General features: G+C 47.5%; 1 protein-coding gene across 1 annotated transcript; it reads right to left on the reverse strand.

Annotated features, from left to right (window-relative positions):
• Nucleotides 1-7,810: 7,810 nt before the first annotated feature.
• LOC121574506 (vegetative cell wall protein gp1-like) lies at nucleotides 7,811-60,612 on the reverse strand. The gene is made up of 3 exons (XM_041887116.2): nucleotides 60,522-60,612; nucleotides 33,686-35,454; nucleotides 7,811-7,867 (listed from the first exon to the last, which is right to left on the reverse strand). Exons 1-3 carry the CDS (start codon nucleotides 60,610-60,612, stop codon nucleotides 7,811-7,813), a joined length of 1,917 nt encoding a protein of 638 aa, XP_041743050.2.
• Nucleotides 60,613-72,089: the final 11,477 nt, after the last annotated feature.

Below are 72,089 nucleotides of genomic sequence, written 5' to 3' on the forward strand. Positions count from 1 at the left end.
ACTGCAGCGCTGAGGTTTTTTCAGTTCATCCTCGCCTGGGGCCTGAGAGAGAGGAGGGCTGTGTCCCCAATGGCACCCTATTAGGGCGCTACGTTTGACTAGGGCCCCATGGGGGAATAGGGTACCATTGGGGATGTAATTGAAGCCTTGTGGCCGGGAGGGTTGGAGGGATGGAAGGATGGAGAGACGGAGGGACGGAGGGACGGAGGGACGGAGGGTTGGAGGGATGGAAGGATGGAAGGACGGAGGGACGGAGGGACGGAGGGTTGGAGGGATGGAGAGACGGAGGGATGGAGGGATGGAGGGACGGAGAGACGGAGGGTTGGAGGGATGGAAGGACGGAGGGACGGAGAGACGGAGGGACGGAGGGATGGAGGGATGGAGAGACGGAGGGACGGAGGGACGGAGGGACGGAGGGACGGAGAGATGGAGGGACGGAGGGACGGAGGGTTGGAGGGATGGAGAGATGGAGGGATGGAGGGACGGAAGGACGGAGGGACGGAGGGATGGAGGGATGGAGGGATGGAGAGACGGAAGGACGGAGGGACGGAGGGACGGAGGGATGGAGGGATGGAGGGATAGAGGGATGGAGGGTTAAAGGAGTGGAATGATGGAGGGATGGAAGGATGGAGGGATGGAGGGGAGGAGGGATGGAGGGACGGAGGGATGAAGGGTTGTGACGGTGTCCGCTCCAACGAACAACAACAGAGAGTGGTTCTCCTGGTATATGGTGTGCAGATGGGGTCCGTCCGCTAGGCCAGGAAATGGTGGTGCTGGGACAGGGATGTTATGGTGCGCTGTGCCGAGGTGTGGCGTGGCCTGCATTCCCTGGCTAACACCCATCTAAACCCACAAGTTACGGCCCGCATTCCCTGGCTAACACCCATCTAAACCCACAAGTTACGGCCCGCATTCCCTGGCTAACACCCATCTAAACCCACAAGTTACGGCCCGCATTCCCTGGCTAACACCCATCTAAACCCACAAGTTACGGCCCGCATTCCCTGGTTAACACCCATCTAAACCCACAAGTTACGGCCCGCATTCCCTGGTTAACACCCATCTAAACCCACAAGTTACGGCCTGCATTCCCTGGCTAACACCCATCTAAACCCACAAGTTACGGCCCGCATTCCCTGGTTAACACCCATCAAACCCACAGGTTAAACTACAGCCAAGAGACTTTGAAGCCCTCACCGCTTTGACCGATCTGGGAGTCAGCTGTGGCTTGGGGAAGTGGCGGGGGTGGATGTTTGGTGAGGTATGGGGGCTGGTGTATTGGGAATGTATGTTTTGGTGTGTGGGGGAGAGTGGGGTGATGGGGATTTCTGTGCATGGGGGTGTGGGATAGGGTGGGCAAATGGAGACACTCCTGGGTGGTTGGGACAAAACACCCGAACACTCTGAGTTATGAGGGGTAAATTATATTGGCCTTGGGCCATAGGAACATCTATATCTAAGGGCAGGACCACTACAGATAGTGGTCTGAGTTATGAGGGGTAAATTATATTGGCCTTGGGCCATAGGAACATCTATATCTAAGGGCAGGACCACTACAGATAGTGGTCTGAGTTATGAGGGGTAAATTATATTGGCCTTGGGCCATAGGAACATCTATATCTAAGGGCAGGACCACTACAGATAGTGGTCTGAGTTATGAGGGGTAAATTATATTGGCCTTGGGCCATAGGAACATCTATATCTAAGGGCAGGACCACTACAGATAGTGGTCTGAGTTATGAGGGGTAAATTATATTGGCCTTGGGCCATAGGAACATCTATATCTAAGGGCAGGACCACTACAGATAGTGGTCTGAGTTATGAGGGGTAAATTATATTGGCCTTGGGCCATAGGAACATCTATATCTAAGGGCAGGACCACTACAGATAGTGGTCTGAGTTATGAGGGGTAAATTATATTGGCCTTGGGCCATAGGAACATCTATATCTAAGGGCAGGACCACTACAGATAGTGGTCTGAGTTATGAGGGGTAAATTATATTGGCCTTGGGCCATAGGAACATCTATATCTAAGGGCAGGACCACTACAGATAGTGGTCTGAGTTATGAGGGGTAAATTATATTGGCCTTGGGCCATAGGAACATCTATATCTAAGGGCAGGACCACTACAGATAGTGGTCTGAGTTATGAGGGGTAAATTATATTGGCCTTGGGCCATAGGAACATCTTTATCTAAGGGCAGGACCACTACAGATAGTGGTCTGATTTATGAGGGGTAAATTATATTGGCCTTGGGCCATAGGAACATCTTTATCTAAGGGCAGGACCACTACAGATAGTGGTCTGAGTTATGAGGGGTAAATTATATTGGCCTTGGGCCATAGGAACATCTTTATCTAAGGGCAGGACCACTACAGATAGTGGTCTGAGTTATGAGCAGGGACGGCTTGTTCAATAGGGCGATATGGGCGACGCACTGCCAAACGGGAAAAGGAAGGGATTTTTTTTCTAATCAATTATATCACGGCAACAGCAGTTATCAGTGTTCACGTCTGATCTGCCAGCCACTAAATGTCAAATCAGGCTAAAGTCGTGCTTCAAATGGCCCCGCCCGTTTTTTGGGCGATTTCAGTCAGGTTGAAAATCGCCCAGAAGTCTCTCATAGCCTGTCATGTAAAATCAATTTTTTTCACATTTCAAAGCTTTCAATACATTCTCTATGGGTGTCTGTGGGCATGCACTTACGCGCTTTCGTCATACGTGACGTAACGTTGAACGTAACTAAGACAATGGCGGCTAGCAGCGTCTATGTTGCGACCTGCAGTGTGGCGTTATTTTATGTTTTTAATTTGTAGACTTAGTTTACAAACATTCTGCAAACATTCTGCTTTGGACTGATCTTCGGTTTTGGACTGATCTTGTTGATCGTGTACATACCCGCTACGAAACGGACTAAATAATGAAAACGCTGCTGGCAGCGGAATCCCAATACAGCTGGGAGACTTGGCTGGATGACAGAGTCCCGGACAGAGAGGTGGAGCCGGCCGGCTTCACCCTGGTCAGAAGCGGACCGCGATCCTGGTAAGAGAGCGACTCTGTACCCCCGACATTGAACTGCTTTCTGTGTCATTGAACCTTACTATTGTTGATAAAACAAGTTTACTGGAGAACGGAGACCAAGTAGAGACTTTTGGACAAGGTGGATAATTGAATAATATAAGGCAGTTTATTCAGAGGTAAAGATATCTGGAATCGCGTGCACGGACCCGTTCGTCAAACTCGTAGGGAGTTTATCAGAAGAGCCCCTAAACATTGTGTGCTGACATTTTATACAATAAAATGAAGTAGGTTGAATCTAGTAGTTCTGATCTTCTGATTGGTCCTGATGAGTTGGGCGAGGTCACCTCCAGGCTAGTGTCACTGTTGCATTGGCTCTGAGTCGGGTTCTCTGTCTTCAGATGTTCAGCCTAAGAGAAGAGGATTTGTGTGTGTGTGTGTGTGTTTGTTATCAGTGTGTGTGTGTGTGTGTGTGTGTGTGTGTGTGTGTTTGTTATCAGTGATGATGTGTGTGTGTGTGTGTGTGTGTTTATCAGTGATGATGTGTGTGTGTGTGTGTGTGTGTGTGTGGGTGTGTGTGTGTGTGTCCTCAGGGCAAGAACTCGTGAGTTGGAAGAACTGAGAGACCTATGGCGTGGGTGTTATCCTTAGCCACCTGCTGACAAGGCTGACAAGATAGGACTCTTGTTCATTGTATTGAATACAAAGGCCCAACACAAAATGGGTCATGCACAAGATTTTAGTCAGACCAAGCTATAACATTATATATTTACTACGACAGTACATTCAACCAAAAGCTAATATAACAAAGGCATCAGAGATTATTTATAATCTGTCACAGAAACTGGAATCCATCTCCCCAGATCAGTCAATAAATGCTTCTGGTATTGACTTATATGCTGCCCCTGTCTTCATGTTGTTGCTGGACATATCTTTTTTAAAATGTGTGTAGGTCACCTAAATCATCAGAAAAATTGCCCCTCCTGAGAATTTTTTCAGGAGCCGCCACTGGTTATGAGGGGTAAATTATATTGGCCTTGGGCCATAGGAACATCTTTATCTAAGGGCAGGACCACTACAGATAGTGGTCTGAGTTATGAGGGGTAAATTATATTGGCCTTGGGCCATAGGAACATCTTTATCTAAGGGCAGGACCACTACAGATAGCTAGACAGACAGACAGACAGACAGACAGACAGACAGACAGACAGACAGACTGACTGACAGATAGACAGGCAGACATGCAGATAGACAGACAGACAGACAGACAGACAGACAGACAGACAGACAGACAGACAGATAGACAGACAGACAGACATACATACATACAGACAGACAGACAGACAGACTGACAGACTGACTGACTGACTGGCAGACAGGCAGACAGACAGACAGACAGACAGACAGACAGACAGACAGACAGCAGACAGACAGACAGGCAGGCAGGCAGACAGACAGACAGACAGACAGACAGACAGACAGACAGACAGACAGACAGACAGACAGACAGACAGACAGGCAGACAGGCAGACAGGCAGGCAGGCAGACAGACAGAACTAGTATTGGCCCCATACCTCCTGTTCTGTCAGCTAACCCATACAGGGTCCTAAGACACAACAACACCACAATACCTGACTTTACTGGCTCCTGTGGCACAATACAGAATAGAACTGTTACAGTGTGATTGCAGAAGGATCTCTGTCTTCAAACAGAGGCATTTCACTACTGTAGGTCAAACGGGGAAGAGCAGGAAGTGCAGTTGATGGATCTGTATACACAGAGGCAGCTGTATCGCAGGGAAATGTTTAATCACATCAAAATGTTATGCTTCAGATGTTTACAAACAACATCTTTGGTGGACATTTTTAGAACATTCTTTTTACAGTTCAACATCTGTCGAAGTAGTGATTGGACTACCTGTCAACTACACTGATTTAAATAAATCAAAACACTTTCATCCTCTCTCTCTCTCTCTCTCTGGTCTCCTGAGTGGCGCAGTGGTCTAAGGCGCCGCATCGCAGTGCTAACTGTGCCACTAGAGATCCTGGTTCGAATCCAGGCTCTGTCGCAGCCGGCCGTGACCGGGAGACTCATGGGCGGCGCACAATTGGCCCAGGGTAGGGGAGGGAATGGCCGGCAGGGATGTAGCTCAGTTGATAGAGCATGGCGTTTGCAACGCCAGGGTTGTGGGTTCGATTCCCACGGGGGGCCAGTATAATAAATAAATAAAAAACTGTAAGTCTCTCTGGATAAGAGCGTCTGCTAAATGACTAAAATGTAAATATAAAAACAAAACCTCATGTTTTTTAGCTCAAAATGCTTTTGATTTAATGTCCTGTAAAGTGGGACAGTATTAATAATGTAATAATAGTGTTGATATCATTATTAGTGGGTTATTATAGAGTCTAAACTACAAAGAGATACGTCATGCCCTGACACTGAGTCTCTCTACGGGTCTCTGGAATGCAACCTTCAAATGAGGGAGGGGAGGGGGGTTGTCCCCAATGCACCGTGCTGCCCCCCTCATCCTCCTTCTCATCCCTCCCTCCTGCCTTCCATCTGCCAGTGCCCCCCTGCTCTCCTCCTGTGTTCCTCCTCACAATATTAAACACTGCTCTCCTCCTGTATGCCTGCTCACAATATTAAACACTGTTCTCCTCCTGTGTTCCTCCTCACAATATTAAACACTGTTCTCTTCCTGTATGCCTCCTCACAATATTAAACACTGTCTCCTCCTGTACTCCCCCCTCACAATATTAAACACTGTTCTCCTCCTGTATGCCTCCTCACAATATTAAACACTGTTTTCCTCCTGTATGCCTCCTCACAACATTAAACACTGTTCTCCTCCTGTATGCCTGCTCACAATATTAAACACTGTGCTCCTCCTGTACTCCCCCCTCACAATATTAAACACTGTTCTCTTCCTGTATGCCTCCTCACAATATTAAACACTGTCTCCTCCTGTACTCCCCCCTCACAATATTAAACACTGTTCTCCTCCTGTATGCCTCCTCACAATATTAAACACTGTTTTCCTCCTGTATGCCTCCGCACAACATTAAACACTGGTCTCCTCCTGTATGCCTCCTCACAATATTAAACACTGTACTTCCCTCTCCTCTTCTCTCCTTCCAGAGACCTGTCCTCCCTTCCTCCGACGGGGCTGGGCCTTATAGGGGACCAGGGACACGGGACCGGGATGGGTTCACTTGCGTTGTTTGGGGACGTGGCTGTCATGGGGGACCTTTAACCCAGACAAAGACAGAGGTAAGCTTTAATAATAGGCGTCACTCTGTGGAATGGCTGTGGCTGAGCACAGCTCTGTCAGATATACCAAATAGGGCTATCTTCTGTATACCCCTCCCCCTACCCTGTCACAACACAACTGATTGGCTCAAACGCATTAAGAAGGAAATAAATTCCACACATTAACTTTTAACAAGGCACACCTATTGATTGAAAAGCATTCCAGGTGACTACCTCATGAAGCTGGTTGAGAGAATGCCAAGAGTGTGCAAACCTGTCATCAAGGCAAAGGGTTGCTACTTTGAATAATCTCAAATATAAAATATATTTCGATTTGTTTAACACTTTTTTGGTTACTACATGATTCCATTTGTGTTATTTCATAGTTTTGATGTCTTCACTATTATTCTACAATGTAGAAAATAGTAAAAATAAAGAAAAACCCTTGAATGAGTAGGTGTGTCCAAACTTTTGACTGGTACTGTATGTGTGGGTCTGTTTAACATGATTTGAGGTTGTATCACACGGATGATTGCATGACTTGTTTCCAACTTGATGATGTTGGTTGGTTGAGTCCCACATGGAAGATGAGGCTGGAGGAGAAGGCTGGAGAAAGAGGCTGGAAGATAAAGCTGGAGGAATAGGCTGGAGGAATAGCTGGAGGACGATGCTGGAGGAAAAAACTGGAGGAGGAGGCTGGAGGAAAAATTTGGAAGATGCTTGAGGAGGAGGCTGGAAGAGGAGGTTGGAAGAGGGGGCTGGAGGAGGGCGCTCGAGGAGGAAGCTGGAGAAGCGGCGCACTGTAAGGGTGGGAGGGAAGGACTAAAGGAGTGAAGTACTAACAAGGACTATCCCCCTGGGGAAGAGTGAGCCCTGGCGGAGCCTCTCTCTCTCTCTCTCTGTCTCGATCTCTCCGTCTCTCTCCGTCTCTCTCTCTCTCTCTCTCTCTCTCTCTCTCTCTGTCTCTCTCTCTCTCTCTCTCTCTCTCTCTCTCTCTCTCTCTCTCTCTCTCTCTCTCTCTCTCTCTCTCTCTCTCTCTCTCTCTCTGTCTCTCTCTCTGTCTCTCTCTCTGTCTCTCTCTCTCCATCTCTATCTCTCACTCTCTCTCTCAGTCTGAAATCTGAAGTCTCTACAGCATAAAGCAGGACTCCATATTTAGCTCCTCTCAATGGCCCTCCTCTCTGCTCTGCTCTCTCCAGCACCACAGGCTCTCATAGGGCTTGAAGAGAGCCAAGGCTGCTGGATGTTTGCAGAGTAGAGAACTATGGCATCTCTATTTCCCTCCAGGTCTTGCATCTCTCTTTCTCTGTGCCCCATCTCTCTTTCTCTGTGCCCCATCTCGCTCTCTCTTTCTGCCTAGATCTCATATGCTGCTAGAGTACATATCTCAATCCTCTGCAGGGTCAGGTCCTGAGGACTGGGCAGGACAGTCAAGCCCCTCTCCCTCAAATCAACACCGACACCCACCTAATAACATCCACATGTTTTTTACACTTCCCTTTCCCAACGGCGTCGCTCGCGCTGCCTTCCTGACCCAGCTGATTAAATGTCAATGCCTCCGCTGCCATTTTCACACTGGGAGACCAACCTCTCTGACTCCTGCACATACAAAGAAATAGAGAGAGATTGTGAGAATGTGAGTTGAAGGAGTCAGGCGCAGGAGGGTAAATCACCGAATACAGAGTTTATTCCGTAGGACACAGTTACGCTGGATAGCGTCAACAAAATACAGGCACACGGGGAACAATATCCCCGGAAATACAAGGTACGGGTAGCTCAACCGAGCTACACTCAATTCACAAATAGCAATCACCCACAAGGACAAAGGGGGCAGAGGGAACACTTATACATGTACTAAGGAGGGGATATGAACCAGGTGTGTGTAATTGACAAGACAAGACAAATGGAATGATGAGATATGGCGCGGCAGTGGCTAGTAGGCCGGTGACGACGAATGCCGAAGCCTGCCCAAACAAGAAGGGGAGGCAGCCTCGGCGGAAGTCGTGACAGTACCCCCCCTTGATGCGCAGCTCCAGCAGCGCGCCGACCCCGGCCTCGGGGACGGCCAGGAGGACGCGGAGCTGGGCGAGCCGGATGGCGACGGTGGAAATCCCGCAACAGGGAGGGATCGAGGATATCCCTCACCGGGACACAGCACCGTTCCTCCGGACCGTACCCCTCCCACTCCACGAGGTACTGAAGGCCCCCTAACCGACGCTTCGAATCCAGGATGGAACGGACGGAGTACGCCCGGGTCCCCTCGATGTCCAGAGATGGCGGAGGGACCTCCCGCACCTCAGACCCCTGGAGAGGACCAGCTACCACCGGCCTGAGGAGAGACACATGAAACGAGGGGTTAATACAGTAATCAGGGGGAAGTAACAACCTATAGATGACCTTGTTGATTCTCCTCAGGACTTTAAACGGTCCCACAAACCGCGGGCTCAGCTTCCGGCAGGGCAGGCGGAGGGGCAGATTCCGGGTATAGCCAGACCCTATCACCCGGTACGAAGACCGGGGCCTCACTGCGGTGGCGGTCACCGTTGGCCTTCTGACGATGCACGGCGCGTTGAAGGTGGACGTGGGCAGCATTCCACGTCTCCTCCGCGCGCCGAAACCAGTCATCCACCGCAGGAGCCTCGGTCTGGCTCTGGTGCCACGGTGCCAGAACCTGTTGGTAACCCAACACACATTGAAATGGCGTTAGGTTAGTGGAGGAGTGCCGGAGAGAGTTCTGGGCATATTCGGCCCATGGCAAGAACACCGATCACTCCCCCGGCCGGTCCTGGCAGTAGGACCGCAGGATCTACCCACATCCTGATTTACCCGTTCCACCTGCCCATTAGACTCGGGGTGGAACCCAGATGTCAGGCTGACCGAGACCCCCAGACGTTCCATGAACGCCTTCCAGACCTTGGATGGGAACTGGGGACCCCTGTCAGACACTATATCCTCAGGTACCCCATAATGCCGGAAGACATGTGTAAACAGGGCCTCCGCAGTTTGCAGGGCTGTGGGGAGACCAGGCAGAGGAAAGAGGCGGCAGGCCTTGGAAAAGTGGTCCACAACGACCAGGATGGTGGTGTTACCTTGGGAGAGGGGAAGATCAGTCAGGAAATAAACACTTAGATGAGACCATGGTCGTTGTGGAATTGGTAAAGGTTGTAACTTACAGTGGGGAAAAAAAGTATTTAGTCAGCCACCAATTGTGCAAGTTCTCCAACTTAAAAAGATGAGAGAGGCCTGTAATTTCCATCATAGGTACACGTCAACTATGACAGACAAAATGAAAAAAAATATCCAGTAAATCACATTGTAGGATTTTTAATGAATTTATTTGCAAATTATGGTGGAAAATAAGTATTTGGTCAATAACAAAAGTTTCTCAATACTTTGTTATATACCCTTTGTTGGCAATGACACAGGTCAAACGTTTTCTGTAAGTCTTCACAAGGTTTTCACACACTGTTGCTGGTATTTTGGCCCATTCCTCCATGCAGATCTCCTCTAGAGCAGTGATGTTTTGGGGCTGTCGCTGGGCAACACGGACTTTCAACTCCCTCCAAAGATTTTCTATGGGGTTGAGATCTGGAGACTGGCTAGGCCACTCCAGGACCTTGAAATGCTTCTTACGAAGCCACTCCTTCGTTGTCCGGGCGGTGTGTTTAGGATCAATGTCATACTGAAAGACCCAGCCACGTTTCATCTTCAATGCCCTTGCTGACGGAAGGAGGTTTTCACTCAAAATCTCACGATACATGGCCCCATTCATTCTTTCCTTTACACGGATCAGTCGTCCCTGGTCCCTTTGCAGAAAAAAACAGCCCCAAAGCATGATGTTTCCACCCCCATGCTTCACAGTAGGTATGGTGTTCTTTGGATGCAACTCAGCATTCTTTGTCCTCCAAACACGACAAGTTGAGTTTTTACCAAAAAGTTATATTTTGGTTTCATCTGACCATATGACATTCTCCCAATCCTCTTCTGGATCATCCAAATGCACTCTAGCAAACTTCAGACGGGCCTGGATATGTACTGGCTTAAGCAGGGGGACACGTCTTGCACTGCAGGATTTGAGTCCCTGGCGGCGTAGTGTGTTACTGATGGTAGGCTTTGTTACTTTGGTTCCAGCTCTCTGCAAGTCATTCACTAGGTCCCCCCGTGTGGTTCCCACGGGGTGAGATCTTGCGTGGAGCCCCAGATCGAGGGAGATTATCAGTGGTCTTGTATGTCTTCCATTTCCTAATAATTGCTCCCACAGTTGATTTACTGTTTGAGGTTGTGGACAGGTGTCTATTATACTGATAACAAGTTCAAACAGGTGCCATTAATACAGGTAACGAGTGGAGGACAGAGGAGCCTCTTAAAGAAGAAGTTACAGGTCTGTGAGAGCCAGAAATCTTGCTTGATTGTAGGTGACCAAATACTTATTTTCCACCATAATTTGCAAATAAATTCATTAAAAATCCTACAATGTGATTTTCTTGATTTTTTCCCCTCAATTTGTCTGTCAAAGTTGACGTGTACCTATGATGAAAATTACAGGCCTCTCTCATCTTTTTAAGTGGGAGAACTTGCACAATTGGTGGCTGACTAAATACTTTTTTTCCCCACTGTACCTGCTGGGAGGTGCCTAGGTGCCTTACTCTGGGCGCACGCCGAGCAGGAGGAGACTGCTCTATATCCGCGTCCATCGCACATACTACCGGCGCCACAATGCAGGAAGCCGGGAGTATGGGGGTGTTGTCTATGGGCCTCTCCTCTGTGTCATACAGCCGTGACAATGCATCTGCCTTCACATTCTTCGTACCCGGGATATATGACAGTGTAAAATCGAACCGGGTGAAGAATAGGGCCCACCTGGCCTGGTGAGGATTCAGTCTCCTCGCTGCCCGGATGTACTCCAGGTTACGATGGTCCGTCCAGATGAGGAAAGGGTGTTTCGCCCCCTCAAGCCAATGCCTCCATACGGTCAAAGCTCGGACAACAGCCAACAGCTCCCGACCAATGTTGTAGTTCTGCTCCGCCGGGCTGAGCTTCTTAGAGAAGAAGGCACAGGGGCGGAGCTTGGGTGGCGTGCCCGAGCGTTGAGATAGGACTGCGCCTATCCCTAACTCGGACACATCCACCTCCACTACGAACGGTAGTGATGGATCGGGGTGGACCAGTACCGGGGCTGAGGTGAACAGACCCCTCAGTTTCCTGAAGGTCAGCGTCAGCAGACCAGCGGAGCCGGGACGGCCCACCCTTCAACAGAAATGTAAATGGGAGCTGCGACCTTGCCAAAGCTCCGGATAAACCTCCGATAGTATTTGGCAAAGCCCAGAAAGCGCTGCACCTCCTTAACCGTGGTGAGAGTCGGCCAATTACGCACGGCTGAAATGCGATCCCCCTCTATCTCCACCCCTGAGGTGGTAATGTGGTATCCGAGGAAGGAGACGGACTGTTGGAAAAACATAAATTTCTCTGCCTTGGCATAAAGGTCATTTTCCAACAGTCGGGGCAGCACTTTGCGAACCAGGGACACATGCTCGCCGCGCGTAGCGGAATACACCAGAATGTCATCGATGTAGACCACTACACCGCGACCAAGCATGTCCCGAAACACCTCGTTCACAAAGGGCTGGAAGATGGATGGAGCATTCATCAAACCATAGGGCATCACCAGGTATTCATAATGCCCCGTGGTTGTGCTGAATGTTGTCTTCCACTCATCCCCCTCCCGAACACGCACCAGGTTGTACGCACTCCTGAGATCTAATTTGGTGAAGAAGCGTGCCCCATGCATTGACTCGATCACTGACGGAATGAGGGGGAGAGGATAACTAAATCTAATCGTCTCCAGTGGTCGATAATCAATGCAAGGGCGCAGACCGCCGTCTTTCTTCTTCACAAAGAAGAAACTCGAGGAGGTGGGTGAAGTGGAGGGATGTATATACCCCTGGTGCAGGGACTCGGTGACGTATGTTTCCATAGCCGCCATTTCAGACTACGACAGGGGGTACACATGACTCCTGGGAGGTACAGTGTCTACCCAGAGGTTTATCGCGCAATCCCCCGCGCGATGAGGTGGTACCTTGGTAGCCTGCGTCTTTGAAAACGCGTGTGCCAAATCAAGGTATTCGGGGGGAATGCGCATGGTGGAGGTACTGTCTGGACTTTCCACCATGGTTGCACCAACGGAAACACCTAGACACCAACCCTGACACTCTCGTGATCACCCCGTGAGAACCCTCTGTGGCCATGAAAAGGTGGGGTTGTGGAGTGCTAACCAAGGGATACCTAATACCACAGGGAAAGCAGGGGACTCAATAATAAAAAAGTGATCTGCTCACAATGATTCTCCTGGGTAATCATGGTGACTGGTGCAGTAACTTCCTGAACAAACCCAGACCCTAATGGTCGACTATCAAGTGCTCTGATGGGGAGTGGAATGGATAGGGGAACCAATGAAATAGCTAGACGGCGTGAGAATGCCCATAAAGTTCCCAGCTGTGCCTGAATAGACTAGCGCCTTACACTGGTGGACTACCATGTGATCGGGAAAGTAGATGGGTAGGGTACAGTGCGCAGCAGAGGGCTCTGAATGAGTGTGGGTGTTTGATACCTGGGGTGATGCGAGAGTGCCCTGCCTGCCACCTCCAGACCCAAAAGAGCGTTGACTGCGACGTGTGGTGTACTGTTGCTGTCGTCCTCCTCTCTCTCGGATGGTGGCTCCACCCAGCTCCATCAGCTCGGGATCCGAGTCGGCCGGGGTGGGAACGAGCAGACCCCTTCCAGGACGTCCTCTGGCTTCCAGCAGGTTGTCCCAATGGATTGCCATGTCCACCAGTTCCGTGAAAGACAACATGGTGTCCCGGCAAGCTAGCTCCCGTCGGACATCCTCCCACAGATGGCACCGGAAATGTTCGATAAGGGCCCGCTCATTCCACCCGAGTCCGAAACTCCAAAGCGAAGTCCTGCACGGTCCTTGTCCCCTGCCTCAGGTGGACCAGCCGCTCGCCCGCCTCTCGACCCTCGGGCGGGTGATCGAAGACCGCCCGAAAGAGGCGAGCGAACTCCCCGTAGTTCTCCAACACTGCTACTCCTTCGTTCCACACCGCGTTGGCCCACTCCAGGGCTTTCCCCGAGATGCAGGAGACGAGGGCGGACACCTTCTCCCGCTCCGATGGGGCCGGCCTGATACTGGAGAAATAGAGCTCCAGTTGGAGGAGGAATCCTTGGCAGAGCGCCGCCGTCCCATCGAACTCCCGTGGTCGGGATATCTGGATCCCTCCGGGTGCTGGGGTGTGGGTGGCTGGATCCGGTTGGCCAGCTGGTCTTGACAGATCGGGTCCTCTCCTCTCCGGGCATTGGACGACCTTGAAGAACCCGATCCATCGCTTCCCACAAGCTGACTCCATAGTGCGGGAGGATGATTCTGTGAGAATGTGATTTAAAGTAGTCAGGCGCAGGAGGGTAAATCACTGAATACAGAGTTTATTCCGTAGGACACAGTTACGCTGGATAGCGTCAACAAAATACAGGCACACAGGGAACAATATCCCCGGAAATACAAGGTACGGGTATGTGATGAGGTGTGAATGACGGAGTCAGGCACCGAAAGGTAAAACACCGAAATCCAGAGTTTATTCAGCGCAGCAAGTGTCAAAACGAAACTAGCACAACGGAAAAATCCACCTTGGCTACATACAAGGAAAGAGTAGCTCAACTGAGCTACTCGCTCTCACAATGAACAATCACTCACAAAGGACAAGGGGGCAGAGGGAACACTTATACACAGACTAATGAGGGAATGAGTACCAGGTGTGTGTGGTTGACAAGACAAGACAAATGGAGTGATGATAAATGGAGTGGTAGTGGCTAGTAAGCCGGTGACGACGAACACCGAAACCTGCCCGAGCTAGGAGGAGGGGTAGCCTCGGCTGAATTCGTGACAGGGTAGCTCAACCGAGCTACACTCAACTCACAATTAACAATCACCCACAAGGACAAAGAGGGCAGAGGGAACACTTATACATGTACTAATGAGGGGATATGAACCAGGTGTGTGTAATTGACAAGACAAGACAAATGGAATGATGAGATGAGGAGCGGCAGTGGCTAGAAGGCCGGTGACGACGAACGCCGAAGCCTGCCCGAACAAGGAGGGGAGGCAGCTTTGGAGGAAGTCGTGACAGAGATGGAGAAGATGGAGATGGACAGAATGAGGGAAAAAAGGAGAGTCTGAACTGGAGTAAGAAAATCAAACAAACGGGTTAGAAAAAACACACAAAAGCCGTTTTCTCTCTTAAATAAATTCCACTGCCATCTTGTGCATTTGGCTCTAGGCCCCATCTGTGTCCCAGCTGCTAGCGGAGGGGAGCGACGGTCCTTCTGCACTACAGAGCAACAGTGGTAATTGCTAGTGGAAGATATTAAATGCAGTCGATGAAAATGTTTACTGGCAATGAATATGCATAACGATGAGTAGGAAATGAAACCACAAGATTAAAAAGGAGAGGAGAGGGGGCTTGTTTACCACGGTGAGGAAAGAGTGAAAGAGAAAATAGGAAGAGTAGAGGAGAGAGAGAGAGGGGGGGAGGGAGAGAGAGAAGGGTGATGGAGGAGAGGAGTGAGAGAGTGAGGGTGGGTGTGAGAGAGAGGGAGAGAGAAAGAGGGTGTGAGAGAGAGAGAGAGAGAGAGAGAGAGAGAGAGAGAGAGAGAGAGAGAGGAATGTCAGTTGGCCCCATGCCTGAAATGGGAAGGAGAAACCTTTGGACAAGGCATTAGAGAGAAAAACAGATGGTTTGTGAACCTTTTATTAGGCAGAAAAAAATATTAATCAAGCCTAGCCTGGAAATGGCAGTTTGTTTTTTGTTGCACTGCAATTCTTTAAGCAGAATATTTTTTTTTTTTTTTGTGTGTGTGTGTTGTTTTTTTAAAGGTGTAATGGTGGTTTATATATTTTGTCATGGTGGAGAAAGCAGCTTGCACACTCTATCCTCTTCTCTATCCCCCCTCCTCTATCCTGTCCTCTATCCTCTCTCATCTATCCCCCTCTCCTCTATCCCCCCTCCTCTATCCTGTCCTCTATCCTCTCTCATCTATCCCCCTCTCCTCTATCCCCCCTCCTCTATCCTCCCTCCTCTATCCCCTCTCCTCTATCCCCTCTCCTCTATCCCCCTCTCCTCTATCCCCTCTCCTCTATCCCCCTCTCCTCTATCCCCTCTCCTCTATCCCCTCTCCTCTATCCCCTCTCCTCTATCCCCCTCTCCTCTATCCCCTCTCCTCTATCCCCCTCTCCTCTATCCCCCTCTCCTCTATCCCCTCTCTCTATCCCCCTCCTCTATCCCTCCTCCTCTATCCCCCTCCTCTTTCCCCCCTCTATCCCCCCCTCTCCTCTATCCCCCTCCTCTATCCTCCCTCCTCTATCCCCTCTCCTCTATCCCCTCTCTCCTCTATCCCCCTCTCCTCTATCCCCCTCCTCTATCCCCCTCTCTATCCCCCCTCCTCTATCCCTCTCTCTCTATCCCCCCTCCTCTTTCCCCCCTCCTCTATCCCCCTCTCCTCTATCCCCCCTCCTCTATCCCCTCTCCTCTATCCCCCCTCCTCTATCCCCCCTCCTCTATCCCCCCTACTTTATCCCCCCCTCCCTCTATCCCCTCTCCTCTATCCCCCTCCTCTATCCCCTCTCCTCTATCCCCCCTCCTCTATCCCCCTCTCCTCTATCCCCCCTCCTCTATCCCCCCTCCTCATCCCCCTACTTTATCCCCCTCCTCTATCCCCTCTCCTCTATCCCCTCTCCTCTATCCCCTCTCCTTTATCCCCCTCCTCTATCCCCCTCCTCTACCCCCTCCTCTACCCCTCTCCTCTATCCCACCCTCCTCTATCCCACCCTCCTCATCCCTTCTCCTCTATCCCCCCCTCCTCTACCCCCCTCCTCTATCCCCCTCTCCCCCTCTCCCCCTCCTCTATCCCCTCTCTCCTCTATCTCCCCCTCCTCTATCCCCCCTCTCCTCTATCCCCTCTCCTCTATCCCCCTCTCCTCTATCCCCTCTCCTCTATCCCCTCTCCTCTATCCCCTCTCCTCTATCCCCCTCCTCTCTCCCCTCTCCTCTATCCCCCTCTCCTCTACCCCCTCCTCTATCCCCCTCTCCTCTATCCCACCCTCCTCTATCCCCCTCTCCTCTATCCCCCCTCCTCTATCCCCCCTCCTCTATCCCCTCTCCTCTATCCCCTCTCCTCTATCCTCCCTCCTCTATCCCCTCTCCTCTATCCTCCCTACTCTCTCCCTTCTCCTCTATCCCCCCTCCTCTATCCCCTCTCCTCTATCCTCCCTCCTCTATCCCCTCTCCTCTATCCCCCCTCCTCTATCCCTCTCTCCTCTATCCCCCCTCCTCTTTCCCCCCTCCTCTATCCCCTTCTCCTCTATCCCCCTCCTCTATCCCTCTCCTCTATCCTCCTCCTCTATCCCCCCTCCTATCCTCCCTCCTCTATCCCCTCTCCTCTATCCCTCTCTCCTCTATCCCCCTCTCCTCTATCCCCCCTCCTCTATCCCCTCTCTATCCCCCTCCTCTATCCCTCTCTCCTCTATCCCCCTCCTCTTTCCCTCCTCTATCCCCTCTCCTCTATCCCCCTCCTCTATCCCCTCTCCTCTATCCCCCTCCTCTATCCCCCTCCTCTATCCCCCCCTACTTTATCCCCCTCCTCTATCCCTCTCCTCTATCCCCCCTCCTCTATCCCCTCTCCTCTATCCCCCCTCTATCCCCTCTCCTCTATCCCCCCTCCTCTATCCCCCCTCCTCTATCCCCCCTACTTTATCCCCCCTCCTCTATCCCCTCTCCTCTATCCCCTCTCCTCTATCCCCTCTCCTTTATCCCCCTCCTCTATCCCCCCTCCTCTATCCCCCCTCCTCTATCCCCTCTCCTCTATCCCACCCTCCTCTATCCCACCCTCCTCTATCCCTTCTCCTCTATCCCCCCTCCTCTACCCCCCCTCCTCTATCCCCCTCTCCTCTATCCCCCCCTCCTCTATCCCCTCTCCTCTATCCCCCCTCCTCTATCCCCCTCTCCTCTATCCCTCTCCTCTATCCCCCTCTCCTCTATCCCCTCTCCTCTATCCCCTCTCCTCTATCCCCTCTCCTCTATCCCCCTCCTCTCCCTTCTCCTCTATCCCCCCTCTCCTCTACCCCCCTCCTCTATCCCCCTCTCCTCTATCCCACCCTCCTCTATCCCCTCTCCTCTATCCCCCTCCTCTATCCCCCTCTCCTCTATCCCCTCTCCTCTATCCCCTCTCCTCTATCCCCCTCCTCTATCCCCCTCTCCTCTATCCCCTCTCCTCTATCCCCTCTCCTCTATCCCCCCTCCTCTCTCCCTTCTCCTCTATCCCCCTCTCCTCTATCCCCCCTCCTCTCTCCCCTCTCCTCTATCCCCTCTCCTCTATCCCCCCTCCTCTATCCCCTCTGCTTCTTTGTTACTCCAAATATGTTTCTAGTAGCTCTGGTGCAGGTTGACAGAACGACAGCAGCAGCAGCGATGTCTTCCTCCTTCTGGAAATGGCCCCCAAGGCTACATCCTCTAGCTGGGTCTGCCAAGGTAACAGCCAAGGCTACATCCTCTAGCTGGGTCTGCCAAGGTAACAGCCAAGGCTACATCCTCTAGCTGGGTCTGCCAAGGTAACAGCCAAGGCTACATCCTCTAGCTGGGTCTGCCACGGTAACAGCCAAGGCTACATCCTCTAGCTGGGTCTGCCAAGGTAACAGCCAAGGCTACATCCTCTAGCTGGGTCTGCCACGGTAACAGCCAAGGCTACATCCTCTAGCTGGGTCTGCCACGGTAACAGCCAAGGCTACATCCTCTAGCTGGGTCTGCCACGGTAACAGCCAAGGCTACATCCTCTAGCTGGGTCTGCCACGGTAACAGCCAAGGCTACATCCTCTAGCTGGGTCTGCCACGGTAACAGCCAAGGCTACATCCTCTAGCTGGGTCTGCCAAGGTAACAGCCAAGGCTACATCCTCTAGCTGGGTCTGCCACGGTAACAGCCAAGGCTACATCCTCTAGCTGGGTCTGCCACGGTAACAGCCAAGGCTACATCCTCTAGCTGGGTCTGCCACGGTAACAGCCAAGGCTACATCCTCTAGCTGGGTCTGCCACGGTAACAGCCAAGGCTACATCCCCTAGCTGGGTCTGCCAAGGTAACAGCTATGCATTTATTGTTATGAAGCACGAACAGAAAGGACTCAAATTCATATCCACCATTTGTGCTCTGCTGGGAGTGAGACCAGCTGTGTCTACCAGACAGAGTCAGAGACTGGTGTGTCCGGTATGTATGTGTGTCCTGACCGCCTCGCCTCTCTGTAAAATAAGGACGTTTTGTTTCACACTGGGGGGAATGAGAACAGAGTTGGGGTTGGCAGCGGGTTCTGGCCCGGCTGGAAATAGTGTTGTAAGGAATGATCTAGATTTACCAACAGACACATGACCAAAACAGAAACAGAAATGGAAACGGAGCATCCCAACTCACCACTATTATCTATGGACTATGCTTAGTGAGGACAGGGGTAAGAACATCTCTAGTTACCATTATTATCTATTTTGGTATTTGGTATTTTATTAGGATCCCCATTAGCTGTTGCAAAAGCAGCAGCTACTCTTCCTGGGGTTCCACACAAAAACATGAAACATGACATAATACAGAACATGAATAGACAAGAACAGCTCAAGGACACAACTACATGCATTCTTTTTTAAAAGGCACACGTAGCCAACACATCAACACATACACACAAACTATCTAGGTCAAATAGAATGCATCTACGGACTATGCTTAGTGAGAACAGGGGTAAGAACATCACTTTTCATTCATCCCTCTTTCAGTAACTGTAGCATGTTAGAGATGGCCCATATGGTATTTAACAAGGCCCAGAGTATAAGTCTATTTAAAAGATTAAAACAAAATTCAAATATAAACACTTTTTTTCACAGATGTATAATTTGTTATTCATTAATTACTTAGTTTCTCTCTCTTTGTAGTGTGTCGACTGTATCACTAAAGATTATTTAGATCATTTCCTTTTAATAAGTAAAAATGCATTATAAAAAATAAAATAAATGTGCTGCCGGAGCCCGTTCAATAGTCCAGGTTCTCCCTCTACCATTAAATCCCATAGCAGGACGGGAGGCAGGAAACCATATTTGGAAACAACACAAGAAACAATTAGCCATAATTAAACATCACAGAATACATTGGCAGATTTGGGATTCGTAAAAGCAATTTAAGTTCTACGGAACCTTGGCATTGCCATAAAGTATATTACAAATTAGGGGTTCGTTTAGGATTTGGCTGGCTTTTCTGTTGGTGGGTCCAACCCGTCAGTGTTGCCTTCATTAAAACAGTAGCGATGCTCAGCCGCCAAACATACGTTGTGTGTGTGTACTCTGTGTGTGTTTGTGTCGTGTGTGTGTGTGTGTGTGTGTGTGTGTGTATACACTGTGCCATCCAATGTGGTGCTCTCCTCTCTCTTGGCCTGCTTTGATCGGCTTCCCAAAATAATTTACAGTTAAATGCTCCTGCCATATCGTAGGTCTGGTTTTCAACATTTAAAAAAAAGCGTACACTGGATTAATATTGCAAAATATGATTAGACAATAGAAAACAAGGTAACACTTTATTTGGATAGTCCCAAGTAGATGGTTTGTAGATGTTCAGTAGATGTTCAACAGCTGTCAACTAATTTTCAACTAACTATCTACTAATCCTAACCCTAACCTTAACCCTTATCCTAACCTTAAACTTAACCCATACCCTAACCCTTATTCTAACCCTAACCCTAACCTAAGATATGTTGTAGATAGTATGTTTCTTATCAATAGATACTTTGTTGATATATAGATCTACAGTGCATTTGGAAAGTATTCAGACCCCTTGACTTTTTCCACATTTTGTGCCTTATTCTAAAATGGATTAAAAAAAAAAATATCCCTCATCAATCTACACACAATACCCCACAATGACAAAGCGAAAACAGGTTTTTCGATTTTTTTGCAAATGTATTATTATTATTAAAAATAAAAAACAGAAATACCTTATTTGCATAAGTATTCAGACCCTTTTCTAGACTTGAAATTGAGCTCAGGTGCTTCGTGTTTCCATTGATCATCATTGAGATGCTTCTACAACTTGATTGGAGTCCACCTGTGGTAAATGCAATTGATTGGACACGATTTGGAAAGGCACACACCTGTCTATATAAGGTCCCACAGTTGACAGTGCATGTCAGAGCAAAAACCAAGCCATGAGGTCGAAGGAATTGTCCGTAGAGCTCCGAGACAGGATTGCGTCGAAGCACAGATCTGGGGAAGGGTACCAAAAACTTTCTGCAGCATTGAAGGTCCCCAAGAACATCATTCTTAAATGGAAGAAGTTTGGAACCACCAAGACTCTTCCTAGAGCTGGCCACCCGGCCAAACAGAGAAATCGGGGGAGAAGGGCCTTGGTCAGGGAGGTGACCGAGAATCCGATGGTCACTCTGTCACTCTGACCATGAGAAACAAGATTCTCTGGTCTGATGAAACCAAGATTAAACTCTTTGGCCTGAATGCCAAGCGTCACGTCTGGATGAAACCTGGCACCATCCCTACGGTGAAGCATGGTGGTGGCAGCATCATGCTGTGGGGATGTTTTTCCAGCGGCAGGGACTGGGAGACTAGTCAGGATTGAGGGAAAGATGAACGGAGGAAAGTACAGAGAGATCCTTGATGAAGACCTGCCTCAGAGCGCTCAGGACCTCAGACTGGGGCGAAGGTTCACCTTCCAACAGGACAACGACCCTAAGCACACAGCCACGACAACGCAGGAGTTATGTAGAAATGTACACGTTTTGTGCTCTTGTAGGAAGCAATCACTCCCCTATTGCTGACTACAAATTATCTATAACTGGGCTAATAACTCACTAACTAGCAAAGGATATGAACACATGGCTCTTGCTTTGATCTCAAAACAAGCGCATCTACTCACGACCGCTCATGTTGCAAACACAGTCCAGTTCAAAGTAAATAGCAGAGATCCATATATGGCAATGGTCTATTTGCATATAGGCCTACTGCAGCTGTGATTGGTTATGCCCCACCGGTCTGTGTAGAGTATGCTCAATAGAATCCAACTCCGATGCGTTCTGCCTACAACAAAAATCTCTTGCATAGTTTGTTTTGTTTCGGTATGTTGCACTGAAAAGTGGCTAATATTGCGTTGATTAGATCACAATTACCACAGTAAAGGGAAACGTTGACAGTGTTAAATAACAGGGAAAACTCTGGAAAGTTGAGTGAAGTTCAATCTCGTCTCTCTCTCCATGGGCCTATGCAGCATTCAAATCAAATCATATTTTGGTTTTAAACACGTGTGTGTGTGTATGTGTGTGTGTGTGTGTGTGTGCGTGCGTGTGCGTGTGCGTGTGCGTGTGTGTGTGTGTGTGTGTGTGTGTGTGTGTGCGTGTGTGTGTGTGTGTGTGTGTGTGTGTGTGTGCGTGCGTGCGTGCGTGTGTGTGTGTGTGTGTGCGTGCGTGCAGTCGTGTGTTTACGTTACGTTACCATCTTTGAGTCATTTATTAATAGATTGTTCATTAACAGTGAGAGAAGCTCTGCCGCCTTGGAGCTCTGCCGTGATGTCACATGAGAGTTGGAAGAAAATGTCTGAGATTTTTCACTCTGATGTAAAACTTAAGAAGTAAGAAGTACATGGGCTGTGGCCCATAGTGTACTACTGTCTATATGGAATAGGGTGACCTTTGGGACAAAGCACCAGTCACACCACACCATGTCAGACTGTGTCTGGGGCTCTGATCCATCAGGTCCGACTTCTAACCCACATTACCTCCGTATAGACCTTCTCATGGAGAACTGTTGCATGAGGTGGCTGGAGTTTCTACACCCTTAGAAAAAAAGGATTCCAAAACCCTATGTGGAAAGGGTTCTGCATGGAACCCAAAAGGGTTCTACCTGGAACCAAAAAGGGTTCGTCAAAGGGTTCTCCTATTGGGACAGCCGAAGAACCCTTTAAGGTTCTAAATGGCACCTTTTTTTTCTAAGAACGTGCAGCTACACTTTGGTTACTGTGGTTAGTGATAATGATCCCCAGAATCCATTAATTTCTCTCTCTCTCTCTCTCTCTCTCTCTCTCTCTCTCTCTCTCTCTCTCTCTCTCTCTCACACTCTCTCTCTCTCTCTCTCTCTCTCTCTCTCTCTTTCTCTCTTTCTTTCTTTCTCTCGCTCTCTCTCTCTCTCCAACTCTCTCTCTCTCCTTCTCTCTCTTTCTCTCTCTCTCTCTCCCTGTCTCTCTCTCTCTCTCTCTCTCTCTCTCTCTCTCTCTCTCTCTCTCTCTCTCTCTCTCTCTCTCTCTCTCTCTCTCTCGCTCTCATTCTCTCTCTCTCTCTCTCTCGCTCTCTTTTCTCCCCGATCCTCACACAGTTATTTCTATCATAACAGCATATCTAGGGCCCACCCTCAGTAAGAGGCTCACTGCCACTGGCTTCCTGTGGTCTCTATTGACGCCAGGTGAAATGAGGTGTTATTGAGCTCTTTCACCACTGATGGAGGCGGTGTCGCTCTCCCCATGGTGCTATCGGAGGGCTCACACACCTGCATCTCTCACAGACCTGGTTGGTTGGTGCTCTGGTTCTCACACCAAAGATGCTGCTAGAGTAATGACCCATCAGTAATAACCTCCTCTCTCTCCCAGGCGCCTCCGGTTCAGCGCTCTGTCCTCCTCCTGTCACCATACCCTTCTCCTCGCCCCCGCACACACCACTCCCTCTGTGGGGAGCAACGTGCAACGAGCGATGACAAGCTGCCATATGAATGAATCTGTATGTCAACGGATGGATGGATGGGGATCCAGAATCGATTATTACCACTATGAGGAGGAGGTGTTCGCACATTGCTCTCACTTCATCATTTACTTTATATACCAGTCACGTTGTATAATGATTTTAAGACAGGCGCAGAAATACGTATTAGAGGTTTTATTTACTCCACCCAACGCAAACACGTATATATATACAAAAGGGAAGTAACCCAAACAAAGAGTGAGGTGTAACCTCTACACAATACACGGGACGAGACCCGTAAACAACCAGAGCACTATACACCGTACTCACGAGACCAACGGACATGGGACAATAATCAACAAGGACAATGGGGAACAGAGGGCACATATATACACATACTGTCACGTCTTCTCATGATTTGGTTTGGTCTAATTGTGTTGCTGTTTGTGAACAGAGCCCCAGTGTCACGTCTCCTCCCGATGCTCCCCTCCGGCGCTCTGATTCGCCGGTCTACGGAGCCACCGGTCTGAGCACACCACCTCGGCAACACCGGAATGGAAACCCAACGCACCCTAATCACCTCCAGCGCACCCACACCTCATCATCTCATCACCACCCCTATTTAGCCCTGGACTGTTCTGGATGATGTTGTGTGTGATTGTTTAGCTTCGTGTCGTTTACTCTCTCTCTGTTATTTCTCTTTGTCATTGTTTAAGTAAACCTTGACCTTGTTAATTCCTGTGTCTGCGTCCTGCCTCTTCGTATACTCAGTACTCGTCACACATACTGATCAGGGGGAATAGGAATCAGGTGTGCTTAATGAGACAAGACAGTCCGGGGTTGGTGGTAATGATCCATGTCAGTGACGCCTAGAAAGCCGTTGACGTAGACCTCCGGAACTGGTGAACGGACTGAGCAGCAGTACCGGGGGGATCCGTGACAATACCGGTGTGGTATGTTTAGATTTCATCATTTACTTTTTTAATGTTTTAAATCCCAATTTTGGGATAAGCTCAATATCAGGACGATATTGCCACTCCTATCTGCCATATTTTCGATTTAAGACTTGACATTATCGATCATAGTCTGCTGCTGGAAAAACGTATGTGTTATGGCTTTACACCCCCTGCTATATTGTGGATAAAGAGTTACCGGTCTAACAGAACACACAGGGTGTTCTTTAATGGAAGCCTCTCCAACATAATCCAGGTAGAATCAGGAATTCCCCAGGGCAGCTGTCCAGGCCCATTACTTTTTCCAATCTTTACTAATGACATGCCACTGGCTTTGAGTAAAGCCAGAGTGTCTATGTATGCGGATGACTCAACACTGTACATGTCAGCTACTACAGCGACTGAAATGACTGCAACACATAGCAAAGAGTTAGTTTCAGAGTGGGTGGCAAGGAATAAGTTAGTCCTTAATATTTCTAAAACTAAAAGCATTGTATTTGGGACAAATCATTCACTAAACCCTAAACCTCAACTAAATCTTGTAATAAATAATGTGGAAATTGAGCAAGTTGAGGTGACTAAACTGCATGGAGTAACCCTGGATTGTAGTCTGTCATGGTCAAAACATATTGATACAACAGTAGCTAGGATGGGGAGAAGTCTGTCCATAATAAAGCGCTGCTCTGCCTTCTTCACAGCACTATCAACAAGGCAGGTCCTACAGGCCCTAGTTTTGTCACACCTGGACTACTGTTCAGTCGTGTGGTCAGGTGCCACAAAGAGGGACTTAGGAAAATTACAATTGGCTCAGAACAGGGCAGCACGGCTGGCCCTTGGATGTACACAGAGAGCTAATATTAATAAAATGCATGTCAATCTCTACTGGCTCAAAGTGGAGGAGAGATTGACTTCATCACTACTTGTATTTATGAGAGGTATTGACATGTTGAATGAACAGAGCTGTCTGTTTGAACTACTGGCGCACAGCTCGGACACCCATGAATACCCCACAAGACATGCCACCAGAGGTCTCTTCACAGTCCCCAAGTCCAGAACAGACTATGGGAGGCGCACAGTACTACATAGAGCCATGACTACATGGAACTCTATTCCACAACAAGTAACTGATGCAAGCATTAACATTTTTATTTAAAAAACTGATAAAAAAAACACCTTATGGAAGAGCGAGGACTGTGAAGCAACACAATCATAGGCACAGACACATACATACACACACACACGATAACATACGCACTATACACACACATACACATGGATTTTGTACTGTAGATATGTGGTAATGTTTTAAAAATTGTATAAACTGCCTTAATCTTGCTGGACCCCAGCAAGAGTAGCTGCTGCCTTGGCAGCAGCTAATGGGGATCCATAACAAATACAAATACAAACCCATTACAACTTCCATTACAACCCATTACAACCTCTGGCTCTGAACGACAACTAATTAATTGTCACTTTTTGACGTAGGAGGAGAATAAAAAAAGTACTTTTCTTGTTGCCCAGTCCCATCACTCAGTCTTTTACCAAATTAAATGAAAACAACAACCATTCAAAGTAACGATGTGACTAATATTCACTTCAACTTGCTCAATGCTGTAGGGTAAAATAAAGGGCAGAGTTGTGACTTTGTGATGTCTGAGAATACGAGTTAGTCATTTATCACCAGCAACCATTCAAACTAATGATGGGCCTCTAACATCTGTTGCCAAAGGGTAGACTGACACGCTAGGTTCGGGCTGTGCTCATCAGAACCAAGTTTCAGTCCTTTTGTTTTGTCAAAGATGCAGAAATTATATGACGCTATTACTTTTTTATAAGCAACTCTACAATGCATAAACCTTAGAGTTGTGGTGTGTGTTAATAGGATATGAACATATAGTTCATTCCCCATTATGTTGCCTATGATGATGGAGGTTGTGGTATATGATAATATGATATGATGGAGGTTGTGGTATATGATAATATGATATGATGGAGGTTGTGGTATATGATAATATGATATGATGGAGGTTGTGGTATATGATAATATGATATGATGGAGGTTGTGGTTATGATAATATGTGATATGATGGAGGTTGTGGTATGTGTTAATATGATATGATGGAGGTTGTGGTATGTGTTAATATGATATGATGGAGGTTGTGGTATGTGTTAATATGATATGATGGAGGTTGTGGTATGTGTTAATATGATATGATGGAGGTTGTGGTATATGATAATATGATATGATGGAGGTTGTGGTATGTGTTAATATGATATGATGGAGGTTGTGGTATGTGTTAATATGATATGATGGAGGTTGTGGTATGTGTTAATATGATATGATGGAGGTTGTGGTATGTGTTAATATGATATGATGGAGGTTGTGGTATATGATAATATGATATGATGGAGGTTGTGGTATATGATAATATGATATGATGGAGGTTGTGGTATATGATAATATGATATGATGGAGGTTGTGGTATGTGTTAATATGATATGATGGAGGTTGTGGTATGTGTTAATATGATATGATGGAGGTTGTGGTATGTGATAATATGATATGATGGAGGTTGTGGTATGTGTTAATATGATATGATGGAGGTTGTGGTATGTGTTAATATGATATGATGGAGGTTGTGGTATGTGTTAATATGATATGATGGAGGTTGTGGTATGTGATAATATGATATGACGGAGGTTGTGGTATGTGTTAATATGATATGATGGAGGTTGTGGTATGTGTTAATATGATATGACGGAGGTTGTGGTATGTGATAATATGATATGACGGAGGTTGTGGTATGTGTTAATATGATATGACGGAGGTTGTGGTATGTGTTAATATGATATGACGGAGGTTGTGGTATGTGTTAATATGATATGACGGAGGTTGTGGTATGTGTTAATATGATATGATGTTGCCTTAGGTTTCCTCCTCTTCTTCACGTATTGAACCGAGGAGCTCCGACGTGTGACATTATGTCTATACATAGCCATGCCTACGTTCAACGCTTGGCTTGACAGGCTCACCAAATACAACAACGGACGTGCATCTGAAACACCAACCTGTCTCTAATGAGGATTCATGATAATAATATAATAATATGCCATTTAGCAGACGCTTTTATCCAAAGCGACTTACAGTCATGCGTGCATACATTTTTTTGTGTATGGGTGGTCCCGGGGATCGAACCCACTACCTTGGCGTTACAAGCGCCGTGCTCTACCAGCTGAGCTACAGAGGACCACATGACTTCAAGTAGCTTCAAGAAATGTAACAGATGTACCCCTTTCCCGCAGTCAAATGGCCAAATCTCCCTCTAGTGGCTTCATGGGTGGAACGGTATTAAATATTTTTCATAATTTCATAATTAATAAACATTATTTCAAGAAACCTGCTGAAAATCTGGTGTTTCTATGTCAAACGGTTTTGTTATATTTCAGTCTTCTGTGATGTATATAAAGTGTAACATTGGGATGCAAACTCAAAATGTAATACATTTCAACTCTATATCTAACATGGTCCAGGGGTCTTCTTTTCTTTAAGCCCATAACCATGTGTGTGAGGTGGGTACTTTTGTTTCAAAGTAGATCTGTTTAAGACTACCAAGAAACACTGTGTGACTCTGATTTAGCCCACTGCAGTAAAATGTTAATAAGTATATATATATTATTTAACTAGGCAAGTCAGTTAAGAACAAATTCTTATTTACAATGACGGCCTACACCGGCCAAACCCGGACGACGCTGGGCCAATTGTGCGCCGCCCTATGAGACTCCCAATCACGGCCAGTTGTGATACAGCCTGGAATCGAACCAGCGGGTCTGTAGTGACGCCTCAAGCACTGAGATGCAGTGCCTTAGACCACTGAGATGCAGTGCCTTAGACCGCTGAGATGCAGTGCCTTAGACCACTGAGATGCAGTGCCTTAGACCGCTGAGATGCAGTGCCTTAGACCGCTGAGATGCAGTGCCTTAGACCGCTGAGATGCAGTGCCTTAGACCGCTGAGATGCAGTGCCTTAGACCGCTGAGATGCAGTGCCTTAGACCGCTGAGATGCAGTGCCTTAGACCGCTGAGATGCAGTGCCTTAGACCGCTGAGATGCAGTGCCTTAGACCGCTGAGATGCAGTGCCTTAGACCGCTGAGATGCAGTGCCTTAGACCACTGAGATGCAGTGCCTTAGACCCCTGAGATGCAGTGCCTTAGACCGCTGAGATGCAGTGCCTTAGACCGCTGAGATGCAGTGCCTTAGACCGCTGCGCCACTCGGGAGCCCCGAGGCTACCTTCACTCTCTATTCTCCATCATTGTTCAGTTATAAATTCAGAAGCAGCTTTTCCTTTAGCAAATATTTACAGGATTACTGAGAATATTTAGCCTGTTTGTTTGGTATCTTAGAAATGTTTGGTATAATAATAATAATAATATGCCATTTAGCAGACGCTTTTATCCAAAGCGACTTACAGTCATGCGTGCATACATATATATTTTTTTTTGTGTATGGGATGTTTGGTATCTTAGGGATGTTTGGTACCTTAGGGATGTTTGGTATCTTAGAAATGTTTGGTATCTTAAGGATATTTGGTATCTTAGGGATGTTTAGTGTCTTAAGGATGTTTGGTACCTTAGGGATGTTTGGTACCTTAGGGATGTTTGGTATCTTAAGGATGTCTGGTATCTTAGGGATGTTTGGTGTCTTAAGGATGTTTGGTACCTTAGGGATGTTTGGTACCTTAGGGATGTTTGGTATCTTAAGGATGTCTGGTATCTTAGGGATGTTTGATGTCTTAGAAATGTTTGGTATCTTAGGGATGTTAGGTATCTTAGGGATGTTTGGTATCTTAAGGATGTTTGGTATCTTAGGGATGTTTGGTGTCTTAAGGATGTTTGGTACCTTAGGGATGTTTGGTATCTTAGGGATGTTTGGTATCTTAGGGATGTCTGGTATCTTAGGGATGTTTGGTATCTTAGAAATGTTTGGTATCTTAGGGATGTTTGGTACCTTAGGGATGTTTGGGATCTTAGGGATGTTTTGTATCTTAGGGATGTTTGGTATCTTAGAAATGTTTGGTATCTTAGGGACGTTTGGTATCTTAGAAATGTTTGGTATCTTAGGGATGTTTGGTATCTTAAGGATGTCTGGTGTCTTAGGGATGTTTGGTATCTTAGGGATGTTTGGTGTCTCAGGGATGTGGTCCTTGGTGCTATTTGTCTATACAGTAGTGAGTACTAGGCCCAAAACTGATTAAAACCGAGTCAAATCTAATTTATAACTAATTTACAACTTTAAATATCTGAATACAATAATACAAATGCTGGTTTTATTACGGTTTTATTTATTATATATCATTTGGTTCTGAATTTCACTTTTTTTTAATTATAGGATTTTGGGAGGATTTGCCTTTGATAATTAACACACATCTTTCCTGTAATTACAGCAGTTTCAACATGTCAGAAATGACACAGAATCCAAATTCAGGATATGCTTTTTACACTTGTCTGCCTTTTGTGAAAACAAAAGGACTTTCCAAAACTATGTCTGTCTTTCTGCTCTAGTTGCCTTGACCCATTCCCAGTAACAGACCTCAAAGTGGACTAGCTAGACTCTCAGAGACCCATTCCCAGTAACAGACCTCAAAGTGGACTAGCTAGACTCTCAGAGACCCATTCCCAGTAACAGACCTCAAAGTGGACTAGCTAGACTCTCAGAGACACATTCCCAGTAACAGACCTCAAAGTGGACTAGCTAGACTCTCAGAGACCCATTCCCAGTAACAGACCTCAAAGTGGACTAGCTAGACTCTCAGAGACCCATTCCCAGTAACAGACCTCCAAAGTGGACTAGCTAGACTCTCAGAGACCCATTCCCAGTAACAGACCTCAAAGTGGACTAGCTAGACTCTCAGAGACCCATTCCCAGTAACAGACCTCAAAGTGGACTAGCTAGACTCTCAGAGACCCATTCCCAGTAACAGACCTCAAAGTGGACTAGCTAGACTCTCAGAGACCCATTCCCAGTAACAGACCTCAAAGTGGACTAGCTAGACTCTCAGAGACACATTCCCGGTAACAGACCTCAAAGTGGACTAGCTAGACTCTCAGAATGTATTAATTTCTGTCTCCGTCTCTAAGATTCAGGCAAGGGTTGGGGAGGTGGGGGAATGGGGGCGCTGCCGGGACAACACAGAGTTCTAAAGGTGAGCCACTTCATCAAAGAGACTCTTAGAGGCTTTGCTTGCTGTGTCGTGTCCTGGTGAGTGTGTGTGTGTCCTGGACACCTTCCAAACGCCACCGCCAACTTCCTGTCAGGCCTTCCTTGATGTTGCGGAGCTAGACGTACGTATCTGAGTGTGGTGGCACTGGTACACAGTGTGTGGGTGTGTGTAACACCCCCCACACACACATATGTCTGAATTAGCATTATCTTCAAGGCTCTTCGCCTTGAGAGAGAGAGAGAGAGAGAGAGAGAGAGAGAGAGAGAGAGAGAGAGAGAGAGAGAGAGAGAGAGAGAGAGAGAGAGAGAGAGAGAGAGAGAGAGAGAGAGAGAGAGAGACGAGAGAGAGAGAGAGAGAGATGAGAGAGAGAGAGAGAGAGAGAGAGAGAGAGAGAGAGAGAGAGAGAGAGAGATGGAGAGAGAGAGAGAGACAGAGAGAGAGAGAGAGAGAGACCATAGTCCCAATGGAAACCAGTTGCAGACTAGTGGGCCATCTGTGTTTCAAAGAGCTGAGCCTTTACATCCCAAATGGCACCCTATTCCCTACATAGTGCACGTCCTATGTGTGCCCTGGTCAAAAGAAGTGAGCTATATTGGGAATAGGGTGCCATTTGGGATGCAGAGTGAATTACTGCCACATATTAAAATACCTCCAGACAGCAACAGTGAATAAGGATGGAAGGAAGGGAGGAAACCTTTGGAAGATGGAAGAAGGGGAAGAGACGTCTTTGATGCGATCGCTCACTCAACTTTAATTTATCAGTTTGAGCATGTGCGGGGTGAGGTGGGGGCGGGAGGGACTGTGTGCAGTGGTGGAAAACGTACTCAATTGTCATACTTGAGTAAAAGTAAAGATACCTTAATAGAAAAGTGAAAGTCACCCAGTAAAATACTACTTGAGTTAAAGTCTAAAAGTATTTGGTTTTAAATATACTTAAGTATCAAAAGTAAATGGAATTGCTAAAAAGTACTTAAGTATCAAAAGTCAAAGTAAAAGTATAAATAATTTCAACTTCCTTATATTAAGCAAACCAGATGGCACAATATATATTTTTTTTTTTATTGACGGATAGCCAGGGGCACACTCCAACAATCAAACATAATTTACAAACGAAGCATTTGTGTTTAGTGAGTCCGCCAGATCAGAGGCAGTAGGGATGACCAGGGATGTTCTCTTGATAAGTGTGTGAATTTGACAATTTTCCTGTCAAAATGTAACGAGTACTTTTGGGTCTCAGGGAAAATGTGAGTAAAAAGTACATACTTTTCTTTAGGAATGTAGTGTAAAAGTAAAAGTAAAAGTTGCCAAAAACATAAATAGTAAAATAAAGTACAGATACCCCAAAAAACTACTTAAGTAGTACTTTAAAGTATTTTTACTTAAGTACTTTACACCACTGACTGTGTGTGTGTGCGTGCGTGCATACGTGCGTGTGTGTGTGTGTGTGTGATTGTGAGAGAGAGTGTAGAGGAAATTATGATTTTGTCTAATCATATCTCCATCCAAATCTCAATAATCCACTCCAATTTGTAGCTAGATAATTCTCTGTCCCAAGTGTATCTGTCTGTATATTCAATCCCTCATTCTACTCAGGGATAGCAGGCATGCGAAATGCACCACATCATACAGCCATCCCCATCTGGTGGACTAATACCACTCATAATAATCCTACCTATATTCTACACAGCTTTCTGATGGTGGATGGTTCACTTAATTTGGGCTGTTTGGTTTATTCATTTAATAAGAGAGAGAGAGAGAGAGAGAGAGAGAGAGAGAGAGAGAGAGAGAGAGAGAGAGAGAGAGAGAGAGAGAGAGAGAGAGAGAGAGAGAGAGAGAGAGAGAGAGAGAGAGAGAGAGTGAGAGAGAGAGAGATCCACGTCACAAAGTCTTCAAAAGAAATGATAGGTCTATCAATCTGATCAAATCACAATTGATTTAGTGCGTTTCACACTTTACAGAAACACATCTTTAAAAAGGAGAAAAATGAAGGAAGAAATATAATAATGAATAAATAAAACCAACGATCAGGGGTATCTTACTAAACAAGGTCATTCGATTATTATAATATAGTTAAAAATTTACAGCTATTCATCAGAATATATTTTTGAGGAAATATAGAGCTACGGATAGATATGCTATGATTTGTTTAAAGTATTTTGATAGATAACCGTTTCATAGTATACGAGAGAGAGAGAGAGAGAGAGAGAGAGAGAGAGAGAGAGAGAGAGAGAGAGAGAGAGAGAGAGAGAGAGAGAGAGAGAGAGAGAGAGAGAGAGAGAGAGAGAGTTTCTTCCTAGATTAGATTGCTATTGTTAATTTCTCCATCAAGGTGCAGTGAGACTATCACTTTGGGAACATCCCAAATGGTACCCTATTCACTATATGGGGTACTACTTTTGACCAGAGCCCCATGTGCCCTTTATCACCTTTTCACTGTAGCTATCCCTGTAGCTATCCCTGTAGCTATCCCTGCAGCTTTCACTGTAGCTATCCCTGCAGCTATCACTTCATTATCATTATTAAACGAGTGTTTACAACAATGAATCGGTAATCAATTAATTAGGAGCTTGATCTGATTAGCGACCTAATGGAGGGCAGAGGAACGGTTAGGATGATTGACCTGGATAAAGGACAGAAGATCACATACACACACACACACACACACACACGTACACATACACACATACACACACGTACACATTCACACACACTCAAGCGTGCAGAGGGGAGTGGATGGGCGAAGGGGGGGTGGAGAGGGATGGAGAGGGGGGGATGGAGAGGGGGATGGAGAGGGGAGTGGATGGGCGAAGGGGGTTGGAGAGGGGGATGGAGAGGGAGTGGATGGGCGAAGGGGGGGTTGGAGAGGGGGGGGATGGAGATGGGAGTGGATGGCGAAGGGGGGTTGGAGGGGGGATGGAGAGGGGGGATGGAGAGGGAGCGGATGGAGAGAGGGGGATGGAGAGGGGGATGGAGAGGGGTGGAGAGAGGAGTGGATGAGAGGGGGATGGAGGAGCGGATGGAGAGGGGGTGGAGAGGGGAGCGGATGGAGAGGGGGATGGAGAGGGAGGGATGGAGAGGGGGTGGAGATGGGGGGATGGAGAGGGGGTGGTGGTGAGAGGGGGATGGAGAGGGGGGGTGGAGAGGGGGATGGAGAGGGGTGTTTATGTCACAAACGGACAGCACTCTGACTGAAATAACATGCTATTTATATCATCTAATACTTTAATGAAATATTAATCATGTAAAATGTAATTAAATTAAAAGGATAAGTGACACAAGGATTACTGGACTTGATGCTGCTGCAGTGCTGAAACAAGCCCAGAGATAACCATCTGAATGAATATGAATGAATATGAGCAAAGAGCTACACACACACACACACACACACACACACACACACACACTGCATTATTAGGAAGTCACTTAATACACAAATTACAAGTGAAGGGTGGAAGGAGGGTGTGGGGGAAGGAGGGTGTGGGGGTAGTGGGGGAAGGAGGGTGTGGGGGTAGTGGGGGTAGTGGGGGAAGGAGGGTGTGGGGTAGTGGGGGAAGGAGGGTGTGGGGTAGTGGGGGGTAGTGGGGGAAGGAGGGTAAGGAGGGTGTGGGGGGTAGTGGGGTAAGGAGGGTGTGGGGTAGTGGGGGAAGGAGGGTGTGGGGTTGGGGGAAGGAGGGTGTGGGGGTAGGGGGGAAGGAGGGTGTGGGGGGTAGTGGGGGAAGGAGGGTGTGGGGTAGGGGGGTAAGGAGGGTGTGGGGGTAAGGAGGGTGTGGGGGTAGTGGGGGAAGGAGGGTGGGGGTAGCGGGGAAGGAGGGTGTGGGGGTAGTGGGGGAAGGAGGGTGTGGGGGTAGTGGGGGAAGGAGGGTGTGTGGGGTAGTGGGGGAAGGAGGGTGTGGGGGTAGTGGGGAAGGAGGGTGTGGGGGTAGTGGGGGAAGGAGGGTGTGGGGGTAGTGGGGAAGGAGGGTGTGGGGGTAGTGGGGGAAGGAGGGTGTGGGGGTAGTGGGGGAGGAGGGTGTGGGGGTAGTGGGGGGAAGGAGGGTGTGGGGTAGTGGGGGAAGGAGGGTGTGGGGGTAGTGGGGGAAGGAGGGTGTGGGGGTAGTGGGGGAAGGAGGGTGTGGGGGTAGTGGGGGAAGGAGGGTGTGGGGGTAGTGGGGGAAGGAGGGTGTGGGGGAAGGAGGGGGTAGGGGGTAGTGGGGGGAAGGAGGGTGTGGGGGTAGTGGGGGAAGGAGGGGTGTGGGGGAAGGAGGGTGTGGGGGGTAGTGGGGGAAGGAGGGTGTGGGGGTAGTGGGGAAGGAGGGTGTGGGGGGTAGTGGGGAAGGAGGGTGTGGGGGTAGTGGGGGAAGGAGGGTGTGGGGGTAGGGGGAAGGAGGGTGTGGGGGTAGTGGGGGAAGGAGGGTGTGGGGGTAGTGGGGGAAGGAGGTGTGGGGGTAGTTGGGGAAGGAGGGTGTGGGGGGTAGTGGGGGAAGGAGGGTGTGGGGGTAGTGGGGAAGGAGGGTGTGGGGGTAGTGGGGGTAAGGAGGGTGTGGGGGTAGTGGGGTAAGGAGGGTGTGGGGGTAGTGGGGGAAGGAGGGTGTGGGGTAAGGAGGGTGGGGGTAGTAGGGGTAAGGAGGGTGTGGGGGTAGTGGGGGAAGGAGGGTGTGGGGGTAGGGGGGAAGGAGGTGTGGGGGGTAGTGGGGTAAGGAGGGTGTGGGGGTAGTGGGGGAAGGAGGGTGTGGGAGGGGTTGGGGGTAGTGGGGTAAGGAGGGTGTGGGGGTAGTTGGGGAAGGAGGGTGTGGGGTAAGGAGGTGTGGGGGTAGTGGGGGAAGGAGGGTGGGGGTAGTGGGGTGAGTGGGGGTGTGGGGGGGGGGGGTAGTGGGGGAAGGAGGGTGTGGGGGTAGTGGGGGGAAGGAGGGTGGGGGGTAGGGGGGAAGGAGGGTGTGGGGGGTAGTGGGGGAAGGAGGGTGTGGGGGTAGTGGGGGAAGGAGGGTGTGGGGGTAGTGGGGGAAGGAGGGTGTGGGGGTAGGGGGGAAGGAGGGTGTGGGGGTAGTGGGGGAAGGAGGGTGTGGGGGTAGTGGGGGAAGGAGGGTGTGGGGTAGTGGGGAAGGAGGGTGTGGTGGGAGGAGGGTGTGGGGGTAGTGGGGGAAGGAGGGTGTGGGGGTAGTGGGGGAATTTGTAACAAGGATTGGGAGATGTGTTCGCTGTGTTGATATGAAACATGGTTAAGCGTATTTGCTGCTAATCAAAAAGGGTATTAGTTATGTATTATTATTATTATTATCATTATTATTATGTGTAATCATGATCAAGTCCAAATAGAAAGCCCCACAAGTAATATTCTAATATTGGATACGTATAGTTAATACTGTATTAAAGGGTTCATTGACCACCACTATTTGATCTACTGTGATCAGAATGACCTCATGTTCATCCTCATTTTCTGAGTGTTCGGGTTTCTGTGTGTGTGTGTGTGTGTGTGTGTGTGTCTGTGTGTGTGTGTGTGTGTGTGTGTGTGTCTCTCTCTCTCTCTCTGTGTGTATGTGTGTGTGTGTGTGTGTGTGTGTGTGTGTGTGTGTGTGTGTGTGTGTGTCTCTCTCTCTGTGTGTGTGTATGTGTGTGTGTGTTTGTGTGTGTGTTTGTATGTCATAGAGAGAGAAGGGGATTTATCTCATAGTATTAATTACAAGTACATTTGCTTTTATGAGATTACAATTGTTGTTAATAATTATACAATTATTATTGTGATTATTATTATGTTATTAATATGATATTATTACAATTATATAATTGTTTTATATAATAGCGATTTTAAAATCTGTGCCTCGTCACTGTTGAGTGGTTGGCTGCATTGACTTGGTCAGATTAATAATCCCATCCAGTAGCTGTATTTACAGTAATAGTTTAAAACTCATATTCAAAGCTCATTAGGAGATAATCTCCAGATTGACATCAACGATAATCCAGTTATTGTGTTCCAATCTCCTCACCACCCCTGGCCTAGAGCCTGACTAGTGCTGAACGACCATGTCTCTTCCAGAGTTATTTAAAATGTAAAATGTAAGCTAGAGAGAAATATGGATTTGGCACCTGTGTTAAAACATTAAACAGCTAATGTAAATAATGAAGATGTGTTTCTGTCTGGAGCAGGAGATGCTACAGGTCAGTGGTACACACAGACATCTACTAAAGCCGCCTGTCATGTGTAGACATATTTCTGAAAATGTGGGCACAGTCAGAATGTAGACAAGATCAGGACAAAGGACGCATGTTAGCGCCACGTTACACTGTGAAGCATATAGCCTAGCTAGCCTACACTGTTACACTGTGAAGCATTTAGCCTAGCTAGCCTACACTGTTACACTGTGAAGCATTTAGCCGAGCTAGCCTACACTGTTACACTGTGAAGCATTTAGCCTAGCTAGCCTACACTGTTACACTGTGAAGCATTTAGCCTAGCTAGCCTACACTGTTACACTGTTAAGCATTTAGCCTAGCTAGCCTACACTGTTACACTGTGAATAATTTAGCCTAGCTAGCCTACACTGTTACACTGTGAAGCATTTAGCCTAGCTAGCCTACACTGTTACACTGTGAAGCATTTAGCCTAGCTAGCCTACACTGTTACACTGTGAAGCATTTAGCCGCGCTAGCCTATACTGTTAGCGCCAGGTATAAACGAGGCTTCTGTCTCTTTCTATTTTCTCTCTCTCAATTTCAATTCAGTTTAAATTCAAGGGGCTTTATTGGCATGGGAAACGTATGTTAACATTGCCAAAGCAAGTGAAGTAGATAGTAAACAAAAAGTGAAATAAACAATAAATATTAACAGTAAACATTACACTCAGAAGTTCCAAAATAATAAAGATATTTCAAATGTCATATTATGTATATACATACCCCTTAGCCAAATACATTTAAACTCAGTTTTCACAATTCCTGACATTTAATCCTAGTAATAAGTCCCTGTCTTAGGTCAGTTAGGATCACCACTTTATTTTAAGAATGTGAAATGTCAGAATAATAGTAGAGAGAATGATATATTTCAGCTTTTATTTCTTTCATCACATTCCCAGTGGGTCAGAAGTTTACATACACTCAATTAGTATTTGGTAGCATTGCCTTTAAATTGTTTAACTTGGGTCAAACGTTTCGGGTTGCCTTCCACAAGCTTCCCATAACAAGTTGGGTGAATTTTGGCCGATTCTTCCTGACAGAGCTGGTGTAACTGAGTCAGGTTTGTAGGCCTCCTTGCTCACACATGCTTTTTCAGTTCTGCCCACAAATTTTCTATAGGATTGAGGTCAGGGCTTTGTGATGGCCACTCCAATACCTTGACTTTGTTGTCCTTAAGCCATTTTGCCACAACTTTGGAGGTATGCTTGGGGTCATTGTCCATTTGGAAGACTCATTTGCGACCAACCTTTAACTTCCTGACTGATGTCTTGAGATGTTGTTTCAATATATCCACATAATTTTCCTTCCTCATGATGCAATCTATTTTGTGAAGTGCACCAGTCCCTCCTGCAGCAAAGCACCCCCACAGCATGATGCTGCCACCTCCGTGCTTCACGGTTGGGATGGTGTTCTTCGACTTGCAAGCATTCCCCTTTTTCCTCCAAACATAACGATGGCCAAACAGTTATATTTTTGTTTCATCTGACCAGAGGACATTTCTCCAAAAAGTAAGATCTTTGTCCCCATGTGCAGTTGCAAACCGTAGTCTGGCTTTTTTATGGCGGTTTTGGAGCAGTGGCTTCTTCCTTGCTGAGCGGCCTTTCAGGTTATGTCGATATAGGACTCGTTTTACTGTGGATATAGATACTTTTGTACCTGTTTCCTCCAGCATCTTCACAAGGTCCTTTGCTGTTGTTCTGGGATTGATTTGCACTTTTTGCACCAAAGTACGTTCATCTCTAGGAGACAGAATGTGTCTCCTTCCTGAGCGGTATGACGGCTGCGTGGTCCCATTGTGTTTATACTTCCATACTATTGTTTGTACAGATGAACGTGGTACCTTCAGGCGTTTGGAAATTGCTCCCAAGGATGAACCAGACTTGTGGAGGTTTACACATTTTTTCTGAGGTCTTGGCTGATTTCTTTTGATTTTCCCATGATGTCAAGCAAAGAGGCACTGAGTTTGAAGGTAGGCCTTGAAATACATCCACAGGTACACCTCCAATTGACTCAAATGATGTAAATTAGCCTATCAGAAGCTTCTAAAGCCATGACATAATTTTCTGGAATTTTCCAAGCTGTTTATAGGCACAGTCAACTTAGTGTATGTAAACTTCTGACCCACTGGAATTGTGATACAGTGAATTATAAGTGAAATAATCTGACTGTAAACAATTGTTGGAAAAATGACTTGTGTCATGCACAAAGTAGATGTCCTAACCGACTTGCCAAAAGTATAGTTTGTTAACAAGAAATGTGTGGAGTGGTTGAAAAACGAGTTTTAATGACTCCAACCTAAGCGTATGTAAACTTCCGATTTCAACTGTATATACAGTGTTGTAACAATGTGCAAATAGTTAACGTACAAATGGGAAAATAAATAAACATAAATATGGGTTGTATTTACAATGGTGTTTGTTCTTCACTGGTTGCCCTTTTCTTGTGGCAACAGGTCACAAATCTTGCTGCTGTGATGCCACACTGTGGTATTTCACCCAGTAGATATGTGAGTTTATCAAAATTTTGATGGATTCTTCAATTACATTGAGCTGATTTCTCTCTCTCTCTCTCTCTCTCTCTCTCTCTCTCTCTCTCTCTCTCTCTCTCTCTCTCTCTCTCTCTCTCTCTCTCTCTCTCTCTTTCTCTCTCCCTCTCTCTCTTTCTCTTGTTCTCTCTCTCAATTCAATTCAATTCAATTCAATTTAAGGGCTTTATTGGCATGGGAAACGTATGTTAACATTGCCAAAGCAAGTGAAGTAGATAGTAAACAAAAGTGAAATAAACAATACATATTAACAGTAAACATTACACTCACACAAGTTCCAAAAGAATAAAGACATTTCAAATGTCATATTATGTATATATACAGTGTTGTTACAATGTGCAAATAGTTAATGTACAAATGGGAAAATAAATAAACATAAATATGGGTTGTATTTACAATGGTATTTGTTCTTCACTGGTTGCCCTTTTCTTGTGGCAACAGGTCACAAATCTTGCAGCTGTGATGGCACACTGTGGTTTTTCACTCAGTAGATAAGGGAGTTTATCAAAATTGGGTTTGTTTTCGAATTCTTTGTGGATCTGTGTAATCTGAGGGAAATATGTGTCTCTAATATGGTCATACATTTGGCAGGAGGTTAGGAAGTGCAGCTCAGTTTCCACCTCATTTTGTGGGCATTGTGCACATAGCCTGTTTTCTCTTGAGAGCCAGGTCTGCCTACGGAGGCCTTTCTCAATAGCAAGGCTATGCTCACTGAGTCTGTACATAGTCAAAGCTTTCCTTAAGTTTGGGTCAGTCACAGTGGTCAGGTATTCTGCCACTGTGTACTCTCTGTTTAGGGCCAAATAGCATTCTAGTTTGCTCTGTTTTTTTGTTTGTTCTTTCCAATGTGTCAAGTAATTTTCTTTTTGTTTTCTCATGATTTGGTTGGGTCTAATTGTGTTGTTGTTGTTGTTGTTGTTGTCTTGGGGCTCTGTGGGGTCTGTTTGTGTGTGTGAACAGAGCCCCAGGACCAGCTTACTCTTCTCCAAGTTCATCTCTCTGTAGGTGATGGCTTTGTTATGGAAGGTTTGGGAATCGCTTCCTTTTAAGTGGTTATAGAATTTAACGGCTCTTTTCTGGATTTTGATAATTAGCGGGTATTGGCCTAATTCTGCTCTGCATGCATTATTTGGTGTTTTACGTTGTACACAGCGGATGTTTTTGCATAATTCTGTCCCATTTTGTGAATTCTTGGTTGGTGAGCGGACCCCAGAACTCACAACCATAAAGGGCAATGGGTTCTAAAACTGATTCAAGTATTTTTAGCCAGATGCTAATTGGTATGTCAAATGTTATGTCCCTTTTGATGGCATAGAAGGCCCTTCTTGCCTTGTCTCTCAGATCGTTCACAGCTTTGTGGAAGTTACCTGTGGCGCTGATGTTTAGGCCGAGGTATGTATAGTTTTTTGTGTGCTCTTGGGCAACGGTGTCTAGATGGAATTTGTATTTGTGGTCTCTCACTCTCTCTATCTCTCTTCCTTCTCTCTCTCTCTCTCTCTCTCTCTCTCTCTGTCTCTGTCTCTGTCTCTGTCTCTGTCTCTGTCTCTCTCTTTCTCTTTCTCTTTCTCTTTCTCTTTCTCTTTCTCTTTCTCTCTCTCTTTCTCTTTCTCTTTCTCTCTTTCTTTCTCCCACTCTCTCTCTCTTTCTCTCTCCCACTCTCTCTCTCTCTTTCTCTCTTCCACTCTCTCTCTTTCTCTCTCCCACTCTCTCTTTCTCTCTCTCGCTCTTCTCTTTCTCTCTCCCACTCTCTCTCTCTCTCTCTCTCTCTCTCTCTCTCTCTCTCTCTCTCTCTCTCTCTCTCTCTCTCTCTCTCTCTCTCTCTCTCTCTCTCTCTCTCTCTCTCTCACTCTCTCTCTCTCTCTCTCTCTCTCTCCCTCTCTCTCTCTCTCTCTCTCTCTCTCTCTCTCTCTCTCTCTCGCTCTCTCTCTCTCTCTCTCTCTCTCTCTCTTTCTCTCTCCCTCTCTCTCCCTCTCTCTTTTTATCTCTGTCTCTCGCTCTCTCTCTCTCTCTCTCTCTCTCTCTCTCTCTCTCTCTCTCTCTCTCTCAATTCAATTTCAATTGAAGGGCTTTATTGGCATGGGAAACATATGTTTATATTGCCAAAGCAAGTGAAATAGATAGTAAACAAAAGTGAAATAAACAAAAAATATATAGTAAACATTACACTCACACAAGTTCCAAAAGAATAAAGACATTTCAAATGTCATATTATGTCTATATACAGTGTTGTAATGATGTGCAAATAGTTAAATTAATATTAATATAGGTTGTATTTACAGTGGTGTTTGTTTTTCACTGGTTGCCCTTTTCAAGTCACAAATCTTGCTGATGTGATGTCACACTGTGGTATTTCACCCAATAGATATGGGAGTTCATCAAAATTGGATTTGTTTTCGAATTCTTTGTGGGTCTGTGTAATCTGAGGGAAATATGTGTTTCTAATATGGTCATAGATTTGGCAGGAGGTTAGGAAGTGCAGCTCAGTTTCCACCTCATTTTGTGGGCAGTATTCACATAGCCTGTCTTCTCTTGAGAGCCAGGTCTGCCTTCGGAAAATAATCACCCACACAGACAAGGAAGCAGAGCGAACACTTATACCATGACTAATGAGGGAATAAGGACCAGGTGTGTGTGATTGAAGACAAGATAAATGGAGTGATGATAAATGGATTGGCAGTAGCTAGTAAGCCTGTGACGCCGAACGCTGAAACCTGCCCGAACAAGGAGGGGAGGCAGCCTCGGCGGGAAGTTGTGACAGTATCCCCCCCTTGACGCGCGGCTCCAGCAGCGCACCGACCCTGGCCTCGGGGACGGCCAGGAGGACGCGGAGCAGGGCGAGCCGGATGGCGACGGTGGAAATCCCGTAACAGGGAGGGATCGAGGATATCCCTCACCGGGACCCAGCACCGTTCCTCCAGACCGTACCCCTCCCACTCCACGAGGTACTGAAGGCCCCCCACCTGACGCCTCAAATCCAGGATGGAACGGGCAGAGTACGCCGGGGACCCCTCGATGTCAAGAGGAGCTGGAGGGACCTCCCGCACCTCAGCCTCCTGGAGTGGACCAGCTACCACCGGCCTGAGGAGAGACACATGAAACGAGGGGTTAATATGGTAATCAGGGGGGAGTAATAACCTGTAAGTGACCTCGTTGACTCTCCTCAGGATTTTGAATGGCCCCACAAACCACGGGCTCAGCTTCCGGCAGGGCAGGTGGAGGGGCAGATTCCGGGTCGAGAGCCAGACCCGATCTCCCGGTACAAAGACGGGGGCCTCACTGCGGTGGTGGTCAGCGTTGTCCTTCTGACGACGCACGGCACATTGGAGGTGAACGTGGGCATCATTCCACGTCTCCTCCACGCGCCGAAACCAGTCATCCACCGCAGGAGCCTCGGTCTGGCTCTGGTGCCACGGTACCAGAACCGGTTGGTAACCTAGAATACACTGGAAAAGCGTTAGGTTAGTGGAGGATTGGCGGAGAGAGTTCTGGGCATATTCTGCCCATGGCAAGAACACCGACCTCTCCCCCGGCCGGTCCTGGCAGTAGGACCGCAGGAACCTACCCACGTCCTGATTTACCCGTTCCACCTGCCCATTACTCTTGGGGTGGAACCCAGAGGTCAGGCTGACCGAGACCCCCAGACGTTCCATGAACGCCTTCCAGACCTTGGACGTGAACTGGGGACCTCGGTCGGACACATCCTCTGGTACCCCATAGTTCCGGAAGACGTGTGTAAACAGGGCCTCCGCAGTTTGCAGGGCCGTGGGGAGACCGGGCAGAGGTGACCAGAGGAGGGTGACGCGTGTGCCCAGTAGATCAGACGATCACGGATAAGAGCAGGCACGTACTGTAGCCCAGCTGGACACTGAGGTGGAGATGGATCCGTGCGTAATGCCTGCTCTATATCCACGTCCATCGCCCATACTACCGGCGCCACAATGCAGGAGGCCGGGAGTATGGGAGTGTTGTCTCTGGGCCTCTCCTCTGTATCATACAGCCGGGACAGCACGTCTGCCTTCACGTTCTTCGTACCCGGGATGTATGATAGAGTGAAATCAAACCGGGTGAAGAATAGGGCCGACCTGGCCTGGCGAGGATTCAGCCTCCTCGCTGCCCGGATGTACTCCAGGTTACAGTGGTCCATCCAGATGAGGAAAGGGTGTTTCGCCCCCTCAAGCCAATGCCTCCACACGGTCAAGGCTCGGACAACAGCCAACAGCTCCTGATCACCAACGCCGTAGTTCTGCTCCGCCGGGCTTAGCTTCTTGGAGAAGAAGGCACAGGGGCGGAGCTTGGGCGGTGTGCCCGAGCGTTGAGACAGGACAGCGCCTATCCCTACCTCGGACGCATCCACCTCCACTACGAACAGTAGTGATGGATCGGGGTGGACCAGTACTGGGGCGAACTGCGGGGTGAACAGACCCCGCAGTTTGCTGAAGGCCAGGTCAGCCTCAGCAGACCAGTGGAGCCTGGACGGCCCACCCTTCAACAGGGAGGTAATGGGAGCTGCAACCTTGCCAAAGCCCCGGATAAACCTCTGATAGTAGTTGGCAAAGCCAAGGAAGCGCTGCACCTCCTTAACCGTGGTTGGAGTCGGCCAATTACGCACGGCTGAGATCACTCCAGTCACACCCTGATCACTGTGCTGATTGGATGTGGAAGGAGATCACTCCAGTCACACCCTGATCACTGTGCTGATTGGATGTGGAAGGAGCTCACTCCAGTCACACCCTGATCAATGTGCTGATTGGATGTGGAAGGAGCTCACTCCAGTCACACTCTGATCAATGTGCTGATTGGATGTGGAAGGAGCTCACTCCAGTCACACTCTGATCAATGTGCTGATTGGATGTGGAAGGTAGCTTAGTGGTTAAGAGCGTTGTGCCAGTAACTGAAAGGTCGCTGGTTCCAAGCCGACTAGGTGAAAAATCTGTCGTTGTGCCCTTGAGCAAGGCACTTAACCCTAATTGCTCCTGTAAATCGCTCTGGATAAGAGCGTCTGCTAAATGACGTAAATGTAAAGGTGCCATGATGCATTTGCAGTTCTATGGTGTTGAAAATGCTTCCACCGTCATAGAGGTGTTGATCAGTCCTTATTTTACACTGGAGAGTGACAACTCTTTTGTTTGCTGTAAAATATACCTTGAATAATTAATTTCATAATTGTCTCTGACAGTTTTTTAATTTCTGGAGTAAAGGTTCAACATGGATGAGAAAATAGTTTTTTTTTTTTAAATACTGTTTTGTTTTATAATCCAACCTTGCATCCTAACATGAATTATGAAGAAACGTTTCCTCACACAAAGGCAAAGGTCACTATTAGAATACACCTCTTTTTTTTTTTTTCTCTGACATCAAATTGTGCAAAATATGCCTGTTCCTACATTAAAAGCCGACAGGCCTGTTGAGATATTGTAGATGTTAGATTTATGTAACTGTCAGAATCACTGACACAAGGGAGTCAAGCCTGAAACAGACTGACAACAGTTTTCCATTTCATACACTTTGTTTATCAGGGAAGGAAATAGTGTCATACACTGCTGGGTTGTTGTGTCCCTGGAGTGAGATTGTTCTATTCCTTTTCTATAAATATCTCCTCACACTCCAGATAGCGATCAGTTGATGAATTGCTAGAGAACACTATTATCGCACGCATTTATAATAATTTGGTACCGTGTGAACTTGTGGACAGAAGTTATTTTCCTGCAAATAGTTTAGTAATTATATCTGCGTTATCTAGCGGAGCGACCCGGTGGCGAACTCTTTGAAATATGGGCTTCTCTTTAGCAAGGCGACGATGCCAAAATACACTCACAACACTGATAAACAACCACATATAATTGCATTTATTTGCATTTTTAAATCATGTCATGAGAAATAAATGTGTTTGTAGGCTAATAAACAACTCTTCAGTGGTTGTGTAAATTGGATAAGTGAGAACGATCAGGGAGCATTTTAGCACAAAACAAAAGCATCTGTCTTTGATTTTACACATCCTTCAGTTCCACTATGTATCTCACAATGTTGTGTACTGAGAGGATACAGTGGGGTCCCAAAATGATTGACACCCTTGATAAAGATGAGCAATAATGACTGTATCAAATAAATAATTAAAATACTGAGATATATTATTTGCTAAAAAGACATTGGAAATTATATTATTATATACTAATACAGCAATTGCTCAGAGAAATAGATTTTGTTTAACAAGAAAGAAAAATCTCTTAAAAGGTTGGGGTCATAATGGGCGACACCCCTAAAGAGTCTTATAAATAAAGTTTTGCATTTGGTCTCAAATTCCTAGCACACAATGACTACCTCAGCAGCATACCACCCTGCATCCCACTGCTGGCTTACTCCTGAAGCGAAGCAGGGTTGGTCCTGGACGTGAGACCAGATGCTGCTGGAAGTGGTGTTGGAGGGCCAGTAGGAGACACTCTTTCTTCCAGTCAAAAAAATAATAATCCCAATGCTCCAGGTCAGTGATTGGGGACAGTGCAGCGTGCTGTTCCCCAGGTTGTTGCTGTAAATGAGAATGTTCCTGTCAATTCAAATCTGGTATAGGAACAAAAAGAGGTCAATACAGGTCTTCTAAAATAGACTAGTATTTTAATTAATGCAAACACTTGAATTGGTAAATATGATGTTCGTATATACGGCCCACTGAAAAACCACGCAGGGCAGTCAGAGAACTGAGCCATTGTTATAAGTTCTTCTTTAAATACTCTGACAGAGATAGTTCCTGCTCCAAGCAGGCCTATCAGAGTAGAGACTGAGCGTGGTTTTAGACTTACTCAGCCTATCGTTGGCGCACAGGCTGGTCCCAGCCCCTTGGCGCTTCACTGTTGCCAGGCATTAGTTGTTATCTCCACAACTTGTCTCGAGTCAGCAACCTCAGACATCTTTGTAGCAGAACACATGTCCTTGAGCGGTTTAACAAAGAGGCAGTGTGTGTGTATGTGAGACACAAGTCTTATCTCATCCTACCCCCTAACAGTTCCCCACATTAATCACAGCTTGTTATATTAAACAATCTATATCAGTACAGTACAAACCTATTATGTTTAATCATTAATGTATTATTTCTAAGCTAGGCATCACATCTAGTTATAAGAAAATAGAACCCCACAATCCCCCTTTTCACACCCGCTGGGTGTGAACCCAAAATAAGAAATTTCAGGGAAATGTAGGATTCCCCCTTTTGACACCCACTAGGGTGTCACTCATTAAAATACAATACAAATAAAAAGAATCACACTTTTATTAATAGGCAATAATGATAATAAAAAATAAAACCCCTCAGTCCTTCCATCTACAATAAGAATAGAATATCTTCCTAAGCACTTTAACATTAATGTGGATGCTACCATGGTTACGGATAATCCTGAATGAATCATGAATAATGGTGAGTGAGAAAGTTACAGAGGGTTAAATATCCCCAAGACATGCTAACCTTCCCTGATATTGGTAATGGTGAGAGGTTAGTTAGCATGTTTTGGGGGTATGATCTTTGACCTTGTGTAACTTCCGTAATCATGGTAGCATTCACAATCATGTAGAGGTGTTTTCGAAACATATTCTATTCATATTTACAATAAAAGTGACTCCAAAATGACACAATACATGATTGAACATTAATTTCTATTGGACACAAAATAATAATATGAAACAACCAAAACAAACTGCAAATGCATCCAACAAGTTTGTAAAGTCACAAGCTTGATGTATTCATTGTGTGCTATGAATATGGGACCAAATACGAAACTTTTGAATATTCATAAGAACCTTTAGGGGTTTCAATAATTTAGACCCCTACCTTTTTGAGGAAAAATGTATTATTGTTAAACTAAAATGTATTTCTCTGAGCAATTGTATTAGTATAAAATAATATAATTTCCCAATTTTTTGGAACATACAATATTTCTCAGTACATGAATTACGAAATTTCATACAGTCAATGACCACGTTTCCATCCACAGTTTAAAAAAAATCACAACAGCTGTGATGAAAACAGGAAGTTTCGGTACAATTGTATAAATGTCAACAGATCGTTTGTTTGTTCGACATGTTGGGATCTTTTTGTATACGTAAAATGTCTTATGCGAGAAATGACAGTGGAAACTCGTTTACGCGCAAATGTTGATCTAATAACCATCATATCGAAGTAAACTTGAAGTCACATGATGACATAGTTTGTGGTCCTCCCACTACGACTCGAGAAAGCATGCAGTTTATTAGGCTACATGTGAAATAAGTTATAATGAACTTCACAGGGTGGTGAAAGTACACGGTGATGAGCTTGATGCTCCTTTATAACAGGGAGACTAGTCTAGACTACACTAATACCACTAACCCACTCAGGTAAACAGGGAGACTAGTCTACACTACACTAATACCACTAACCCACTCAGGGAAACAGGGAGACTAGTCTACACTACACTAATACCACTAACCCACTCAGGGAAACAGGGAGACTAGTCTAGACTACACTAATACCACTAACCCACTCAGGTAAACAGGGAGACTAGTCTACACTACACTAATACCACTAACCCACTCAGGTAAACAGGGAGACTAGTCTACACTACACTAATACCACTAACCCACTCAGGTAAACAGGGAGACTAGTCTACACTACACTAATACCACTAACCCACTCAGGTAAACAGGGAGACTAGTCTACACTACACTAATACCACTAACCCACTCAGGTAAACAGGAGACTAGTCTACACTACACTAATACCACTAACCCACTCAGGTAAACAGGGAGACTAGTCTACACTACACTAATACCACTAACCCACTCAGGGAAACAGGGAGACTAGTCTACACTACACTAACACCACTAACCCACTCAGGGAAACAGGAGACTAGTCTACACTACACTAATACCACTAACCCACTCAGGTAAACAGGAGACTAGTCTACACTACACTAATACCACTAACACACTCAGGTAAACAGGGAGACTAGTCTACACTACACTAATACCACTAACCCACTCAGTTAAACAGGGAGACTAGTCTACACTACACTAATACCACTAACCCACTCAGGTAAACAGGGAGACTAGTCTACACTACACTAATACCACTAGCCCACTCGGGTAAACAGGGAGACTAGTCTACACTACACTAATACAACTAACCCACTCAGGTAAACAGGGAGACTAGTCTACACTACACTAATACCACTAACCCACTCAGGTAAACAGGAGACTAGTCTACACTACACTAATACCACTAACCCACTCAGGTAAACAGGGAGACTAGTCTACACTACACTAATACCACTAACCCACTCAGGGAAACAGGGAGACTAGTCTACACTACACTAATACCACTAACCCACTCAGGTAAACAGGGAGACTAGTCTACACTACACTAATACCACTAACCCACTCAGGGAAACAGGGAGACTAGTCTACACTACACTAATACCACTAACCCACTCAGGTAAACAGGAGACTAGTCTACACTACACTAATACCACTAACCCACTCAGGTAAACAGGGAGACTAGTCTACACTACACTAATACCACTAACCCACTCAGGTAAACAGGGAGACTAGTCTACACTACACTAATACCACTAACCCACTCAGGTAAACAGGGAGACTAGTCTACACTACACTAATACCACTAACCCACTCAGGGAAACAGGGAGACTAGTCTACACTACACTAATACCACTAACCCACTCAGGTAAACAGGGAGACTAGTCTACACTACACTAATACCACTAACCCACTCAGGGAAACAGGAGACTAGTCTACACTACACTAATACCACTAACCCACTCAGGTAAACAGGGAGACTAGTCTACACTAATACCACTAACCCACTCAGGTAAACAGGGAGACTAGTCTACACTACACTAATACCACTAACCCACTCAGGTAAACGGGGAGACTAGTCTACACTACACTAATACCACTAACCCACTCAGGTAAACGGGGAGACTAGTCTACACTACACTAATACCACTAACCCACTCAGGTAAACGGGGAGACTAGTCTACACTACACTAATACCACTAACCCACTCAGGTAAACAGGGAGACTAGTGTACACTACACTAATACCACTAACCCACTCAGGTAAACAGGGAGACTAGTCTACACTACACTAATACCACTAACCCACTCAGGTAAACAGGGAGACTAGTCTACACTACACTAATACCACTAACCCACTCAGGTAAACAGGGAGACTAGTCTACACTACACTAATACCACTAACCCACTCAGGGAAACAGGGAGACTAGTCTACACTACACAATTACCACTAACCCACTCAGGTAAACAGGGAGACTAGTCTACACTACACTAATACCACTAACCCACTCAGGTAAACAGGGAGACTAGTCTACACTACACTAATACCACTAGCCCACTCAGGTAAACAGGGAGACTAGTCTACACTACACTAATACCACTAACCCACTCAGGTAAACAGGGAGACTAGTCTACACTACACTAATACCACTAACCCACTCAGGGAAACAGGGAGACTAGTCTACACTACACTAATACCACTAACCCACTCAGGTAAACAGGGAGACTAGTCTACACTACACTAATACCACTAACCCACTCAGGTAAACAGGGAGACTAGTCTACACTACACTAATACCACTAACACACTCAGGTAAACAGGGAGACTAGTCTACACTACACTAATACCACTAACCCACTCAGGTAAACAGGGAGACTAGTCTACACTACACTAATACCACTAACCCACTCAGGTAAACAGGGAGACTAGTCTACACTACACTAATACCACTAACCCACTCAGGTAAACGGGGAGACTAGTCAACACTACACTAATACCACTAACCCACTCAGGGAAACAGGGAGACTAGTCTACACTACACTAATACCACTAACCCACTTAGGGAAACAGGGAGACTAGTCTACACTACACTAATACCACTAACCCACTCAGGTAAACAGGGAGACTAGTCTACACTACACTAATACCACTAACCCACTTAGGGAAACAGGGAGACTAGTCTACACTACACTAATACCACTAACCCACTCAGGGAAACAGGGAGACTAGTCTACACTACACTAATACCACTAACCCACTCAGGTAAACAGGGAGACTAGTCTACACTACACTAATACCACTAACCCACGCAGGTAAACAGGGAGACTAGTCTACACTACACTAATACCACTAACCCACTCAGGTAAACAGGGAGACTAGTCTACACTACACTAATACCACTAACCCACTCAGGGAAACAGGGAGACTAGTCTACACTACACTAATACCACTAACCCACTCGGGTAAACAGGGAGACTAGTCTACACTACACTAATACCACTAACCCACTCAGGGAAACAGGGAGACTAGTCTACACTACACTAATACCACTAACCCACTCAGGTAAACAGGGAGACTAGTCTAGACTACACTAATACCACTAACCCACTCAGGTAAACAGGGAGACTAGTCTACACTACACTAATACCACTAACACACTCAGGGAAACAGGGAGACTAGTCTACACTACACTAATACCACTAACCCACTCAGGGAAACAGGGAGACTAGTCTACACTACACTAATACCACTAACCCACTCAGGTAAACAGGGAGACTAGTCTAGACTACACTAATACCACTAACCCACTCAGGGAAACAGGGAGACTAGTCTACACTACACTAATACCACTAACCCACCCAGGTAAACAGGGAGACTAGTCTACACTACACTAATACCACTAACCCACTCAGGTAAACAGGGAGACTAGTCTACACTACACTAATACCACTAACCCACTCAGGTAAACAGGGAGACTAGTCTACACTACACTAATACCACTAACCCACTCAGGTAAACAGGGAGACTAGTCTACACTACACTAATACCACTAACCCACTCAGGTAAACAGGGAGACTAGTCTACACTACACTAATACCACTAACCCACTCAGGTAAACAGGGAGACTAGTCTACACTACACTAATACCACTAACCCACTCAGGTAAACAGGGAGACTAGTCTACACTACACTAATACCACTAACCCACTCAGGGAAACAGGGAGACTAGTCTACACTACACTAATACCACTAACCCACTCAGGGAAACAGGGAGACTAGTCTACACTACACTAATACCACTAACCCACTCAGGGAAACAGGGAGACTAGTCTACACTACACTAATACCACTAACCCACTCAGGTAAACAGGGAGACTAGTCTACACTACACTATTACCACTAACCCACTCAGGTAAACAGGGAGACTAGTCTACACTACACTAATACCACTAACCCACTCAGGGAAACGGGGAGACTAGTCTACACTACACTAATACCACTAACCCACTCAGGTAAATGGGGAGACTAGTCTACACTACACTAATACCACTAACCCACTCAGGTAAACAGGGAGACTAGTCTACACTACACTAATACCACTAGCCCACTCAGGTAAACAGGGAGACTAGTCTACACTACACTAATACCACTAACCCACTCAGGTAAACAGGGAGACTAGTCTACACTACACTAATACCACTAACCCACTCAGGTAAACAGGGAGACTAGTCTACACTACACTAATACCACTAACCCACTCAGGTAAACAGGGAGACTAGTCTACACTACACTAATACCACTAACCCACTCAGGTAAACAGGGAGACTAGTCTAGACTACACTAATACCACTAGCCCACTCAGGTAAACAGGGAGACTAGTCTACACTACACTAATACCACTAACCCACTCAGGTAAACAGGGAGACTAGTCTACACTACACTAATACCACTAACCCACTCAGGGAAACAGGGAGACTAGTCTACACTACACTAATACCACTAACCCACTCAGGTAAACAGGGAGACTAGTCTACACTACACTAATACCACTAACCCACTCAGGTAAACAGGGAGACTAGTCTACACTACACTAATACCACTAACCCACTCAGGTAAACAGGGAGACTAGTCTACACTACACTAATACCACTAACCCACTCAGGGAAACAGGGAGACTAGTCTACACTACACTAATACCACTGACCCACTCAGGTAAACAGGGAGAATAGTCTACACTACACTAATACCACTAACCCACTCAGGTAAACAGGGAGACTAGTCTACACTACACTAATACCACTAACCCACTCAGGGAAACAGGGAGACTAGTCTACACTACACTAATACCACTAACCCACTCAGGTAAACAGGGAGACTAGTCTACACTACACTAATACCACTAACCCACTCAGGTAAACAGGGAGACTAGTCTACACTACACTAATACCACTAACCCACTCAGGTAAACAGGGAGACTAGTCTACACTACACTAATACCACTAACCCACTCAGGTAAACAGGGAGACTAGTCTACACTACACTAATACCACTAACCCACTCAGGTAAACAGGGAGACTAGTCTACACTACACTAATACCACTAACCCACTCAGGGAAACAGGGAGACTAGTCTACACTACACTAATACCACTAACCCACTCAGGTAAACAGGGAGACTAGTCTACACTACACTAATACCACTAACCCACTCAGGTAAACAGGGAGACTAGTCTACACTAATACCACTAACCCACTCAGGTAAACAGGGAGACTAGTCTACACTACACTAATACCACTAACCCACTCAGGTAAACGGGGAGACTAGTCTACACTACACTAATACCACTAACCCACTCAGGTAAACGGGGAGACTAGTCTACACTACACTAATACCACTAACCCACTCAGGTAAACAGGGAGACTAGTCTACACTACACTAATACCACTAACCCACTCAGGTAAACAGGGAGACTAGTCTACACTACACTAATACCACTAACCCACTCAGGTAAACAGGGAGACTAGTGTACACTACACTAATACCACTAACCCACTCAGGTAAACAGGGAGACTAGTCTACACTACACTAATACCACTAACCCACTCAGGTAAACAGGGAGATTAGTCTACACTACACTAATACCACTAACCCACTCAGGTAAACAGGGAGACTAGTCTACACTACACTAATACCACTAACCCACTCAGGGAAACAGGGAGACTAGTCTACACTACACTAATACCACTAACCCACTCAGGGAAACAGGGAGACTAGTCTACACTACACTAATACCACTAACCCACTCAGGTAAACAGGGAGACTAGTCTACACTACACTAATACCACTATCCCACTCAGGGAAACAGGGAGCAGCCTCGGCAGCAACCAGATCCTCCACTGCTCAGCAGAAGTGTCAGTCCCCTAATCACTGCTGACAATTACACAGAGCGATTCCGAGCGCCTCATATTCGTCCAGCTGTTTTCTCCATAACCCTCCCTGCAGTGAGCTGCGGCTGGATTTGGTTGGATGTGGCTGGTTGGCCAGCTCTGGTCTGCTGTGGGCTGGAGATGGATGAGGGGACTGACTAGTTCAGACACCAGCGCCCGGGTCACCATGGATACACAGAAGAAACAGGAAACAGACAATCCCATCCTCTCCAACGAGGAAGTGGAAATACAAATACAGTAGACGTAAGAAAAATACAATATATGTTTAACATTGTCGTCAATTGTCAACTGCCCTCTCTCACTCTCTCTCTCACTCTCACTCTAACCTCTAACAAAACATTTCCGACAATGAACCACAGCGTTATTAATTAATATCCTAACACAGGTGTGAATCAGGTGTTCTCTGGGTGTAGAGATGGTTGGTAATGCCCCAGTCTAGGTGTGTATCTAGTGTTCTCTGGGTGTAGAGATGGTTGGTAATGCCCCAGTCTAGGTGTGTATCTAGTGTTCTCTGGGTGTAGAGATGGTTGGTAATGCCCCAGTCTAGGTGTGTATCTAGTGTTCTCTGGTGTAGAGATGGTTGGTAATGCCCCAGTCTAGGTGTGTATCTAGTGTTCTCTGGGTGTAGAGATGGTTGGTAATGCCCCAGTCTAGGTGTGTATCTAGTGTTCTCTGGGTGTGGAGATGGTTGGTAATGCCCCAGTCTAGGTGTGTATCTAGTGTTCTCTGGTGTAGAGATGGTTGGTAATGCCCCAGTCTAGGTGTGTATCTAGTGTTCTCTGGGTGTAGAGATGGTTGGTAATGCCCCAGTCTAGGTGTGTATCTAGTGTTCTCTGGATGTAGAGATGGTTGGTAATAACCCAGTCTAGGTGTGTATCTAGTGTTCTCTGGGTGTAGAGATGGTTGGTAATGCCCCAGTCTAGGTGTGTATCTAGTGTTCTCTGGTGTAGAGATGGTTGGTAATGCCCCAGTCTAGGTGTGTATCTAGTGTTCTCTGGGTGTAGAGATGGTTGGTAATGCCCCAGTCTAGGTGTGTATCTAGTGTTCTCTGGGTGTAGAGATGGTTGGTAATGCCCCAGTCTAGGTGTGTATCTAGTGTTCTCTGGGTGTAGAGATGGTTGGTAATGCCCCAGTCTAGGTGTGTATCTAGTGTTCTCTGGTGTAGAGATGGTTGGTAATGCCCCAGTCTAGGTGTGTATCTAGTGTTCTCTGGGTGTAGAGTTGGTTGGTAATGCCCCAGTCTAGGTGTGTATCTAGTGTTCTCTGGGTGTAGAGATGGTTGGTAATGCCCCAGTCTAGGTGTGTATCTAGTGTTCTCTGGGTGTAGAGATGGTTGGTAATGCCCCAGTCTAGGTGTGTATCTAGTGTTCTCTGGTGTAGAGATGGTTGGTAATGCCCCAGTCTAGGTGTGTATCTAGTGTTCTCTGGGTGTAGAGATGGTTGGTAATGCCCCAGTCTAGATGTGTATCTAGTGTTCTCTGATGTAGAGATGGTTGGTAATGCCCCAGTCTAGGTGTGTATCTAGTGTTCTCTGGGTGTGGAGATGGTTGGTAATGCCCCAGTCTAGGTGTGTATCTAGTGTTCTCTGGGTGTAGAGATGGTTGGTAATGCCCCAGTCTAGGTGTGTATCTAGTGTTCTCTGGTGTAGAAATGGTTGGTAATGCCCCAGTCTAGGTGTGTATCTAGTGTTCTCTGGTGTAGAGATGGTTGGTAATGCCCCAGTCTAGGTGTGTATCTAGTGTTCTCTGGGTGTAGAGATGGTTGGTAATGCCCCAGTCTAGGTGTGTATCTAGTGTTCTCTGGTGTAGAGATGGTTGGTAATGCCCCAGTCTAGGTGTGTATCTAGTGTTCTCTGGGTGTAGAGATGGTTGGTAATGCCCCAGTCTAGGTGTGTATCTAGTGTTCTCTGGGTGTAGAGATGGTTGGTAATGCTCCAGTCTAGGTGTGTATTTAGTGTTCTCTGGGTGTAGATATGGTTGGTAATGCCCCAGTCTAGGTGTGTATCTAATGTTCTCTGGTGTAGAGTTGGTTGGTAATGCCCCAGTCTAGGTGTGTATCTAGTGTTCTCTGGGTGTAGAGATGGTTGGTAATGCCCCAGTCTAGGTGTGTATCTAGTGTTCTCTGGGTGTAGAGATGGTTGGTAATGCCCCAGTCTAGGTGTGTATCTAGTGTTCTCTGGTGTAGAGATGGTTGGTAATGCCCCAGTCTAGGTGTGTATCTAGTGTTCTCTGGTGTAGAGATGGTTGGTAATGCCCCAGTCTAGGTGTGTATCTAGTGTTCTCTGGTGTAGAGTTGGTTGGTAATTCCCCAGTCTAGGTGTGTATCTAGTGTTCTCTGGGTGTAGAGATGGTTGGTAATGCCCCAGTCTAGGTGTGTATCTAGTGTTCTCTGGTGTAGAGATGGTTGGTAATGCCCCAGTCTAGGTGTGTATCTAGTGTTCTCTGGGTGTAGAGATGGTTGGTAATGCCCCAGTCTAGGTGTGTATCTAGTGTTCTCTGGGTGTGGAGATGGTTGGTAATGCCCCAGTCTAGGTGTGTATCTAGTGTTCTCTGGGTGTAGAGATGGTTGGTAATGCCCCAGTCTAGGTGTGTATCTAGTGTTCTCTGGGTGTAGAGATGGTTGGTAATGCCCCAGTCTAGGTGTGTATCTAGTGTTCTCTGGTGTAGAGTTGGTTGGTAATGCCCCAGTCTAGGTGTGTATCTAGTGTTCTCTGCGTGTAGAGATGGTTGGTAATGCCCCAGTCTAGGTGTGTATCTAGTGTTCTCTGGTTTAGAGATGGTTGGTAATGCCCCAGTCTAGGTGTGTATCTAGTGTTCTCTGGGTGTAGAGATTGTTGGTAATGCCCCAGTCTAGGTGTGTATCTAGTGTTCTCTGGTGTAGAGTTGGTTGGTAATGCCCCAGTCTAGGTGTGTATCTAGTGTTCTCTGGTGTAGAGTTGGTTGGTAATGCCCCAGTCTAGGTGTGTATCTAGTGTTCTTTGGTGTAGAGATGGTTGGTAATGCCCCAGTCTAGGTGTGTATCTAGTGTTCTCTGGGTGTAGAGATGGTTGGTAATGCCCCAGTCTAGGTGTGTATCTAGTGTTCTCTGGTGTAGAGATGGTTGGTAATGCCCCAGTCTAGGTGTGTATCTAGTGTTCTCTGGTGTAGAGATGGTTGGTAATGCCCCAGTCTAGGTGTGTATCTAGTGTTCTCTGGGTGTAGAGATGGTTGGTAATGCCCCAGTCTAGGTGTGTATCTAGTGTTCTCTGGGTGTAGAGTTGGTTGGTAATGCCCCAGTCTAGGTGTGTATCTAGTGTTCTCTGGTGTAGAGATGGTTGGTAATGCCCCAGTCTAGGTGTGTATCTAGTGTTCTCTGGTGTAGAGATGGTTGGTAATGCCCCAGTCTAGGTGTGTATCTAGTGTTCTTTGGTGTAGAGATGGTTGGTAATGCCCCAGTCTAGGTGTGTATCTAGTGTTCTCTGGTGTAGAGATGGTTGGTAATGCCCCAGTCTAGGTGTGTATCTAGTGTTCTCTGGTGTAGAGATGGTTGGTAATGCCCCAGTCTAGGTGTGTATCTAGTGTTCTCTGGTGTAGAGATGGTTGGTAATGCCCCAGTCTAGGTGTGTATCTAGTGTTCTCTGGGTGTAGAGATGGTTGGTAATGCCCCAGTCTAGGTGTGTATCTAGTTTTCTCTGGTGTAGAGTTGGTTGGTAATGCCCCAGTCTAGGTGTGTATCTAGTGTTCTCTGGTGTAGAGTTGGTTGGTAATGCCCCAGTCTAGGTGAGTATCTAGTGTTCTCTGGTGTAGAGATGGTTGGTAATGACCCAGTCTAGGTGTGTATCTAGTGTTCTCTGGGTGTAGAGATGGTTGGTAATGCCCCAGTCTAGGTGTGTATCTAGTGTTCTCTGGGTGTAGAGATGGTTGGTAATGCCCCAGTCTAGGTGTGTATCTAGTGTTCTCTGGTGTAGAGATGGTTGGTAATGCCCCAGTCTAGGTGTGTATCTAGTGTTCTCTGGTGTAGAGATGGTTGGTAATGCCCCAGTCTAGGTGTGTATCTAGTGTTCTCTGGTGTAGAGATGGTTGGTAATGCCCCAGTCTATGTGTGTATCTATTGTTCTCTGGTGTAGAGATGGTTGGTAATGCCCCAGTCTAGGTGTGTATCTAGTGTTCTCTGGTGTAGAGATGGTTGGTAATGCCCCAGTCTAGGTGTGTATCTAGTGTTCTCTGGTGTGGGGTTGGTTGGTAATGCCCCAGTCTAGGTGTGTATCTAGTGTTCTCTGGGTGTAGAGATGATTGGTAATGCCCCAGTCTAGGTGTGTATCTAGTGTTCTCTGGGTGTAGAGATGGTTGGTAATGCCCCAGTCTAGGTGTGTATCTAGTGTTCTCTGGTGTAGAGTTGGTTGGTAATGCCCCAGTCTAGGTGTGTATCTAGGTTTCTCTGGGTGTAGAGATGGTTGGTAATGCCCCAGTCTAGGTGTGTATCTAGTGTTCTCTGGGTGTAGAGATGGTTGGTAATGCCCCAGTCTAGGTGTGTATCTAGTGTTCTCTGGTGTAGAGATGGTTGGTAATGCCCCAGTCTAGGTGTGTATCTAGTGTTCTCTGGTGTAGAGATGGTTGGTAATGCCCCAGTCCAGGTGTGTATCTAGTGTTCTCTGGTGTAGAGATGGTTGGTAATGCCCCAGTCTAGGTGTGTATCTAGTGTTCTCTGGGTGTAGAGATGGTTGGTAATGCCCCAGTCTAGGTGTGTATCTAGTGTTCTCTGGTGTAGAGATGGTTGGTAATGCCCCAGTCTAGGTGTGTATCTAGTGTTCTCTGGTGTAGAGATGGTTGGTAATGCCCCAGTCTAGGTGTGTATCTAGTGTTCTCTGGTGTAGAGATGGTTGGTAATGCCCCAGTCTAGGTGTGTATCTAGTGTTCTCTGGGTGTAGAGATGGTTGGTAATGCCCCAGTCTAGGTGTGTATCTAGTGTTCTCTGGTGTAGAGATGGTTGGTAATGCCCCAGTCTAGGTGTGTATCTAGTGTTCTCTGGTATAGAGATGGTTGGTAATGCCCCAGTCTAGGTGTGTATCTAGTGTTCTCTGGTGTAGAGATGGTTGGTAATGCCCCAGTCTAGGTGTTTATCTAGTGTTCTCTGGGTGTAGAGATGGTTGGTAATGCCCCAGTCTAGGTGTGTATCTAGTGTTCTCTGGTGTAGAGATGGTTGGTAATGCCCCAGTCTAGGTGTGTATCTAGTGTTCTCTGGGTGTAGAGATGGTTGGTAATGCCCCAGTCTAGGTGTGTATCTAGTGTTCTCTGGGTGTAGAGTTGGTTTGTAATGCCCCAGTCTAGGTTTGTATCTAGTGTTCTCTGGTTGTAGAGATGGTTGGTAATGCCCCAGTCTAGGTGTGTATCTAGTGTTCTCTGGGTGTAGAGATGGTTGGTAATGCCCCAGTCTAGGTGTGTATCTAGTGTTCTCTGGGTGTAGAGTTGGTTGGTAATGCCCCAGTCTAGGTGTGTATCTAGTGTTCTCTGGTGTAGAGATGGTTGGTAATGCCCCAGTCTAGGTGTGTATCTAGTGTTCTCTGGGTGTAGAGATGGTTGGTAATGCCCCAGTCTAGGTGTGTATCTAGTGTTCTCTGGGTGTAGAGATGGTTGGTAATGCCCCAGTCTAGGTGTGTATCTAGTGTTCTCTGGTGTAGAGATGGTTGGTAATGCCCCAGTCTAGATGTGTATCTAGTGTTTTCTGGTGTAGAGATGGTTGGTAATGCCCCAGTCTAGGTGTGCATCTAGTGTTCTCTGGTGTAGAGATGGTTGGTAATGCCCCAGTCTAGGTGTGTATCTAGTGTTCTCTGGTGTAGAGATGGTTGGTAATGCCCCAGTCTAGGTGTGTATCTAGTGTTCTCTGGGTGTAGAGATGGTTGGTAATGCCCCAGTCTAGGTGTGTATCTAGTGTTCTCTGGTGTAGAGATGGTTGGTAATGCCCCAGTCTAGGTGTGCATCTAGTGTTCTCTGGTGTAGAGATGGTTGGTAATATCCCAGTCTAGGTGTGTATCTAGTGTTCTCTGGTGTAGAGATGGTTGGTAATGCCCCAGTCTAGGTGTGTATCTAGTGTTCTCTGGGTGTAGAGATGGTTGGTAATGCCCCAGTCTAGGTGTGTATCTAGTGTTCTCTGGGTGTAGAGATGGTTGGTAATGCCCCAGTCTAGGTGTGTATCTAGTGTTCTCTGGTGTAGAGATGGTTGGTAATGCCCCAGTCTAGGTGTGTATCTAGTGTTCTCTGGGTGTAGAGATGGTTGGTAATGCCCCAGTCTAGGTGTGTATCTAGTGTTCTCTGGTGTAGAGTTGGTTGGTAATGCCCCAGTCTAGGTGTGTATCTAGTGTTCTCTGGGTGTAGAGATGGTTGGTAATGCCCCAGTCTAGGTGTTTATCCAGTGTTCTAGCGTGGATCTAACGGTGGGGCTCACCAGGAATGATGCATCACACACACACACACACACACACACACACACACACACACAAACACACGTGTACACACTGATGTATAGTGATACAAGCTAGACTGTGATCTGGGCATGCAGTAGTCATCCATCACTGAGCTGGGCATGCAGTAGTCATCCATCACTGAGCTGGGCATGCAGTAGCCAGGACCTCTGCCTTGCTAGCACACGTGACTGCCCTCCTGGAGTGTATTACCAGTGGGGTGACATGCGAAAAAGCTAGCTGTTGGCTGGCGCAAGTGGGGACACCTCAGGCTGAGGAATAAGTTTCACACACCTCCCCATCTGCTACACATGCACTCACACAACCAAGCACATACACACACATACACACACACACGTACACACACACACACACACACACACACACACACAAGCAGTCACGCATACACTCTGAGGAGCCTACTTCGAATACCCAGCCCTTTCATAACCATTCCACTGAATTTAATACATCACTTCTAATGCCACAAACATCACAATAGCATTCCCTAATCGCTATGAATCATCAGTGTGAGATCATATAAGGTTCATAGATATATAGAGATATTATGCAACACTAATAATAGTTGGGCATAAAAACAGGTTACCAGGTACAGCGTCAACATCGGCTTGTCACGTAACCATGGACATACAAACTGTAGCTCCCAACATCACAGCACATCAATGTTGTTGACAGGGACTCCTTGATGCAGAGTCTGGCTTCTCTCAGTCAAAGATTTCCTTTATTCAACGCGGCAAAATTCTTCTGACAGCCATCAAAGAGAAGACACCTTGAAGATGATAACCTGGGGCTCCTTATCGCCTGCCTGCCGTTACCTGGGGTGCCTCCCTCCCTGCCTCCCCACCTGCCTCCCCACCTGCCTCCCCACCTGCCTTCCCACCTGCCTCCCTCCCTGCCTCCATCACAGGCTCCAGGGCTCTCCACACTTCCATCATGTCGACACGCTCCTCAGAGCCTCAGAGCCTCAGAGCCTCAGAGGGGAGAAGGCAAATATCAGAATATATAATAATATTCCTGATAATATATTTCTATAATATGATAATACTTTACTAATAATAATTTCAAAAATATTCCTGAGCAGATTGGGTAAAACATGATCTAATTAACAGATGATCTATTATCTAATAATCTTTATATAAATGATTAATCCAAGTCAAATAATTATTGATTGACATCACCTTACTCCTGAGAAGAGCAGATTACTGTACAGACTAAATGTAGCCTTATTTACCATGTCTGCCCCATTCCCCTTGCATGCTGTCCAGACCCATCAATATCCACAGCAGCTTAGCTGTCAATGTGGCAGTATGAAGGGTTAAACCTGTAGCCTGTAGTCTAGTCTAAACCACCACATTCACATGCCTCTAGCCTGTAGCCTCTAACCTGTAGCATGTAGCCTGAAGCCTGTAGCCTGTAGCTTGTAGCATCTAGCCTGTAGCCTGTAGCCTGCAGACTCTAGCCTGTAGCCTGTAGCCTCTAACCTGTAGCATGTAGCCTGTAACCTCTAGCCTACAGCCTCTAGCCTGTAGCCTGTAGCCTGCAGACTCTAGCCTGTAGCCTACAACATGTAGCCTGTAGCCTGTAGCTTGTAGCATCTAGCCTGTAGCCTGTAGCCTGCAGACTCTAGCCTGTAACCTCTAGCCTGCAGCCTCTAGCCTGTAACCTCTAGCCTACAGCCTCTAGCCTGTAGCCTGCAGACTCTAGCCTGTAGCCTACAACCTGTAGCCTGTAGCCTGTAGCTTGTAGCATCTAGCCTGTAGCCTGCAGCCTCTAGCCTGTATCGTGTAACCTCTACCCTGCAGCCTGTAGTCTCTAGCCTCTAGTCTGTATATTCTCTAACCTGTAAAGTCTAGCTTGTAGCCTGTAGCCTGCAGCCTCTAGCCTGTAACCTCTAGCCTCTAGCCTTTAACCTGTAGCCTGTAGCCTGTAGCATCTAGCCTCTAGCCTGTAGCATGTAGCCTGTAGCCTGCAGCCTGTAGCCTGTAGCCTGTAGCCTGTAGCCTGTAGCATGTAGCCTCTAACCTGTAACTTATAGTCTCTAGCCTTTAACCTGTAGCCTGTAGCATCTAGCCTCTAGCTTCTAGCCTCTAGCCTCTAGCATGTAGCCTTCAGCCTGTAGCCTGTAGCCGGTAGCCGGTAGCCTCTAACCTGTAGCCTGTAGCCTGTAGCCTGTAGCCTGTAGCCTGTTGCCTGTAGTCTCTAGCAATGGCCTGTGGCTTGTAGCATTTAGCCTCTAGTCTCTAGCCTGTAGGCTCTAGCATGTAGACTGTAGCCTGCAGCCTGTAACCTCTAGCCTGCAGCCTGTAGCCTGTTGCCTGTAGTCTCTAGCCTGTAGCTTGCAGTCTGTAGCTTGTAACCTCTAGCCTGTAGCATCTAGCCTGTAGCCTGTAACCTCTAGCCTGTAGCCTATAGCCTGTAGCATCTAATATCTAGTCTGTAACTTCTAGCCTGTAGCATGTAGCGTGTAGTCTGCAGCCTATAGCCTGTAGCCTGTAGCCTGTAGCCTGTAGCCTGTAGCTGGTAGCCTGTAGCCATTAGTCTCAAACCTGAGCCTGTAGCCTGTATACTCTAGTCTCAAGCCTCTAGACTGTATCCTCTAACCTGTAGCCTGTAGCCTGTTGCCTGTCTCCTGTAGCCTGTAGCCTGTAGCCTGTAGGCTCTAGCCTGTAGCCTGTAGCTTGTAGCATGTAGCCTGTAGAATCTAGCCTGTAGCCTGTAACTTCTAGCCTGTAGCCTGCAGCCTGTAGCCTGTAGGCTCTAGCCTCTAGTCTGTAGCTTCTAACCTGTAGGCTCTAGCCTGTAGCCTGTAGCCTGTAGCCTGTAGCCTGTAGCCTGCAGCCTCTAGCCTGTAAACTCTAGCCTGCAGGCTGTAGCCTGTAGGCTCTAGCCTCCAGCCTCTAGTCCGAAGCCTCTAACCTGTAGCCTGTAGCATCTAGACTCTCGCCTGTAGCCTGTGGCATGTAGCCTGAAGCCTGCAGCCTGTAGCCTGTAGCCTGCTGCCTGCAGCCTGTAGCCTGTAGCCGGTAGCCTGTAGCCGGTAGACTCTAACCTGTAGCCTGTATTCTCTGGCCTGTAGCCTGAAGCCTGCAGCCTGTAGCCTGTAGCCTGCTGCCTGCAGCCTGTAGCCTGTAGCCGGTAGCCTGTAGCCAGTAGACTCTAACCTGTAGCCTGTATTCTCTGGCCTGTAGCCTGTAACATCTAGCCTGTAGCCTGTACCCTGCAGCCTCTAGCCTGTAGCCTGTACCCTGCAGCCTCTAGCCTGCAGCCTGCGACCTGTAGCCTGTAGCCTGTAGCCTGTAGTCTCTAATCTGTAGCCTGTAGCCTTAAGCCTGTAGCCTGTAGCCTAGTCTAAACCACTACATTCACATCCAGCCTGTAGCCTGTAGCCTGTAACATGTAGCCTGTAGCCTGTAGCCTGTAGCCTGTAACATGTAGCCTGTAGCCTGTAGCCTGTAACATGTAGCCTCTAGCCTCTAGCCTGTAGCCTGTAGCCTGTAGCCTGTAGCTGGTAGCCTCTAGCCTCTAGCCTGTAAACTCTAGCCTGTAGCCTATAGCCTAGCCTAGTCTAAACCACTACATTCACATCCCTGACTTCACTCCCCGTGGATGAACATTAAAACCATCCACTTAGTGCTGTCAGAAGGGCTCCAGTGACACACAGGATTCTACTCTGCTGACACCTAGTCAATGTGTATATGTGTGTGTGTGTGTGTGCGTGCCTTTGTGTGCTCTGCTGACACCTATTCAATGCCCCATTTAAAGCAGAGTGTTGTCAGCCATTGCAAGGCGCTGCTCTCTCAGGTGTTGCAAGGCGCTGCTCTCTCAGGTGATGCAAGGCACTGCTCTCTCACATGTTGCAAGGCGCTGCTCTCTCAGGTGTTGCAAGGCGCTGCTCTCTCAGGTGATGCAAGGCACTGCTCTCTCACGTGTTGCAAGGCACTGCTCTCTCAGGTGTTGCAAGGCACTGCTCTCTCAGGTGTTCGAGAAGGAGAGAGACTGACATGACCTGTCATCAACTGTCTCATTCTCTCTCTCTCTCTCTCTCTCTCTCTCTCTCTCTCTCTCTCTCTCTCTCTCTCTCTCTGCTCCTCACGTACTCTTAGCCTCTAGTCTGTAGCTTCTAACCTGTAGGCTCTAGCCTGTAGCCTGTAGCCTGTAGCCTGTAGCCTGTAGCCTGTAGCCTGCAGCCTCTAGCCTGTAAACTCTAGCCTGCAGGCTGTAGCCTGTAGGCTCTAGCCTCCAGCCTCTAGTCCGAAGCCTCTAACCTGTAGCCTGTAGCATCTAGACTCTCGCCTGTAGCCTGTGGCATGTAGCCTGAAGCCTGCAGCCTGTAGCCTGTAGCCTGCTGCCTGCAGCCTGTAGCCTGTAGCCGGTAGCCTGTAGCCGGTAGACTCTAACCTGTAGCCTGTATTCTCTGGCCTGTAGCCTGAAGCCTGCAGCCTGTAGCCTGTAGCCTGCTGCCTGCAGCCTGTAGCCTGTAGCCGGTAGCCTGTAGCCGGTAGACTCTAACCTGTAGCCTGTATTCTCTGGCCTGTAGCCTGTAACATCTAGCCTGTAGCCTGTACCCTGCAGCCTCTAGCCTGTAGCCTGTACCCTGCAGCCTCTAGCCTGCAGCCTGCGACCTGTAGCCTGTAGCCTGTAGCCTGTAGTCTCTAATCTGTAGCCTGTAGCCTTAAGCCTGTAGCCTGTAGCCTAGTCTAAACCACTACATTCACATCCAGCCTGTAGCCTGTAGCCTGTAACATGTAGCCTGTAGCCTGTAGCCTGTAACATGTAGCCTGTAGCCTGTAGCCTGTAACATGTAGCCTCTAGCCTCTAGCCTGTAGCCTGTAGCCTGTAGCCTGTAGCCTGTAGCTGGTAGCCTCTAGCCTCTAGCCTGTAAACTCTAGCCTGTAGCCTATAGCCTAGCCTAGTCTAAACCACTACATTCACATCCCTGACTTCACTCCCCGTGGATGAACATTAAAACCATCCACTTAGTGCTGTCAGAAGGGCTCCAGTGACACACAGGATTCTACTCTGCTGACACCTAGTCAATGTGTATATGTGTGTGTGTGTGTGTGCGTGCCTTTGTGTGCTCTGCTGACACCTATTCAATGCCCCATTTAAAGCAGAGTGTTGTCAGCCATTGCAAGGCGCTGCTCTCTCAGGTGTTGCAAGGCGCTGCTCTCTCAGGTGATGCAAGGCACTGCTCTCTCACATGTTGCAAGGCGCTGCTCTCTCAGGTGTTGCAAGGCGCTGCTCTCTCAGGTGATGCAAGGCACTGCTCTCTCACGTGTTGCAAGGCACTGCTCTCTCAGGTGTTGCAAGGCACTGCTCTCTCACGTGTTGCAAGGCACTGCTCTCTCAGGTGTTGCAAGGCACTGCTCTCTCAGGTGTTCGAGAAGGAGAGAGACTGACATGACCTGTCATCAACTGTCTCATTCTCTCTCTCTCTCTCTCTCTCTCTCTCTCTCTCTCTCTCTCTCTCTCTCTCTCTCTCTCTGCTCCTCACGTACTCTTAGATCAGCCTCTCTCTGAGTCAGTGCTATTTCTATCTGTCAGGGTCCTGGTCCAGTTCTGGGTCACCCCATTAGTCCTGGCCAGGAGGGGGGAGGTGACCCGGGGGGGGTTTCCTTCCTCCCTATCCCCCTCAGTTCTCTCTCCAGGGTTCAGCCTTCCCACAGATGGTCCCTCGGTCTGGTAAAACATCTGCATGCACACTTGCACGCACACACACATACACACACACACAACAACACACACACCATCAGCCAGACTGCAGGTGCAGCCCATCAAGCCTTCCACTGCAGCACTCCGCAGCCTGACACCATCCGCTCCAAATTTAAGACCTCTCCTCGCAATTAGGAAGCCCATACAGACCCTGGGTGCATCCCAAACGGCACCCCTATTCCTTGTGTAGTACACTAATTTGGACCAAAGCCTAATTTGGCCCTGCTCAGAAGTAGTGTACTATGTAGGGAATAGGGTGCCAATTTGGGACGCGGCCAATACAGACCAGACACCTCCGAGCCCTGGCTACACGTTAGCGTTAGCCAACACAGACCAGACGCCCCCGAGCCCCGGGGCCACAAGTTTACAGGTTTGATGCAGTCTACCTGAACAAATACAACATTATTTTATTCCAGCCAGCCTTACCACTTCCGCTCCACAGTCATGTTTTCCTAGTGTTTGGACAGCTCTGCTTATTCAATATGGAAAAAGGTTATTCTTGTGCGCAATCTAAACACAGGAGTATATTGACAACAACCTGGTATTTTATAAACAGTGGGGGAAAAAAGTATTTAGTCAGCCACCAATTGTGCAAGTTCTCCCACTTAAAAAGATGAGAGAGGCCTGTAATTTTCATCATAGGTACACGTCAACTATGACAGACAAATTGAGGAAAAAATCCAGAAAATCACATTGTAGGATTTTTAATGAATTTATTTGCAAATTATGGTGGAAAATAAGTATTTGGTCACCTACAAACAAGCAAGATTTCTGGCTCTCACAGACCTGTAACTTCTTTTTTAAGAGGCTCCTCTGTCCTCCACTTGTTACCTGTATTAATGGCACCTGTTTGAACTTGTTATCAGTATAAAAGACACCTGTCCACAACCTCAAACAGTCACACTCCAAACTCCACTATGGCCAAGACCAAAGAGCTGTCAAAGGACACCAGAAACAAAATTGTAGACATGCACCAGGCTGGGAAGACTGAATCTGCAATAGGTAAGCAGCTTGGTTTGAAGAAATCAACTGTGGGAGCAATTATTAGGAAATGGAAGACATACAAGACCACTGATAATCTCCCCTCGATCTGGGGCTCCACGCAAGATCTCACCCCGTGGGGTCAAAATGATCACAAGAACGGTGAGCAAAAATCCCAGAACCACACGGGGGGGACCTAGTGAATGACCTGCAGAGAGCTGGGACCAAAGTAACAAAGCCTACCATCAGTAACACACTACGCCGCCAGGGACTCAAATCCTGCAGTGCCAGACGTGTCCCCCTGCTTAAGCCAGTACATGTCCAGGCCCGTCTGAAGTTTGCTAGAGTGCATTTGGATGATCCAGAAGAGGATTGGGAGAATGTCATATGGTCAGATGAAACCAAAATATAACTTTTTTGGTAAAAACTCAACTCGTCGTGTTTGGAGGACAAAGAATGCTGAGTTGCATCCAAAGAACACCATACCTACTGTGAAGCATGGGGGTGGAAACATCATGCTTTGGGGCTGTTTTTCTGCAAAGGGACCAGGACGACTGATCCGTGTAAAGGAAAGAATGAATGGGGCCATGTATCGTGAGATTTTGAGTGAAAACCTCCTTCCATCAGCAAGGGCATTGAAGATGAAACGTGGCTGGGTCTTTCAGCATGACAATGATCCCGGGCAACGAAGGAGTGGCTTCGTAAGAAGCATTTCAAGGTCCTGGAGTGGCCTAGCCAGTCTCCAGATCTCAACCCCATAGAAAATCTTTGGAGGGAGTTGAAAGTCCGTGTTGCCCAGCGACAGCCCCAAAACATCACTGCTCTAGAGGAGATCTGCATGGAGGAATGGGCCAAAATACCAGCAACAGTGTGTGAAAACCTTGTGAAGACTTACAGAAAACGTTTGACCTGTGTCATTGCCAACAAAGTGTCACGCCCTGGCTCTGGGGACTCTTATATGTTGAGCCAGGGTGTGGATTTTCTATGTGTTATTTTCTATGTTGTGTTCTAGATCGTTTAGATCTATGTTGGCCAGGGTGGTTCCCAATCAGAGGCAGCTGTAGCTCGTTGTCTCTGATTGGGGACCATACTTAGGCAGCCTGTTTTCACTAGTTTGGTATGGGATCTTGTTCCGGAAGGTTTGTGTTCAACCCAGGACTTCACGTATCGTTTGTTTTGTTGTTTTTGTTCGTGTTGTGTACTGCAATAAAAGAATGTACGCATATCACGCTGCGCCTTGGTCCGCTTCATCTAACGACGATCGTGACAGAAGATCCCACCATAAAAGGACCAAGCAGCGTGCCCAGGAGGAGAAGCTGGCGATGTCCCAGGTGGGCTAATGGTGGTCTTGGGAGGACATATTCGCGGGCAGAGGGCCCTGGGCAAAGGTACAGGCCCTGGCAAGAGAGGAGAAACGGCACCAACCGTGCCGACGACGGACACTCGAGAGGCAACCCCAATAAAAAATTTTTGGGGGGGCACACGGCATGGACGACGGGGCTGCTGGAGGCAGCTACAGGGCGCATCGGCGATTTAGGAGAGGAGGCCACCAGGTTTGGGGGGCTGGAAGGGTGGTTGGCAGAGCCTAGAGGTAGAGCAGAGCCAACTACCCGTACTCAGGCTAGGCAGCGTGAGACTGGGCAGGTTCCGAGTTATGCGGAGCTACGTACTGTGCCGCGAGTGTTCCGGCACAGTCCTGTACGTCCTGTGCTAGCACCACGCACGTGTCGTGCTAAGGTGGGCATGCAGCCAGGACGGAGTGTGCCGGCTCAACGCTCGTGGCCTCCAGTACCCCTCCTCGGTCCCGGATATCCTGCGCCAGTGCCACGTGCTGTAGTGTCAGTACGAGTGCACAGCCCTGTACGTCCTGTGCTGATGCCTCACACAGAGTGTGTGGAAATAGGCATTCAGCCAGGACGGGTTGTGTCAGCTCTCCGTTCCAGACCTCCAGTCCGTCTCCACAGTCCAGCCCGGCCTGTTCCTGTCCCTCGCACCAAGCCTGTGGTGCGCGTCGCCAGCCCGGTCCGGCCCGTTCCTGCTCCCCGCACCAAGCCAGTGGTGCGCGTCGTCAGCCCGGTCCGGCCTGTTCCTGTCCCTCGCACCAAGCCTGTGGTGCGCGTCGCCAGCCCGGTCCGGCCTGTTCCTGCTCCCCGCACCAAGCCTGTGGTGCGCGTCGCCAGCCCGGTCCTGCCTGTTCCTGCTCCCCGCACCAAGCCAGTGGTGCGCGTCGTCAGCCCGGTCCGGCCCGTTCCTGCTCCCCGCACCAAAACAGTGGTGCGCGTCGTCAGCCCGGTCCGGCCCGTTCCTGCTCCCCGCACCAAGCCAGTGGTGCGCGTCGCCAGCCCGGTCCGGCCCGTTCCTGCTCCCCGCACCAAGCCAGTGGTGCGCGTCGCCAGCCCGGTCCGGCCCGTTCCTGCTCCCCGTACCAAGCCAGTGGTGCGCGTCGCCAGCCCGGTCCGGCCCGTTCCTGCTCCCCGCACCAAGCCAGTGATGCGGGTCGTCAGCCCGGTCCGACCCGTTCCTGCTCCCCGCACCAAGCCAGTGGTGCGCGTCGTCAGCCCGGTCCGGCCCGTTCCTGCTCCCCGCACCAAGCCAGTGGTGCACGTCGTCAGTCCGGCACGGTCCGTGCCTGTTCCACCGGTGCCTGGTCTGGCACCGGTCTGCTGCTCCACACCGGAGCCAGAGCAATCCGCTCCACCAATGTCCAGTCAAGCTCCAGCCAGCGGGGCCAGACCAGACCAGGGGCGCTACGGGGGGGTAGAGAGAGAGTGGTGGTCACGCCCGGAGCCGGATCCGCCTCCGAGGCGGATTACCCACCCGGCCCCTACCCTCTTGTGTTTGGTTGGCGCGGTCGCAGTCCGCGCCTTTGGGGGGTACTGTCACGCCCTGGCTCTGGGGACTCTTATATGTTGAGCCAGGGTGTGGATTTTCTATGTGTTATTTTCTATGTTGTGTTCTAGATCGTTTAGATCTATGTTGGCCAGGGTGGTTCCCAATCAGAGGCAGCTGTAGCTCGTTGTCTCTGATTGGGGACCATACTTAGGCAGCCTGTTTTCACTAGTTTGGTGTGGGATCTTGTTCCGGAAGGTTTGTGTTCAACCCAGGACTTCACGTATCGTTTGTTTTGTTGTTTTGGTTCGTGTTGTGTACTGCAATAAAATAATCTACGCATATTACGCTGCGCCTTGGTCCGCTTCATCTAACGACGATCGTGACACAAAGGGTATATAACAAAGTATTGAGAAATTTTTGTTATTGACCAAATACTTATTTTCCACCATAATTTGCAAATAAATTCATTAAAAATCCTACAATGTGATTTTCTGGATTTTTTTTTCTCATTTTGTCTGTCATAGTTGACGTGTACCTATGATGAAAATTACAGGCCTCTCTCATCTTTTTAAGTGGGAGAACTTGCACAATTGGTGGCTGACTAAATACTTTTGTCCCCCACTGTACATGGTATAGCCATGGTATTGTGGGTGTTTATATAAATGGTATTGTGGGTATATATATATATATATTTATATAAACTCGTCCCTGTTTCAGGACCCTGTCTTTCAAAGATAATTCGTAAAAATCCAAATAACTTCACAGATCTTCATTGTAAAGGGTTTAAACACTGTTTCCACCATGCTTGTTCAATGAACCATAAACAATTCATGAACATGCACCAGTGGAACGGTCGTTAAGACACTAACAGCTTACAGACGGTAGGAAATTAAGGTCACAGTTATGAAAACATAGGACACTAAAGAGGCCTTTCAACTGACTCTGAAAAACACCAAAAGAAAGATGCCCAGGGTCCCTGCTCATCTGCGTGAACGTACCTTAGGCATGCTGCAAGGAGGCATGAGGACTGCAGATGTGGCCAGGGCAATAAATTGCAATGTCCGTACTTTGAGACACCTAAGACAGCGCTACAGGGAGACAGGACGGACAGCTGATCGTCCTCGCAGTGGCAGAATACGTATAACAACACCTGCACAGGATCGGTACATCCGAACATCACACCTGCGGAACAGGTACAGGGTGGCAACAACAACTGCCCGAGTTACACCAGGAACGCACAATCCTTCCATCAGTGCTCAGACTGTCCGCAATAGGCTGAGAGAGGCTGGACTGAGGGCTTGTAGGCCTGTTGTAAGGCAGGTCCTCACCAGACATCACCGGCAACAACGTCGCCTATGGGCACAAACCCACAGTCGCTGGACCAGACAGGACTGGCAAAAAGTGCTCTTCACTGACGAGTCACGGTTTTGTCTCACCAGGGGTGATGGTCGGATTCGCGTTTATCGTCGAAGGAATGAGCGTTACACCGAGGCCTGTACTCTGGAGCGGGATCGATTTGGAGGTGGAGGGTCCGTCATGGTCTGGTGTGTCACAGCATCATCGGACTGAGCTTGTTGTCATTGCAGGCAATCTCAACACTGTGCATTAAATCAAATCAAATCAATCAAATCAAATTTTATTGGTCACATGCGCCGAATACAACAGGTGCAGACATTACAGTGAAATGCTTACTTACAGCCCTTAACCAACAGTGCATTTATTTTTAACAAAAAAAATAAAAAAATAAAACAACAACAAAAAAAGTGTTGAGAAAAAAAGAGCAGAAGTAAAATAAAATAACAGTAGGGAGGCTATATATACAGGGGGGTACTGGTGCAGAGTCAATGTGCTGGGGGCACCGGCTAGTTGAGATAGTTGAAGTAATATGTACATGTGGGTAGAGTTAAAGTGACTATGCATAAATAATTAACAGAGTAGCAGCAGCGTAAAAGGATGGGGGTGGGGGGGGCAGTGCAAATAGTCCGGGTAGCCATGATTAGCTGTTCAGGAGTCTTATGGCTTGGGGGTAGAAGCTGTTGAGAAGTCTTTTGGACCTAGACTTGGCACTCCGGTACCGCTTGCCGTGCGGTAGCAGAGAGAACAGTCTATGACTAGGGTGGCTGGAGTCTTTGACAATTTTGAGGGCCTTCCTCTGACACCGCCTGGTATAGAGGTCCTGGATGGCAGGAAGCTTGGCCCCAGTGATGTACTGGGCCGACGCACTACCCTCTGTAGTGCCTTGCGGTCGGAGGCCAAGCAGTTGCCATACCAGGCGGTGATGCAACCAGTCAGGATGCTCTCGATGGTGCAGCTGTAGAATTTTTTGAGGATCTGAGGACCCATGCCAAATCTTTTCAGTCTCCTGAGGGGGAATAGGCTTTGTCGTGCCCTCTTCGCGACTGTCTTGGTGTGTTTGGACCATGATAGTTCATTGGTGATGTGGACACCAAGGAACTTGAAGCTCTCAACCTGTTCCACTACAGCCCCGTCGATGAGAATAGGAAGACATCCTCCTCCTCATTACAGGGAAGACATCCTCCTCCCTCATGTGGTACCCTTCCTGCAGGCTCATCCTGACATGACCCTCCAGCATGACAATGCCACCAGCCATACTGCTCGTTCTGTGCGTGATTTCCTGCAAGACAGGAATGTCAGTGCTCTGCCATGGCCAGCGAAGAGCCCGGATCTCAATCCCATTGAGCACGTCTGGGACCTGTTGGATCGGAGGGTGAGGGCTAGGGCCATTCCCCCCAGAACTTGCAGGTGCCTTGGTGGAAGAGTGGGGTAACATCTCACAGCAAGAACTGGCAAATCTGGTGCAGTCCATGAGGAGGAGGTGCACTGCAGTACTTAATGCAGCTGGTGGCCACACCAGATACTGACTGTT

Source organism: Coregonus clupeaformis, unplaced genomic scaffold, assembly GCF_020615455.1.
Source record: "Coregonus clupeaformis isolate EN_2021a unplaced genomic scaffold, ASM2061545v1 scaf0121, whole genome shotgun sequence".
Lineage (NCBI taxonomy): Eukaryota > Metazoa > Chordata > Actinopteri > Salmoniformes > Salmonidae > Coregonus > Coregonus clupeaformis.

Coding starts and splice junctions, on each gene's coding strand:
- LOC121574506 (XM_041887116.2), bottom strand. CDS start 60,612: ATGATGGAAGTGTGGAGAGCCCTGGAGCCTGTGATGGAGGCAGGGAGG. Junction 35,455..60,521: donor GGAGGCAGGTGGGGAGGCAG/GTGGGGAGGCAG, acceptor TTTGATTAGCAG/CAAATACGCTTAACCATGTT. Junction 7,868..33,685: donor CCTCCTTCCACCCTTCACTT/GTAATTTGTGTA, acceptor TTGTATGTGCAG/GAGTCAGAGAGGTTGGTCTC.